This window comes from Acartia tonsa, chromosome 13 (assembly GCF_053477335.1).
Source record: "Acartia tonsa isolate MP-2025a chromosome 13, ASM5347733v1, whole genome shotgun sequence".
Taxonomy (NCBI): domain Eukaryota; kingdom Metazoa; phylum Arthropoda; class Copepoda; order Calanoida; family Acartiidae; genus Acartia; species Acartia tonsa.
The window spans coordinates 20,393,401-20,465,489 of record NC_137272.1 but is presented as its reverse complement, the minus strand read 5'-3'; the positions used below and the strand labels follow the sequence as shown (position 1 = coordinate 20,465,489).

At 30.1% G+C, this 72,089-nt stretch overlaps 1 protein-coding gene across 1 annotated transcript; it reads right to left on the bottom strand.

Moving 5' to 3' along the window:
• Positions 1-13,759: 13,759 nt before the first annotated feature.
• Positions 13,760-67,947, bottom strand: LOC145335368 (uncharacterized). Its single transcript, XM_080181111.1, has 13 exons — positions 67,870-67,947; positions 64,184-64,245; positions 40,894-40,987; positions 34,965-35,006; positions 34,501-34,586; positions 31,968-32,021; positions 31,330-31,416; positions 27,578-27,640; positions 27,123-27,295; positions 26,406-26,544; positions 26,128-26,211; positions 15,907-15,983; positions 13,760-14,607 (listed from the first exon to the last, which is right to left on the bottom strand). Exons 1-13 carry the CDS (start codon positions 67,900-67,902, stop codon positions 14,039-14,041), a joined length of 1,563 nt encoding a protein of 520 aa, XP_080037237.1. The 5' UTR covers positions 67,903-67,947; the 3' UTR covers positions 13,760-14,038.
• Between the last annotated feature and the right edge of the window lie 4,142 nt (positions 67,948-72,089).

Genomic DNA, 72,089 nt, shown 5'->3' with positions numbered 1-72,089 from the left:
ACCCTAAAAATATGAGTATGTCCTCATGCATTATCCTGCATTTTCGCAATTTACATCAAATATAGCAAATATAGATACAATTATTATTATGCTGATTATGTTCTAACTTGTTATATTCATATTAGATACATTTTAGATAGTTGCTAAAATGTTTCAATAAATAAACTATGCTTATTGCTTATTCAATATTTTTAAAATCGAACCTTTTATATAATTAGGGTGGTCCGTCGGTCCGTAATGGTTAGCTTTTAGGATGCACTTATAGATGTTGTCATCCTTGTTTAATTAAAAAGGACATTTTGAGTCTAACGATTATTAAGATTCAAAAGAACAGTAAATTACACTACAGAAAAGATAGTGCAAAATATATTCAGTCTTTGTTCGGCCTGCGAACAAACATAATTATAGATAGTCTATAAAAATTATGCAGTTTTTATTGAATACTAGTTTGTACAAGAATTATTAGGGATAAAGAGAATAAGTAATATAGATTAAATTGATCTACAACCCTTTTTATCCTCATTTTTCACTAGTTATAAAAATACGTTGACATTGTAACAGTGGAATTTTTGTCGTCAATTTAGGTTGCTAATATAGTCCTCAGTTAATGGACAATGGTCATGGCCATAGGTTTCACAAGGAGGAGTTTGGGATGGGGGTATCGTTTTATTAGCCAGATGGGAGAAGCTTTTTTTCAAGGTAGGCAAGAATTATTAATATCCATGTATTTCATATCCATTATTATTTTAGGTAAAAATTAGGAGAGAAAAAAAGAATATGATCTATTGTCCTATCCCTATTATGAAGGTTGCAATCAAAACTATGATTAGCAAAACAAAACAAAAAAGAAGCAGGAAGAAGAACTAAGGGAGACAACATCCATAAGTAGCAAAGCCCTTAAAATTCATGGAAGGAAAAACAGACAAAATGAATTAGAGACAATGTTTAGTTGATAAATGTGCTATAAATCTTAGAAATCACGAAACCTTTGTTATATATATTAATAAAGAAATATTTGCAAGGTCTTTTTTTGCATGATTGACAGGCTGACGGACAAAGTAAATCATACAACTGATGCTCAGGGAATTTTACCCGTTTTACTTAAATAGCATCCGAGAAAATAGCATTTTCCCCATAGCGTTACGGACTGTCCGACTGAGGGACGAACAGACAAAGTGAATTATAGAGAAGCTTCGCTATATAAAAACAAGAAAACAAATTAAGAAACAAAATTATGAAACTTATTGCATAGATTATAAAATTCTAGCGTACACGCCCATAGAAGTCTCTAGGGGCACCTGAAGCTAAAAGGGCCTGAATTTAACTATCCCACTGCCATTTTTTTGTCTTAGTTTAGAAAGAAAAAGGAAAAAATCAGGGGGCAGATATTTTTGGGGGTGGTGGTGACCTTCCTTAAAATAGCTAAAAACAACTTTCCCAGGACCTATGAGAAGCGAGAATGTAAAGGAGAACCGTATTGTTTCAGTGATTAGCTAGTTCCTTCAACTTTTTTTATGATATAGCTATTCTATTCATCTGATATACAAAAGTCGTAAGGAAAATTTAAGTTAAAAATTACAATTTACAGACATATGTATTTCTAGAGTAGCCATACTTATTAAAATAAAAGTGGATAATGCTATTATATGAGTGGTTTTCTTTATAAAAGTCATCAAGCTTAATTAAAGGGAAAAGTTGCAGTTTTTTCTTCACAATTTTGTATGTTTTGTTTTGTTGAAAATTAAATACAGGATTCTGTTTAAGAAAATGGACCTTAGAACTTTCTGGCGACGACTATACAATTGCTACGCTTTCTAAATCGTTCCCAATTGTAGATAAAAGATATATGTAACGTTATCTTGAAATGTTAGTATTCCCAGACAAAGGTTTATTAATCAAAAAGTTAAAATTTGTAAATACATTTACAATTACCTTTATTACTTATATGACCTATTTTTTTCTAAAATTAAACAACGTGTTATATTTGGTTTATCCAATAATTCTATATTTTTTATAAAACAAATAAATTTAACATTTGTCCATTGAGATATATCCAAGATTTCATAAGCAAAGCCACTCTACAATGTACAAGACGCAACCTTTCCATATGTGTCTGTCTATAAATGTGGTTTACTCTCTTGTTGTCAAAATTTGCTTTTTTAAAAGCGCAGCTTTTCTATATGTAGGGTCGTTCCGTACGTCCGTACGTTTCGGTTATCTCTTTTGAAACATTCTGATTTTTAAGCATGTTGAAAACATTTTTTTATTCTGTCTGTAGCTTTCTCATGAAGCCATTGGACCAATTTTATAAAGTTTATTTACATGAAAACTATTGGATATAATAATCCTTCTTTATCCAATAGTCCTATAATATAAAGTAGCAAGAAGGTTTTGTCTGTAGCGAAGGATCTCGCTAACTGCTGAACCGATACGGTGTAGCTTCTTAGGTCCTAGGAAATTTTATAGATACTTTTATTTGTTTGAAACCAAAATAAAAATGGAGGGTTGGTCCTAGAGGCTTCTAAGGATGTAGCCATTAGTTATTAACCCTTAACGGTCGGGGGGGGGGGGGGGGGCGTTGAACGGAAATTCATTATCAATCAGGGGACTTGCACAAAGATTTTTAGCCCTCTAGCTCTAATAGGAACTGATATAATAGGGGGGGGGGGCGTTTAAGGTGCGGCAAGGGGCCCGACTGTTAAGGGTTAATACAGCGCTACTCATGGACATATTCGTTCTTGTTTGATTATAAAAGAATTGCAATGTAATATCTTTGGTGCAAACCTTACTAGCACAAAAACAGCCATACACACATTGGTCAGTAGAGACCATCATGAGTTAAGTTTTTATAAATTCTATAAGCCAACAGTGGCTTTGCCTCCAATCACACAGGGGATTTGACCCAAAAAGAAGGGCGCGCGGTCTGTATCCATCTAAATTTTTAAAAAAGATTAAAGGTTGTTTTTGGATGGGGTTAGTTTATTCCACCCACTGTGCTCCCCAGTCAAATAAACTAAATACTGCACTGGACAATGACAAAACTTCATTGAAAATTGTTGAACGAATTGTTCAATTGATTACAAGATTCTAGCAAACAGACAGAAAGACATCCTGTTACTTTGGAAATAAAAACAATTAAGGTGCGGAAAAGGGTCCGACTATTAAGGGTAAGACTGAATTTTTGTTAACCCCTATATCTTTACTTTCAAATAAATTCATTTTTTTAAAATTTTCTGGTAGACTTTTTAAATTATTGAAAAACTGAATTTTGACACCCACTATTTCAGCATCTATCGTATATGGCTGGAGAAATCTTTGTATTGCATTTCATAAAATTGGTTATACTCAAATATTGCTGTTATGAAAAATGCTAATTATTGGAATTAAATTATTTTTTGTTAGTTTGATGATGATGACATGGTGACGCTTGAGGTAAAAGTTATCCACGTCACCTTTTAACATACTCTCCATACTCTGACCATTGTTTGAGAAGTTGCGCCTGTTTATCGGCCAAATCATTTTCCAAACTCTTACTATTTATGTCACACACCTGACATAGCAGCAGTAGGAAACATTTTTTAACGTCTTGTTAGTCTTTAACAGTGTTGGTCCAAGATTCGAACCTATTACCTTCCCGATGGTGAGCAGATGCAAAAATAGACAAAAAACCTGCCTGGCCGGTAAAGTTCAATCCGTTAAACTGCTTGCAAGATCTCACTGGATAAACAAAAGCTTTACTACTTTACAAAAGAGATATTATTTGCATTTTTTGTTTGCGCTTATTTTGAGACTTACCCAAAATTGCACCGATTTTCTATGTCCTAGCCCTGTTATAGATTTCTAATATAAGGCTAACCCATAAACTATATATCTATCTATTTATCTATCTATCCATTCATCTGTCTATCTATTCAACTATTAAATCTGTTTGTCCTAGCCCTGTTATAGGTTTCTAATATATAAGGCTAACCCATAAACTATACAATATCTATCTATTTATCTATCTATCCATTCAACTATTTAAACTGTTTGTCCTAGCCCTGTTATAGGTTTATAATATATAAGGCAACCAATAAACTATATATCTCTCCATTTATCTATCGATCTATTCAACTATATAAACCTGTTAGTCCTAGCTCTGTTATAGATTTCTATATACGGATAACCCATAAACTATACAATATCTATCTATTTATCTATCTATCCATTCATCTGTCTATCTATTCAACTATTAAATCTGTTTGTCCTAGCCCTAATATAGATTTCTAATATATAAGGCTAACCCATAAACCATATATATATCTATCTATCTATCTATCCATTTATCTATATATATATTCAATTATATAAATATTTTTGCCTTAGCCCTGTTATAGATTTTTAACATACTTACAAACTATAAAACCTTCTTTCTTTATCTTTACTTTATTTTTATCAATCTATGTCTTAACAAGTGTTTTTATAGAAAGATTTTTAATGCAAGTCTAAACAAAATTTTATTTACATTGTTATTTTAAAGTTAGTATGTTTTTCAACCTATTTTTAAAAAAATACACTATTCTAAGACATGAAGATATATATCGATTTTAGCAATCATTTTCAATTCATTTTGTCTAAAAAAATATAGTTATGAGACATTGTTACAAAAATAATAAAATACAGGGATACATTTTACCTTGTTATATTATGAATAGGATAATTACATCATATATTTACAAATTGTTATCTTAAAATTTGCTTTAAATTGTAGGACATAAGATTTTTTTTCATACAGTTCATACAGTTTGAAATCTATAGGACAATTCTAACATGGCTACATTAATAAAAGGGACATACTCTGATTATAAAAAAGCTTCGCTTTTAAAATTTTTTTTTCTTACTTTTTCTGTCCTTGACAAAGAATTGGTGCCAAAAAAGAACAGTCTGGGCATAATTGAATTATTCTGGTAACATTCCTCTTATCAACCAGTGGACCATGCAGTATCCCCTTTTTTTTAGATAGTGCAGATACTCTGTTATCATAGCATATATGTTAGTCTTGAGTCTATTGTCATAATATCATTGTAATTTAATATGCATCCATCCCCTTAAATTACAAAACAAAAAATATCCCTTTTGTAGATTGAATTATTGGTTGAAAAGTTTAGAACCAAACAATAAAAAATCAATAAATTAACTTGTCAATAAAACTTTGGGTACCAGTATCAATTACAGTCCAATGTCCCCTCCCACTTAAATTGTAGATACAGCCGGGGGGGAAGTGGACAGAAATCATAAATCATACTGACACCCAAAGTTTAATAAACGAGGTCTCTAATCCGTTAGCTTAAAGAATTACTAAAAACTTAGTCCAAACTTTTCAATCAATAATGCTAATCTTCAGATGGGAATGCTTTTAGAGATGCTACATTTTCAAAATTATACCTCTTTATTACAGGAATTATAATGCAATGTCAGAGGCAAAGTTAAGTGTTTCAATAGCGAAAATAAGTCTTCTACCGAAAATTATTTCCTTGATTATCTTCTAGTGTGTGTTTGTGTGTATTTTGGCTCATATCCAAGGTTTACCTTTTTTTCCTCAAACAAACAAGGATGACAACATTCATAAGTAGCAAAGCACAAAAACCTATGAATACCATATGCTTAAATATGCTCTCTTTTAATGGGAATGGAAAAAGTATGGAAAACGTAGAGGTCTAGCTTTAATAGCAGCTGAGTAGTTTTTACGGACAGAATGACGGACGGACAGATAAAGTTAATTGTAGAGTAGTTTCGCTACTAAACACAACGATGGCAACATCCATAAGCAGCGAATTACAAAAAAAATTATACAGGAAAAGTGAGTTATAGAGCAGACGTTCAATTTACGTAAAAAAGGAAGAACAAGAGAATATGCAAAAAAATGACGTTTGAAGAAATATGCATTCATTGTTTTTTTTAAGAATCACCGATAAACAAACAGACGACACAAAGTATAGTCTAGATGCGCACATGGCATAAGAATCTTCAGATTTTAGCTGTCTATCTTAAATAGTAGCTATGCTTTTAAGTAATAATAATCTTTAACCCTCAACAACTTTAAAAGCTTTTAGTTTTATGAGTATAACATTATGAAAAGTCATATTTAAATTCCAGCTCTAATACCGGCTTATTTTTTATGCTTTTATTTGGTGCCATCTCTTTTGATCTTCATTGGAATACTAATATATCTCCCCCCCCCCCGTAGACTTTTTGCATATGTCGACTTACAATTAATGAATGACTTTTTCTATTATAAAACTAACTTATAAAAGTAATGATATTATACTCCTATTACATAAAGTAGTAATGCTTTTTTGTGTCTGAATCTAAAGATTCAAGCAACTGATTGTACTGGTTGAGTTCTCCTTTTTTAAAGGAAGACTCATATCGGTAAGGGATGATTTTAGGCTATTTTCTACCCTTTCATACCACTTTAAATACAGAGTCTATAAATTCTAGGGGCGTAACCGCCTATGACTTTTTAAAACATCACAAAAAATATGTAAGCCTTTCCCCCCTTTCTAAGGGGAGAGATGTTTATATACTTTGAATTATGAGATTCTGCTTGTTCTTTTTATTTTTTATTGCTTTATAAGTCTTTTTATATGTATTTCATATACATATTTAGAAGAGGGGAATAAAAGTGACACAACCCAATCTTTCCCGATTTTGTTTTACTTTTGTAGGAACATGATTCATGATCGGGAAAGATTGGGTTGTGTCAATAAAAGTAGAATAAATGTTTTTTTTTGTGGAATAGAGTTTTTCTATATATCTAATTTTATATATTATCTAAATTTTTGTCTGTTACTCTAACTAATTGTTTTGCTATTTATATATCTAGTACATCTTACTTTATTTATTACTAACTATTGATTCAAATTTATATATTTGTCTATATTTGTCTTTTTATCTATCTGTTTATCTATCTGTTTATCTATCTCTCTATCTTTCACATAAATTCCCTTTTCTTTTAATATAACTGTCTGTATATCTATCTATTATCTATCTATTAATACTCTATCTATCTCCTATCCTTCTATCTAAGTGTCCATCTATTTGCCATATTATTTATCTATCTATATGTGGCCATTATTTTTGTTGGTTCTGTCTAAATTAATTTTCTTTCCTTTTTGTTTTCTATTTTAAATACTTTACTGTAAAAAGTTAACTAGACTGACTTAACTAGGACGGGGGATATGAAAACTGAAGAAAAAACTATGTAACAAACTATTTGATAGATCAAGAAAAATGTTTTTTTTTATGCAGATTCGTGTAGAATTGGGGTTTTCCATCCCCATAGCAAGATTGGGGTGTATACACCCCCCTATATGTTAAACCTCCTTCAACCTTCTACACCCCCGCTGATAAAGTTCTACACTATGTACCCCCCCCCCCTTGATACACTCTACTAAAACAGCCATGGGGGTCTTATTTAATTCTTGCAAAATAAGAATTTAATGCAATATTTATACTATGACATTTGACTGGCAGAAAAATTGGAGGAATATTTATTTTCTGATGCCATATCTTTGTCCCTGATTAATATCGTCTGCTGTTTAACCAAGGATGAATGCTTCCCAATTTAAAGAAGCTTTTTAAAAATTACTAAGTTATTCTTTCAGTCATATATATTTATAAAAAAGTCTAAAACCTGAGTGAAATATTAACCCATTTTTTTTACCGTTTTCGAGATTCTACAAGACAATCAAAAAAATACTTAGGTATACAATTTTTGTATTTTTTTTGATGAACCACTTTTAACAATTTATAGTTTAAAAATAATAGTTTACATATAGGCTATGTCTAATAGTGTATGCTTTAGAATGTTCATCAATTAAACTTTAGAGTAGCATTTATGCACCTTTTATGCACCTTTTTCTATGGGTTTAGTTGACTTGGGGGAGAAGGGAGAGGGGGGAGCCTAACCGCCTACATAATTTTAGTTTTAAAAAGAAAAAAAACTTAGGTGTCATTTTTTACTAGGGACGATTTCTCTCGAGAGGGTCGTGGTGCCCTCCCCAAAAATCACTATATACCTTCCCATGCCAGGACCTATGGGAGGCTATGCTGTAAAAGAGTACCATATCTGTTCGGCGGTTACCGAGATTCTTTGATAGACACAGACAAATAGAGTAGCTATGCTTCTTACAACATAATCGTAATATTACTGTAAAAAGAATTAGCATAAATTAAAGTATTGCATGTCAGTGCATGTTCCCTCAGTTTAACAAAGTTTTAAAATAGTCTTGGAGGTAGGGGACATTGGGCTGTTTATTACACTAGTTCCCAGAGTTTTATGATAACGTTTTCATATTTGTTGGCTCAACATTTTGGATTGGTTAGTACGTCAAGCTGAATGTCAAAAGATTCAACCACTAATTTTAATATACAGAACAGATACTTTGTGCATCATCATTGACCACTTTTATAGAATGCTCAAAGTTGTCAATTACAATGTCATCGGTTTACGTCAATAACATATTCTTATTTCATTAGCAAAGCTACTCTATGATTCAAAATGTCCGGTTACATAAGAAACAGCACATGGGAAACGTGAATTTCTGAGCTGTAATTCAAATGATAGAGGACTGTAATTTTTGTTGATATTCACTTTACCAATGATCATCTGATATACAATTTATTTGGTCCGCAAGTCTATCATGAATGCTCTGACGGTATGTTATAAGGCTAAACGTTATAGGAAAATTAATCCTAAAATCCAGGGAGACACCTCCTTTAAAACCTGCAGACGCGTTGGATTTTAAAAATTTCTGCTAGATAGGAAAAACATATTGCATGACATAACCAAAGTAAATTCCCGCAAATTTTATTTAGCAATAGGCAAATTGTAGTTTTACTTGAATAAAACCGCACGATAACTAAAGATGTTTGCAGTTACTTTAAAATTGCTTAGTCGATCACGCAACCCCACCTCCTTACTATTACAGGAAAAAATTGATAAAAGGAGGTGAGGAAGCTTTTAACCTTTATTTGTGTTTTACTTTAGGTCAGGTTAGGTTATGTTGTGTACTAGGTAGCCACTCGGGGTTACAATAACGTTTTATTATTTATTGGCTAAACAACTGTGGGGACTTTTATTGTATTTTGCTTGTTTGGTTCATTAAGTTGACTGTCCAATCGTTCCATCCACTGATTGTAAGCGAATGAAGGGGTAATTTTGTGTATCATCATTTGTGATGTACATCAATTTATCGGCCTTTGTCTTATCGCTTTAGATCCCTGGTTTCACATCACAGGGTGTGTTAGTTTTTAGCTGCTTTAGGGTGGTGTAAACCTGTGTCAAGTGGGGTGTAGGGGAAATGTAGAAGCCCTCCTTCGAAGATAGTTTACTTAATTAATTTTTAAAGCTTCTTCAAAATACAAATATATAGAAATAATTGACGGACAGACTAACTTATTGACCTTTAAAGTTGCTTTACAGCAATGAAACTATTAATTTTCATAGATTTTTTAGAACGCTGCGTTAATTGATAGTGCAACTAGAAAAATTGTTTTAACAAAGACATTAATGTCCATAGTTAGCGCAACAATAACAAGATCCGCAACGTCCTTACGTAAAGGTTAGCTCTTTTCGTTAATTTAGACATGTTAGAATTGTCCTATGATTTCAAACTTATGATTTCTATAACAGTTAGGTACGATTTAGAAAGCGTAGCAACTCTATAATAGTTACCAGAATGTCCGTAAGTCCATGTAAAATATGTTGATTTTTAACCTTTTTTACAACAATTTCTTTATTTTATATAATTAACTTAATCATCTTTTTTAAAATGCTGATTCCTATTAAAATAATGTACAATATTATAAGCGAAGCATCCCTATAATTAATCCATAAAAATATAATCATTTCCTTCAACAGTATCCTCTATTTAATAAGTTTTGCAACAAATTTACTTACAATTTAGTCTAAACTTATTCATTTATATTCTGCTTAATCAGAATATAATCTACAAGTGTTATTGCTTGTTTGTCCTTCGATTTTATTTCATCCTTGTTAACTTAAATCAGGAAATGACCAACGGACGGACTAACGAACATTAGTTAAAGAGTAGTTAAACTTCTAACAATTTGGCTTCATGTTGCTCTAATGGAACGCGGTGAAAAATTAACTTAACCATTAAAGTCAAACTAACAATAATGTATTTTTGCAGTTTTTTGTGGTATCGTAGTTACTATATAACTATAGTATGTCCATATGTCAGACAAACTGCAGTAGACCAACCCCAAAAAAATTGATAACATTTTCTTATTTGTTAGCTTTACAACCTTGGGGACTTTAATTGAATTTTAATTGATTCATTCATTAAGTTGAGTGTACGTACAAACGTGTCTACAAATATTTGAAATTTATAGAATCGATAATTTTGTGCATCATCATTTGGGATGTACATCAATTTATCAACAATTATCTTATTCCTTTTTTACTACGCTAATATACAGGTTTATGTTGATTTTATGAAATAAAATCTATACTAGTCTTCGCAGTGTTAGAAGCAAGGGAGGAAGGGGACATTGGGCTGTTTATTATACTAGCCCTCAAAGTTTTTTATTTTCTTATTCATTCGCTCAACAACTTTGAGGATTTTTATTGAATTTAGATTGGTTGTTGTATAAAGTTTGGTGACTACACGTTTCAAGTACTAGTTGTAGTCTATAGAAAGGGCAATCTTGTGTAACATAATTGGGGATATATGTCAATTTATCAGCTATTCGCTTATCCCTTTAGATACCTGGTTCTTTCATTCTGTATTGGGGACTTTTTAAAAATCTTGATTACGTCGAACTAGTTTGCAGTGACCAACACATAGATACGTTGTAGTTTTGTTTATAATAAATGAGGGCATACATCAATTTTATCCATACCAACATTAACAACTAAATTTATTCGGAAAAAATCAAGAAACCTAAACGTGATTTTTAGCTGTCGTTGGGGGGGGCAACACCTAATAAAATTGACGATCTTTTTATCCTCACCTCAAATATAATTGAAGATTTATTCCTCATATAACATTGTCTTCTATGTTTCTTCCCAGAGTTTAACTTTGAAAAACTATTGCTACGCTACTTTTGAACATAATGATCCTTTTTTAATAAAAAAAATATTTTAAAATTGAGAACTTCATTTTACTTCAAGATAAAGAACAGTTTGGTTAAATCAAACAATAATAATTTTAATATTTTATATGTATGTATATTATTGTGTTTATTCAATCATGTTTTGAAAAATACAAGGTAGAAAGTGATAAACAAGATTGTCAACCTCCTAATATGACTAACAAAATTACCCATTATATCATTGAGGATGAATATGAATTCATCATATTTTGTATTAACAAATAATATACATACATACATATAAATTCTTTAAGAAATTATATTCATATCACAGCCTCTGAGAGCAAAACCAATTATATCAAAATTAACCAGCGTTTAACCAATAGAATTTAAGACCCGCATGGTTATTGTTCCACAGTGCCCGAAACGAATTGTAAAAAAAAATAATTAGAAGGTTATGGTTACTTCAAGAATGATATAATTGATTTTACCACTTTTTCACATAAATTTGATACCTAATAATTATTTTACTTAATATTTTCTTATTAAAAAATGGTTTTAATCTTTGATAATGATATGTTAATCAAATGTTTGTTAAAAGTCAAATTTATGTGAAATTATAATACATTTTTTAACAATAATTTTTATTAAATTTTTTAACAATTGGCAAAAAGTTTGTTAATGAGCAGCTTTAAAAAAAATAAGGATAAAAAATTCATTTTGCATATAAAAACAAAAGCTTGTTTTTTTCAACCTTTTTAGAAATAGTCACTTTTTGGCACATATTTATTTTTTTTAAAGCACAAAAATATGGCACTTTAAGAAAATTCATGTTGTCCCTAACTTTCCGCTCGTCGAAATAAGAACTCGATTTTTTTGACATGCGATTTTGGAAGTAAAAAATTGTTTTAGGTGTCAAATCTCTGTTCTCTAATTTTATCATTATAAAATTATTAATATTTAAATATTTAACTTTTTCTTATTTGTATATTAAACTAACAAGAACTATAATTAGCGCAGTTATGACAAAATGACTTAGTTTTTCTTTATATATAAAAGAACAGTAATAATATAAAAAAAATCAATTGCAATTTTTTTATCATAGGTGATGCAAAAAAAAATTTTATTTTAGTTTTTACTGTTAAAAATAATAATTATGGCTTATATATACATAACTTTGACGGAATGACATATTTATAGAGTATCTGCACTAATATATTATTACATTTTTTCATTTCTTTTTATATCTAAATTAATATTCTGTAAAATTTTCTTAATTTTATCAAATAAATATTATTTGAATATTTGATTTTTAGGTAAAATCCCATATGTGTTACCAGTGTGATATCCCTCCCCTTAGAGTCTTGTATTTTTTTTTTGCTGTTATCATATCGACATAACACTCGACATGTTGTTTATCCATTGTTATATATAGATGACATATAGATATTATTAGAATAGCGTTATGTCGATAATATGTTACCTATGGTAATAAAACAATATTATTGACTTGAATAGTTTGAACTAGTATCAAAGATTTCTGTACGAAGCAAAGGATCTCGGAAACCGCTAAACCGATGTGGTTCTTCTTTACATTCAAGCTTTTTAAGGTTCAAAGAAGGTTTACAACTATTTGAATAAGGGGTCGTTGCTCAACAGCGTTATTATGATGTAATACATGTGTCATGAAAAAATAAGGGGGATATGGGAGGGTCCACCGATGAAAAAAAGGATTCTATCGATTATAGATAATAAAATATGAAATCAAATCAAACTTGTAATAAAGATCCAAATATTAAAACCTAATTTTATTTTTATTCTTAAAATATTTAGTAATGTTTAAATATCATCTTTTTAAAAAGATTAAAGATTAAAAAAGTGTTTAAACATAGCAGTTTGTTTAGATTTTAAACAAAAATTTATTGGTTAAAATGCCCTGTTTCATTATTGATAATATTACATAAGGTTTTTAAAAGCGAGGCTTTTCTATAATTAGGGTCAGTCCGTACGTCCGTCCGAGATAGATAGCTTTTATTCGTTAATTTAGGCATTTTAGAATTGTCCTATCGATTTTAAACTTTGCATGATGATTCCTATAGTAGTTAGGTACGATTTAGAAAGCGTAGCAACTCTATAATCATTACCAGAATGTCCGTATGTCCATTTTAAACATGTTGATTTTTCTACTTTTTAAAAGCGAAGCTTTTCTATAATTAGGGTAGGTCCGTACGTCCGTCCGTCCGTACGTCCGTCCGAGATAGATAGCTTTTATTCGTTAATTTAGGCATGTTAGAATAGTCCTATCGATTTTAAACTTTGCATGATGATTCCTGTAGTAGTTAGGTACGCTTTAGAAAGCGTAGCAACTCTATAATCATTACCATAATGTCCGTATGTCCATTTTAAACATGTTGATTTTTCTACTTTTATAACAACAAATTTTTATGAGATCTAATTATCCGATTTATCTGATTTTTGGTATATTGATTCCTGGGACAACAAAGAACAATATTATAAGCAAAGCAACTCTATAATCAAGTCCTAAAATGTAAGTTTGTCCATAAACATTATCCTGTATCAAGCAGTTTTTCAACAAATTTACTTACAATTTTGCTTCAACTCTTATACTTTTATATTCTGATTATTCAGTTTAGACGCTATACAAGTGTTAATGTCCGTTTGTCCTACCGTTTCAGTGCTTCGCTCTTATGGATGTTGCCATCCTTGTTTTTATATTATCAATTTGAGACAGAGATACAGCTCCTGAAATAAAACTGTTTTCTCTGTAAAAACATTATGCTATTAGCTTTAAATTAGAAAAAAACAGAACAGTTTGTTTTAGTATTCTTTTTTTTTTATTTTGGCTTCCTTAAATAAAACAGTAAAGGCCATACCACTGTCACGGCTGTAATAAAAGCTATATTAATCTCAAAAATACTTAAACATAAGCTTTACCCTGTCTTGAATTTCTTGTGGCATAACTTCTGTGATAAACTAATGGCGTTGCCATTTTCATACTCATTGTATTATTTGCCCCATAAGTTCGTTTTTGTGTCATTAGACCACTAACTACATCACTCTCGTTCCATTGGCCCATTTTATTATGCTTGGCCTGCCATTGGCTGCCGTTAATTGTCCTGGTTTGCCATTGGTTGTCACCTGCATGCGAGCGGCCCTGCCATTGGCTGTGATCGGTCAGCTTTGCTGACGTGGCACACGGCCATTGGCCATCCGAGTCTGACTCCCACGAGTCAGAATTAGAGGAAGTGCGCGTAGAGTGTACAGAAAATCCGCGAGTGTTTAACTGTGGCGTAACATTCACTGAATTAGAGTTTAGGCTAATGGCGGGATTTGAGTGGAGGTTGACGGAGTGATGGTTCATATTGGCGGAATTTGATAGCTGGTGCATTGTTGTTGACTGGGTAACATCTGTAAAGCCAGTCATTTGTTTGGTTACAACAGGATTGGAGCCAGGACCCTTCAGGATTATTCTGGTATCCATCTTGTCTGAAAAAGCATATGATTAACATTCTATTTGATGTATGTTTTTAATTGAATTCTTTATTATGTATTTATCTATGTACTTATACAAATGTTTAACTATCCTAATTTAACTGTGAATAAAAAAGAAAATGTTTGAAAATCTTTATAAAAGTTGGTGTCTAGAAACTTTTAAGTTTCACCAAATTTGTCAGCTATTCATAGTAAATAATAAATGATTACACATAATAATCTGAATATACCTCATAAATTCAGGTTATTTTTTATCTTTGATATTTATACATCTTCTATATTCTATCCATTTATTGATCCATTTCAAATTCATCGATCTATATATCTATTAGTCTATCTATCTATCTATTAATTCATCTCTCAATTAATCTATTAATTCTTCTCTCAATTAATCTATTAATTCATCTCTCAATTAATCTATTACTCCAACTATCAACCCAACTATCAATCCATTCATCAATCCATCCATATTTTAAACTATTGATTTATCTATTGATCCATCTATCGATCCATCTTTTGTTCGGTCTATTAATTTATATGCCAATCCATCTATCAATTTATCTATTAGTCCATCTATCTATCTATATCTTAATTCATCTATCAATCCATCTATCAATTTATCTATTAGTCCATCTATCTAACTATATCTTAATTCATCTATCAATCCATCTATCAATTTATCTATTAGTCCATCTATCTATCTATATCTTAATTCATCTATCAATCCATCTATCAATCTATCTATCAATCCATCTATCAATCCATCTATCAATCCATCTATCAATCCATCTATCAATCCATCTATCAATCCATCTATCAATCCATCTATCAATCCATCTATCAATCCATCTATCAATCCATCTATAAATCCATCTATAAATCCATCTATAAATCCATCTATCAATCCATCTATCAATCCATCTATCAATCCATCTATCGATCCAACTATCGATCAATCTATCGATCCATCTATTGATCCATCTAGCGATACATCTATCGATCCATCTATCGATCCATCTATCGATCCATCTATCGATCCATCTATCGATCCATCTATCGATACATCTATTGATCCATCTATCGATCCATCTATCGATCCATCTATCGATCCATCTATCGATCCATCTATCGATCCATCTATTGATCCATCTATCGATCCATCTATAGATCCATCTATCAATCCATCTAGCGATCCATCTATCGATCCATCTATCAATTCTTTATCGATTCATCTTCTAAACCATCTATCGATCCAACCATCTATCAATCTATCTACCTATCTAGACTACATACCTTTATTATTTAGTTTCCTGTTGTCCTGTTTCTTGATTCTGGACTGGCAAAATATACTGCTGAGCAGGGAACTCAAACTGAATACAAAATAGTTTGCTACAATTTACACAAAACAAGGATTTAAATTTCCAGAGAATATTTGATTTTCTATTTTCTACATATAAAACTATCCATTTCTTTATTATACTACACGCCTCTTGAGGGATTATAGAAGAACATAAAATATTTTGTTTTTCAATTTATGTTAAGATCATCTGTCTGCCAAAAATATTTTCCAGGCCGCTAGATGTAAAGGAGAACCATATTAGTTTAGCGGTTATCGAGATACTTTCGTACAAACAGTCAGACAGACAGACATCCTGTTGCATTATTATACGGATTTTACGTTCAAGAGTGGGGCAGCCTTTTCAAATATACAAGGTCTAACATTGAGCTAAAAGAAAATATAAAGTTGAATAAAATACTGACAAACAGACAGAAGGAAAGATACACATAACTATATAGTAGCTTCTTTCTTAAAAAGGTTGAATTCAAAAGTAAAATATTTAAAGTAGTAATAAGGGAAGAAATGGTTGTAGCAACACAGTGCATCTTTAAAAACACACAAGAAAATCTAGAAAAACTAGAAAACCAGGCTTGCAGGAGAAGGACAATTGTTGATGATTTAACTTTCACCCTCATTGCCCTTTTCTCTCGAGAAAAATATTAATTTTACTGGTTAAGTTTTAAGGCAAAATATTTTTTCTTTGAGTGCAATATTCCTGTTCTTTAAATTCCGCATTTGGCCAGAGGCTATAATTTATATCTTATAGTTCTAACAAATGCTTTTGTGGAATTTTTTATGTTAAAACTTGATGTCTTTTATCTATAATACAATGTAGCTTGATGTCTGTCCGTCTGTCTGTCCGTCTGAAGCTTAAGATCTCGGTAACCGCTGAACCGATTGGGCTCTACTCTTCAGGGATTATACCTATTGGTCCTGTGGTGGTTTTAAGCTATTTTCTTGGGGGGTGGGACACCCCTAACCCCCCCAAAAACAAAAAAATCCCCCCCTTATTTTTTATTTTGCTCTGCTACAGGCTGCCGCAGGCTGCCCTTTATTATTTTTTATTCCAGCATTTATTTTGAATGAAAGAATAGCAACATTCTCTCACTAAAAACAATAAATATTAATTTTTTTTATCACCTCTTTGGGCAAAGCCCCTAGAGGCTAGAGTCTAACTATAAGTCAAACGTTCATCTGTTTATTATGTCAAATGTTTATTTCTATGTCTATCTATCTATGTACATATTGATTACAAAAAAATGAAAATTGTAGGTTAAACGCTGCTAATTTGTACCTACCTATCATTTTAATAAAAGACAACAAATGTGAAAACTTTAAATAACAACCCAGTGCCTTCCTCTCTGTTAATTATAGATGAAATGATAAAATTAAGATAAAATCAGAAGCTTTTCATGTCAATAATGGAAAAGTAAAACTTAAACAAACACCAGGGATCGTAAGGGATAAGATAATGGACAATATTTTTTTACGTCTCATATGTTTAACAAAATTATCCCTTTATTAGATAAAAATGATTTGTTGATAAGTTTGGACACTGCTAGTTGGGAAATAACTTATTACAATTAAATAAAGGTACCCAAATGTTTAGATCATATGAATAAGATAACTTGATTATAAAACTTTGAGTACCAGTGTAATTTAGAGCCCAATGTCCCCTTAATCCCTGATAAACACAGTAATATATAAACATATGTTTACAGACTATTGTTTTTAGAAGCGCAGCAGCTCTATAATTAGAGCATATATATCCGTCAGTTTTTACAGAAAAGTAAGACCTTTTAGCATTTAATTTCAAAATATGTATGCAGATTTTCTCTTTAGAAAATCTACTGTTCTTTTTTTGTTGTTCCTTTATTTGTTGCAGTTCTAATGGACATAATTATTCTTGTTGCTTTAATTCGTATTTTTGTTTTATTTCCAATGTAGCTTTTTCTTTGATCTTTAATTTGTTAGAAAGATTTAATTATTTATTAATTTGTTATGTTGAAACCTTTATTTTCATTTACAACTATTTTAAATTTCTTTCAATACATAGAAATATATATAAAAAGAGCGATTTCCCTCAAAGTACATAGTTGAGCTCAGAAAACCCAACAACAAATGAAAAGAAATAAGGGAGGAGGGGATCTTTATGTCCATTTATCTATCTTTCTATCAATCTATTTATTTTTATATCCATCTTTCTATCTTTATATCCATATATCTATCTGTCTTTATATCCATCTATTTAACTTTCTATCCATCTCTCTATCTTTCTATCCATCTAACTATCTTTCTATCCATCTAACTATCTATCTATCCATCTCTCTATCTTTCTATCCATCTATCTATCTTTCTATCAATCTATTTACCTTTATATCCATCTACCTAACTATCCATCTATCTATATTTCGATCTATTTATCTCTTTATCTATCTATCTGTCTTTCTATCTATCTATATATCTATTCATCTATCTATCCATAAGAATGAACAGTAAGTTAAAGCTGGTTAAATTGTTTCTCCTTCTTTGAACTGTAAAATTTATTAAGCAATGAAATAAATCCTTTTGCCAGGGTTTTAAATTCAGGGTTACAGGGATTTGTCAATGGAAGGCAATAAAAATATATTGGTTAAAATCATAAATACCTTTCTCTAATATCTTAATACTACAAAAAATATCTATATTTCTAGCATTGAATATTATTTTTTTTCAAATTTATAACAAAATAATAAATTTTAGAAACTCGTTATAGTTTTGAACATAAGCTTTATCATGGCTTTATTGTGTTTATGTGTGTGATAAGTAACGTTTTATAATCATTTGAAAGGGACGTTTCTCTTTAATACAATTTACCTATCCCTACTTCCGTGGCTTAAATCCCTTTTCAGCGGCTGGATTTTGGTAAAAGATAATGGGAGTAACAGGGGAAAAGAGAGAGAGAGAGAAATAGAGAGAGAGAGAGAGAGAGAGAGAGAGAGAGAGAGAGAGAGAGAGAAAAGAAGTTGAGTTGTAAGTAAGATTTAGATAGTTTGAAATAAAGAAAAAAAAGGGGTTAAGATATACTTAGGCTTTATATACATTTATTTCAAATATAGATAGATAACAAAAAAAAGAAGAGAGAGAGAGTACTACATAGAGAGAATAAAGGAAAGAAAATAAGGAGAAAAAAGATAAAAACGATAAATATTAGTAGAAATAAGGGGTTAAAATACTTAGGCTTTAAATACATTTACTTTAGAAATGGATAGATAAAAAGAGAGAGAGAGAGAGAGAGAACAACTATATAAAGAGTAAAAGAAGAAAAAAGATATTCATTAGTAAAATTAAGAGGCTAAGATACTTAAGCTTTATGAATTTATTTCAAAGATTTTTGGATAAAGAACAAAAGAAAGAAAGAAGGGAGAGAGAGAAAGAAAGGAAGAGATAGAGAAGAAAAGAAGAGAGAAAGAAAGGGGGGAAGAGTAAAACAAGTAAAAAAGATAAAAATTATGTAGATTAAGTACAGATAAGGGGCTAAGATACTTAGGCCTTTAAAGTATGTTACCTTTTTTTATGTTTTATTATTATTTGGCAACAACTTGGTCAAAAATGCTCACAAATCAAACCTTTTTCGACCGAAGATGCTCAAATGGTTCTTTTACAAGCCCAATCAATCAGTTTTAAGATATCTTTATATTTCAAGGAAAATTGATGAAAATACTAAAAAACAGCAAATTTGGGTGTTACCTTTTATATGCACAGATACCATAAAATCAACAGAAAAAATACTTATTTTTACTTTTCTGTCATTTTTAAAGTTTGATTCTGTTAAATTGGCTATTCTTGAAGGGATTTATGCATTGAAATATACTAAAACATAATATTGGGCAGAAATTAATGTATTTCAAAGAAAGAAAATAAAAAAAAATAAGATATTCGACTTCTATCACTTCAGAGGACAGCTGCCAACCCCCAGTTGACAGGATATAGTTTAATACTTGTTAGCAATAATAATTAGCCCAAAAAGTAAAACAAAAATTTTTTTAATATGGTAAAAAAATGATAATCTAAATCTTAATTTTGGGGATGATGATCTTAAAGACGCTCTTGCTGTTGGTGATGATGACCCAGATGGTATCCAAATAAATGAGCATTATGACAACTTATCTATTAAACTATGGTCCGATTTTTGTATTTGTAGCATTCTCCAATCAAGAGAAATCCCAAAACATACAATCATGGTTATTAAATTCTCCAATTCATAAGGTAAATATGGTAGTTTTTAAAAGATGGTTATATTTCTTGTTACAACTTTTAATTGGAGGCTGCTACAAATACAAAAATTGGACCATAGTTCAATAGATGAGTTGTCATAATGCTCATGTACTTGGATACCATCTGGGTCATCATCACCACCAGTAAGAGCATCCTTCAGATCATCATCCCCAAAATTAAGATTTAGATTATCATTTTATTACCATATTAAAAAACTTTTTGTTTTACTTTTTGGGCTAATTATTATTGCTAACAAGTATTAAACTATATCCTGTCAACTGGGGGTTGGCAGCTGTCCTCTGAAGTGATAGAAGTCGAATATCTTATTTTTTTATTTTCTTTCTTTGAAATACATTAATTTCTGCCCAATATTATGTTTCAGTATATTTCAATGCATAAATCCCTTCAAGAATAGCCAATTTAACAGAATCAAACTTTAAAAATGACAGAAAAGTAAAAATAAGTATTTTTTCTGTTGATTTTATGGTATCTGTGCATATAAAAGGCAACACCAAAATTTGCTGTTTTTTAGTATTTTCATAAATTTTTCTTGAAATATTAAGATATTTTAAAACTGATTGATTGGGCTTGTAAAGGAACCATTTGAGCATCTTCGGTCGAAAAAGGTTTGATTTGTGAGCATTTTTGACCAAGTTGTGGCCTAATAATAATAAAACATAAAATAAAGTAACACACTTTATATACATCTTTTTCAGAGATAGATATATAGATAAAAAGAAAGAAAGAGAAAATTAAAAACATAAATGAACTATGTATATTATTACAAACTTGCAGCTACGCTCCTAAACGCCTCTAGAGGCACTTGAGGACGGGGGAATTGAATTCGATAACTTAAATTTTTAATTTAGATTTAAAGAAAAAGTAAAACAAAAAATTTGGGGGGATTTGGTCCAACCCTAGTAATAGAGCTTACGCTATTAAAAAAAGAAAGATTTAATAAGAATTGTAAATGATAGTTTAAAAGATTAAATAGTAGAATATTTTTATCCATAGGATTAAAAGAACTTTTATTTTTTAAAGTTAATAAGCTGAAAATTTTGTGACCGAAATATATCTATATTTTTTTGGATCTTTCTCTCTCTCTCGCTCTTTATCTATCTTTCTATCTCAAAATCATGTAAAAATATATTTAGAAAAAAGTGAAACTAGAAAAAGGTTAATTGAATAAAAAAGAGATTTCTCCATGACGTCATATATCGGCTGTCAAAAAAATACTTTCTATAATATATTTACTTAGTAATGTAGCTGCTATATATATAATCTATCTATCTATCTATCTATCTATCTATCTATCTATCTATCTATCTATCTATCTATCTATCTATCTATCTATCTATCTATCTATCTATCTATCTATCTATCTATCTATCTATCTATCTATCTATCTATCTATCTATCTATCTATATATCTATCTATCTATCTATCTATCTATCTATCTATCTATCTATCTATCTATCTATCTATCTATCTATCTATCTATCAATTTATCTAACTATCCAGCTACTCAATATTACTAAACCGTAAGACACCTAGAATTGAATTAAATTAAATGAGAAGGAATACAGTAATCCAATTACTCTTAATATCCAAGAGAATGGTTCCAAAGAAATAAAAACATAACATAACATCACACAATCTCGATGTATAGGGCTGAACTCTATTGTCATATCAGGACTGTAGATAGGTGTAAAACCCAACATAGTTACATTTATTTGTCGTACAAAACTGCCAATGGTTTCAGTTTTAATAAGCAATTTGGATTTGGATTGGTTAGAATATGTTCTAAGCAAGCTTCTTATGGGGTTTTTGGTGGTTTTGGATATTTTCAGGTAAAAATGTCTTAAAGAGGTATTTATGTCATATTTTTTTTTTGATGTATAAATTTTTATGTTATATTGTAAGTTATCCCCCAAATTCCTAATACTAGGTATTATAATGAATATGTAGGAATTATTAATGTATTAGGATAGGTATTTATTCAATCCAGCAAAAAAACAAGGTTTATCATGAAGATACGGATAAGACAATAGCCAATAAATTTATGTACATCACAAAATAACCCTCTTCTGTAGATTACAATTAGTAGTTGAAACGTTTGGACACTAAACTTAATCAAAATTCAATAAAAGTTCCAAATTGTTAAGAAAACGTTATTATAAAACTTTGGGGGCTCAATGTCTAAAGTGTATATGATTTTAGAATCAATATAAAAAATATATCCAATTTTGTAATTAGACAAACATTTTTTATTCAGTGGTGTTTGTTATAGGGTAGGTGTGTTAACATTCCTCTTAAAACCTTAAATCAAGGAGAAATGCCTTCACACACCCCTGGTAAATTACTGTCCACACCACTGCTTGTATCTAATGAAATTAATTTTTGGAAACCCCTAAAAATACAATATTAAATGTCATATTTAGGGATTTAGTAACAACTTTATTTTTTACAGTTTTATGTGATAAACTTTATATAAGCCATATTGAATTTATTTCTTTACACCCATACCTAGATATTAATTCAGGGATATGGAAATTGAATATAAATTAATCTTCCTTCTAATTATGATGATTGCAATTTAAACATTTTCATGGAAAGAAAACGAATTAGCGGGTTCGTCGTATTTTCACAGTTGCTTTTAATAGGTTATTTTAGATTAGGCAAATGTTAATATTTACCCCGCAGGGTTAGAGCCCCCCGCAGGGGATAAAAATAGAAGAAAAGCTTCTCTGAAAACACGACGAAACCCGTTACTTCGTTTTCTTTCCACAGTTCGACATTTTTTTAGGACAGGAGGGTGATGGTAATAATTTTTTGAGCTGTTTTTGACATATTATGATTAAAATTAATTTTAAAAAATAAAACCATTAATGTTGTGTATTAACTTTTCTGCCAGTCCTTATGGACATATTGCTTTCATAAAATAAAAAAGTCGCGTGTCAACAACCAGTTTTTTCTTCAAATGCCTTATCCCGTTCCCATCCTATATATATTTGGAATAATTTAATTAGAGAAGTAATAAGCAGGGATTGAGAGATAAGGCAATGAGCGATAAATCATTCATTTCCCAATCATTTTATTAAATATTATAATCTTCCAAAGACATAATTTTGTAGAGAGAGGGGGGACACTGTGCTGTTTATTACACTAGTCCCCAAAGTATCTCAATAATGTTTTCTTATTCGTTGGCTGAACAACTTTGGGGAATTTTGATTGGTGGTTTCATTAACTTATTTGTTCAAATTTTTCAACCACTAATTTCAATCTACAGAAGGGGTTATTTTGTGTATCATCATTGGGGATTTACATCAATTTATTAGCCATTGTCTTATTCCTTCAGATCCCTTTAATTTTGTTTTTTAAGATACAATATAAGAATAAAATATCATCCATTATCCTATCCCTGTATGCCAGGGTAATAAGTAATTAAATTATGTTAGATGTACACAGGGGCGTCCAAGCTTTTTTTTTGGGGGGGGGTAAAAAATTTTAGGGGGGGGGTAATTCGTGTTTGGGGGGGGGTAAAATGGCGCGCGAAGCGCGCCGAAATTTTTTTTTACCCCCCCCAAAATTTTTACCCCGGGGGTAAAATTTGATTGGGGGGGGTAATTACCCCCCCTAAAATCTGTTGGGGGGGGTAAATACTCCCCCCAAATCTGTTGGGGGGGGGGGGGTAATTACCCCCCCAAAACTAATTTACCCCGGGGGTAAAATTTTTGGGGGGGGTAATTTAATTATGTAAAAAAAGCACCTACCTAATCTATTAAGTTAATAAGTACTATCCTATAACATAAAGTAGTAAGTAAGGTTTATTTGACTATAGCTTAAGATTTCAATACTTTTAATACTGAGTTCTCCTTTTTAGGAAAGCTTCACATAGATCCCATGATGGTTCCACACTATTATAGGTCAATCCTTTGAGTGGTTTTAGGCTATTTTTCTCCTCCCTTTTTACCCTTTAGAAAACACGAGTTCTTAGATGCTAAGGGCGCCACTACTATTCAAATATATAGTAGTATCTCATTCTTTAGAACATAAAAATACAATAATTAACTCACTAACCAATGAACTAATATGATTATACTTTAAAGTGAAGCGTCTTATAGGTCCTGGTAAGTTTTATAACTAGTTTTGAGACACCCTGACATCCTCCCAAAAGAAATCGCCTATAGAAATTCTTTTTCATTATTTAATGAAATATTTAATTTAGTTAGGTATCTATTTTATGGAATCTTCAGTGCTTTACAATTACATCATAGATCCCCGGGATGGTTTTAGCCCTTATAAAGGCCCAAGCAAATAAAATATGATCAAACTATTAAATTTTTTGTTATCATGGTTAAGAACTGTTTTAACTGGTTGGACTATATTGGGGTATAGTCCCTTTTGTGGCAACGCTCTTTAAGGGGCGTTTCTTCGTTTTTTTTCACACAAGCTTCTCTCCTATTTCTAGCCCCTGCGGGGGGCCAATTGCTTAACCATGTGGGGCAATCACCTAAACCAATATAACCTATCCTAAAATAAACTATCAAAAGCCATTTAGGATATACTTTTCATTAACTATTAGGAGACCAAACGAGGAACATAAAATATATTACACCTCAAGGCTCGAGTCACACTATGACTTTTTTTAGCGGGGGGGGGAGGGGCGGGGATTACTCCCTCCCCCCCCAAAAAAAAATTTCAGTAAAATTTTTTTTTAAGAACATTCAATTTGGGGGGGGGGGTAATTACCCCCCCCAAAGAATTTTTTTGAAAAAACATTTATTTTGGGGGGGGTAATTACCCCCCCAAAATGGTTTGGCGGGGGGTAAATACCCCCCCCAAAATCGTTGGGGGTGCCTACGGCACCCCCAAGGTAGGGGTATTTTTTTTTTGGGGGGGGTATTGTTCACAAAATTTTGGGGGTGCCTACGGCACCCCCAAAATCGTTTGGGGGTGCCAAATGGCCCTTTACCCCCCCCCCTTGGACGCCTATGGATGTACATCATACTAAGTTTAGTGGATTTTATGGGAGAAAAAAATGCAGGGATAGCTCAATGTAATATTAATCGTTTACCTTTCAATCTTTCTGTAAAAATAATGGATCATGAGGGAAACCAAGTAGCGGGTTCCGTCATATTTTCACAATAGCTTTTTATAGGTTATTTTAAGTAAATGTTAATGATTGCCCCATAGGATTAAGAAATAGGATAGAAATAGAAGAAAAGCTACTGTTAAAATTCGATGTAACCCGCCACTTCGTTTTCTTTCTATGATCCAAAATAATTTGTATAAAGGTTTAGTGTACTTTGTGTATTATAAATGTTTAATTTAAGTCACCTTGATTTTAGCAAAGCATTCGACATTTTATATCCTATTATATAAATAAGTATTAAGTAAGCTTTTTTTTCTGTACCTTAAGATTTTTATATCTATTGATCCGAATGAGTTCTACATTTTATAATAGTGCTATCTAGGACCTAGGATGGTTTTAAGCTATTTTATTTTTAGATTAAGGTTTTAGGATGATGGTTTTGGGCTATTTTTATATCCTCTCCTACCATTACTAATGCAGATATGATATAGGTGCAGCCTTTAGATTGATTATAAAGAAAGACCTTTTCCATGTATTTTTAGAATTTTTATTATTTCTTCTATCTGTTTTTTAAATCAACCTGTTCTATTATTAATCTACTCTAAGACATCGATTCAAATATCTACTTAATTATATTCAAAATTTTTCTTTTAATTCAAAAAAACTTTTTATACATAAATATCTCTTTGAATATACCTTTATAAAACATATACCTACTATCTATTTCGATGTTATTTATGTTTAACGATTGTTATTTAATTAGGAAGGTACACATTATCTATCTATCTACCCTTGCTATCTACTATCTATATTTCTAGATACCTTGATGTCCGTCTTGGCGAATTTGTCGGGGATGATGAATGATTGTTGTGTAGATTGGAAGGCTGAATGTTGTTGTAAACCCAACTGTAATAATAATCAAATGATTTTATAGTTAGAAACCTTTAATGACCGAAAAATTGATTGGGAATTTATATTGGGTACATAAATCTTCACAAAAGACACATAGACAGTAGTTAATTAAATTAAAGACGGTCGACAGACAACGTGAGTTATATAGTTGCTTTGCTACTGAAAGTCAAAATAAAATCAGTTGATGCCTTGAGTCCAACTCAATAGTTTCAGGTTCACAGTTTTTGGCGGCTGTTGCCGCTAAAGTAGCGGTTCTTGTAGCGGCTGTCGTCGGGCTGCTTCTTGTCGCCAGCAGCTGGTGCTTAGAAGACAGTGGCAGGTTTTCCTGTGGATGTTACAGTCAGGCAAATAATTTTGTTTTCAAAATTTAAGTATGAACCTGTAGACCTTTTCTGGAAGCAGCCTATAGTGTTATGAAATAACTACACAAATAGAAGCAGCTTATAATGTCTCCAAAAAAAGTGGACAAACGTTACAACGTTTGTACAACTATCCCGATTGAGAAATTAAAATATGACGTCAATAAGCATACTTTGGCTAAACGTTGGAAAATTTTCCCCCTTTTTTGGGACATTATATGCTACTTCGATATAAAGAATTTAAATGGTGTTATTTTTTTATGATACCCCTTTTCAAAAGACTTTTTATTCTTTAAGCAACACTTGTCGAAAATTAGAGTAAAAAACTATAGAGGAAAGGGGTTAAATAATTGTATGACCCTGTGCCGACTTTTAATTGGGTTTCTACAAATCAAGTAAAAGCGTCGGGAAAATTAACACAGCCATGTCGCTACAAAAGAGCAGAAAGCAATTTGCTAGCATACGAAAAAGGTCACTAACAGGGGGATCCAGGTAGATGTCTTGTTTAACATATATACTATAAATTTGCATTTGCCGTTCTTTCCTTTATCACTTTTTGAGTTGATGAGTCATTAAAATCACTTTTACTGCTGTTGATAAACTTTGTGTTGTTGTTGAGCGTTGTCTGTTGAGTGTTTTGAGTGTGGCTGTGGTGATGGACAAGAGGGGTTACTACGGTTGTTCGGCTGCTTTTACTTCCCTCGGTGGGCTTGGGGTCCCTGAAAATAAAATTTCTTGTTTTTATATCATCTTTTTTTGCTATCTATTCTATACCTAACACTTTTTCCCTTTCTCTCTATTTCTCTCTTTCCCGCTGTCTCTTTATGTCAATCTATATCTTTCTCTCTTTCCATCTCTTATTATTGTATACCCTCCCTATCAATCTCGCTGTCTATCTCATTCTCTTTATCTCTCTCTCTTTAAATATCTCTTTCTACGTTCTGAGGGTTCGATTGGACTCAAATCAATTACAGAGTAGCTGTGTTACAAGAAATATTTACCTAAAAACCGGACTTGTTGAGCTACTGTAGGAGACCGCTGAGCTACTCGAATCTTGGGTGATCCTAAAAATATAAGTATAAAGTAACTACTCTGCTAATTAGAGATTATTGCACTACAGACTGATTGATAAACAAACCATTAATTATTCTTTTATTGTAAAATTCAAATTACCAATCTATCTATCAATAAATTTTAATTATCTTTACATATTTATAAGTTTATCTATCTATCTACATAGCTATCTATCTATTTCTTTAAATGAAGTGCATTTTAACAACATTTTATTTAGTAATTCAATTTAGCAGTCATTAAACTATACTGGTGACCTAAATTGTTAGAAAACATGTGCAATAATTATCAATTTCGCAAGTTAAAAACTGTAATAGACTGTTATACAGATGTATTAATTTTAAAAGTTATATTTTCTTTTTATTATGAATGTATAGTCGATTGCTATTAATCTCTTTTTATATTACATTGACCTAAACCTGAAAGAAATACTCATAAACACACACACTAAAAAATCAAACACACACACAAAACACAAATTTAAGATCAAAACACCAGTAACATTATGAACAGAATTTGATGCAATAATTAAGTAGATAGATAGAAAACAAATAGATAGAAAGATAATTAGATGTATGATATGTTTATAAGACAGAGAGAGAAAGAGAAAGAGAGGGAGAGAGAGAGAAGGAGAGAGAGAGAGAGAAAGAGAGAGAGAGAGAGAGAGAGAGAGAGAGAGGTAGAAGATAGAGAGAGAGAGAGAGAGAGAGAGAGATAGAAGATAGAGAGAGAGAGAGAGAGAGAGAGAGAGAAAGAGAGAGAGAGAGAGAGAGAGAGAGAGAGAAAGAGAGAGAGAGAGAAGTATGGAAGAAGGAGATAAAGAAAGAGATAGATGGAGAGGTAGAAAATAAAGATAGATAAAGAAAGAAGATGTAAGTATAAATTGTATGAAATGCTTTAAAATTAATTAAATTACATTTGATAACCCAAATCTAGAAGGCATGATAGATGGATATTATCCTAAAACAATGAATAACGTTCAATAGTAGCTTATGTTTTTATAAAGTCTTGCTAACCACTGAACCAAAATGGCTCTCCTTTGCAATAATAGAGCAGGGTCCTTTACCCTTTCAAGATATTGACAAAGGGAAGAAAAAAAACAAAAAAAATTTGTAAACCTTCCACAATCCTTCTTAAATGTGCCCCTAAAGTCATAAATAGGTGTAATCGCTAGGAAATAAAATCGAGGCAGAGAAATAAAAAAAAACATGTATACAGAAGAGAAAAAGTAGAGAAGAAGTAAAAATGAAAAGATGCTAATTTTGACAATAAGACAAAAATATATGGTTGCAAGATCTTGTTAAATGCACCAGTAACCTAAATCTTGGTGAACTGAAATTTAATTTCCTAATGTGTACACAGTTTCCTCGGTGTTTCCTCATCCTATCTCAATATTTACTACTAGCTAAAAAACTTCAAAATTCCAAAAAATCTAAATTTGAATGTATAGATTTATACATTATTCATTCAAAATTTAATTTTTCAAATTTTGATTTTTTTTGGAGTTTGAAGCTTTTTTAGCTGGTAGTAAAAATTAAGATAGGATGAGGAAACATCGAGGAAACTGTGTACACATTCGGAAATTAAATTTCAGTTCATCTAAATCTTTATATTAATCAGGGAAATAAGGATAGAACAATGAATTATAAATCAATATTTTCCATGACATGAAGGATACAGGGATTTAACTAAGTAAATTATACTCCTTGGTGTAGGAATAGAACAATGGACAAAAATATAATGCTTTGCATAGATCAAAAATCTAATTTCGTGCCCAGTGGGGGATATAAGGAGGTTAGGCTGGGTGATTGAACAATTATTTCATTATCCTTCCACTCTCTGGTTTATATGTTAAATGTTATGAGAGAGAGGGGACAATGGGTTGTTTAATACACTAGTCCCAAAAGTATTTTGAATGGTTGGTTAATAAAGTTCAACCCAAAATTTTAATCTAATGAAGGGGTAATTTTGTGTATCAACATTGGGGATGTACATCAATTTATCGGTTATTGTCTTATCCAGTTAGATTCCTGATGTTAAATGCAACAAAATTAAATGTTAACATTTCCCTTTGTTATAATTCAGGAACAGTGATATGGAAAAATTATATTCCTTCCAAATTTTTGAAATTTTTTACATGACAAAAGGAATAAACCTAAAAACGTTTGGCCAAAGTATCCCGAATGACATCACAATTTCTGTAACAGCATTACAGACAGACAGATATAATTAATTTTAAGCCCCTTCACAGTATCTGAATGAGAAAAAATTTTAACTAAAAAATTATGATAATAAATTTTAAAACCAGTTTTATGTATATATTTAAAACGTGTAAAGGAAAAAAGGTTAAACACAAAAATATATATACATGTATGTATATGTAAATATATTCATCACTAAACTCCTATAAACAATAAAGACAAAAAAATATGAAATTATTAGAATAATGGTTGTATTAAATATTATCTAATCATATATTATATATTAACTATTATTATATAAATAAGTAATATTTTTTTGTCATAAGCTTAAGATTTCAAGAACTACTAAACTATTTGGGTTCAATATTTTAGGTAAGATTCACATAACCCGTGATGTTTTTGGGCATTTGGGATGGCTGTAAGCTATTTTTCTAGCTCCTTTCTGTCCGTTTTATATAAGGATTTCCTATAATATTTTTCAATGTAAATACACTATTCTAAGACATGAAGATATATTTTGATTTTAGCAATCATTTCAATTAATTTTTTATCCTAGTGAAATATAATTTAGCTTAGTCAGTTTTTTATATTAAATTGAAAATAAAAAAATGAAAGAATTTAATATAAAAAGCATTTTCGTAGAATGTATCAAGGACATTTTTATGTCGTTAACAATGTCTTAATTGTATGAAGGGGAGCTGTGACACACATCATATTTAAAAAGTTTTCAGCGGATGCATATTTTTTAGGAATGGGATATTTCATTTCAATAAAAATATTTCGCCTACAATTTTTTTCAACAGTCCAAAACATGACATTTTACCAAGAGTAATCGAATGTTTATTATACTAGTTCCCAAAGTTTTAGCCTGATAACTTGAGGGACTTTAAATGAATATTTGATTGGTTGACTCATTAAGTTTAGTGTCCAAACGATTCTACCACTAATTATCATCTACGGAAGGGTTAATTTTGTGTATCACCATTGGGGATGTACATCAATTTATCAGCTATTGTCTTATCCCTTTAGATCCCTGTATTTTTCCTACATTCCAAGGGTATACACAACGTAATTGCAAAATATATAAATATATCATAAAGAATGGAAAAATATTACACTAAACAATATAAAAATGAAAGATAATAGTAACCATTAATGTTTAACTTGTAGAAAAGTTAAACTTAAACAATTTTTTAGATGATAAATCCCTGCATGCATATTTTTGAATAAATGCTAATGGGGACAAAGGGGAAAAATGCAAACACTGAATCTAGGTATTCATCTATATATCCACCTATCCATCCTTATGTTCATCTATTCAATTATCCATTTAACTGACGTTCTATTTTTCCATTATTTACCTTTAATTTATGAACTATCCACCAACAATTGGTTCCTCAATCTACCTTTTATCAGTCCATAGTAAAATCCATCTGCTCATATATCTATTTATCTATCTATCTATTATCTACCTATATTACCTATGATTAAGCCTGGGTGTTGGTGTCCCAGTGCTGTTATCACAAATATCAGATGGTAGAGACCCAATACCAGAACTTGAACCTGTGATCAATAGATTTCCCAAGTTAAGGAGTGAATAACCCCCTTATAGTCAAATGTCAATCCTCTTTATACTAACTAATTGATAGATAAGAAACAATAAATACGACAATGGACGATGAATTAATCTTCTCTAAAATAAGAGTACACAATATTGATTGAGAAAGAAACAACATATGGATTAATTTTCCTGTAATCATCCCATCATTTAGTACAAACTAAAATTACTATAAATGAGATTTAAGCCTATAGTCTTATTTTGAAATAATGAAGAATAAGGGATCTATTAGAGGGATCTTAAGGGATAAGACAATACAAATTGATGTACACAAAATTACCCCCTCTGTAGATTAACATTAGTTGTTGAAACGTTTGGACACTCAACTAAATGAACCACATAATTAGAATTCGATAGAAGTCCCTACGGTTGTTAAGCCTACGTATAAAAACAAATTCTTAGGTAACTTTTCTAATAAAGAACCCAATGTCCCCTCCCTCCCTGGATGTATTATCCTGGTTACCAGGTCAATTTCACTCTTAAACTTGAAAGTTTCCTGTGGTTGTCGTGGTGTTATGTTCATCACTATAGTCCTCGGGTAACACGCTAGAGTACCTACAAAATATAAATGATGAGATGTTTAGATGAATAGATTGCTGGATTTTAAAAAAATAACTATATTTCCCCTTCCCAAGGACCTTGTGCCAACTTTCAATTGGATCTTTGAAAATCAACGAATAGCGTCGGGAATATTAACACAGCCAAGTCAGTAGAAAAAGCTGAAAGCAAATATCTAGCAGACGAAAAAGGTCATTGGAAAAAGGGGGACAGGTAGTTGTCTTGTTATACAATATACATATATACTATACATTTATTTCAACAATATTAAAGGTTTTCTCATATTCATTCGAATCCGGTGGATAGGAACCGGTTCTCATCAATACGAAAAAAACTATGTCTAGCATCGTATTATATCCAGCTTTCTACGAATATAAATATTTACAATCATAAGATTAAAACCAGTTTTTTTAGCCCGTGCATTCGGCACCTCGGGGCTAAAAAACTGGTTTTAATCTTATAACTGTACATTCTATATCCGCGAAAAGCTGTTTATAACTATTATAAGGTTGATGTTTTATGTATTCTAGAGTACAAGACATGCAGAAACGAAATTTAACAAGGATGACAACATCCATAAAAGCGAAGCTCTGAAATGGAAGGACAAACGGACATTAAGACTTGTATAATGTCAGAACTGAATAATCAGAATGCGAATGTATAAGAATCAAAGCAAAATTGTAAGTAAATTTGTTGAAAAACTGCTTGATACAGGACAATGATTATGGACATACTTACATTTTTAGGACTTGATTATAGAGTTGCTTCGCTTTTAATATTGTACTTTGTTATCCTAGGAATCAGTATACCAAAAATCAGACCAATCAGATAATTAGGTCACGTACAAATTTGTTGTTAAAAATGTAAAAAAAATCAACATGTTTAAAATGGACGTACGGACATTCTGGTAATGATTATAGAGTTGCTACGCTTTCTAACTCGTACCTAACTATTACAGGAATCACCATGCAAAATTTGAAATCGATAGGACAATTATAACATGCCTAAATTAACGAAAAAAGCTATTTAAAAAAGTAAAAAAATCAACATGTTTAAAATGGACGTACGGACATTTTGGTAATGATTATAGAGTTGCTACGCTTTCTAAATCGTACCTAACTATTACAGGAATCACCATGCAAAATTTTAAATCGATAGGACAATTATAACATGCCTAAATTAACGAAAAAAGCTATTTAAAAAAGTTAAAAAATCAACATGTTTAAAATGGACGTACGGACATTTTGGTAATGATTATAGAGTTGCTACGCTTTCTAAATCGTACCTAACTACTAAAGGAATCACCATGCAAAATTTGAAATCGATAGGACAATTTTAACATGTCTAAATTAACGAAAAAAGCTATCCGTTACGGACGTACGGACGTACGGACGGACGGACGTACGGACGGACGGACGGACCGACCCTAATTATAGAAAAGCTTCGCTTTTAAAAAGTACGAACAATAAAGCGATTAGTTTTGCGGGGAAGAATGAGAGGCAAATGGTTTTGCTGCGTGTTTCATATCCCTGTTAAAATTGCCTACTTAACCCTACTTTAAAATATATTGCATCCGCAGTCAGAGATTCCCTCTAATTAATTTCCGGAATAACGGGGAGTAAAACTCAAATCTAGCTCAACTAGTATATTGTAGGGACGTACTCAAAATATGTTACTTTCTATTTTTGGATGCAAAATATTACAGTCAGAAGCTTCCTCTAATAATTTCTAGAATAACTGGAATAAAACTCAAATATGGCTAAAGTAATATTTTGTATAGATGTACTCAAAAAATTCACTATATTCTTTGGCTGTATTTCAATGCATTCACTAAGAGAGATGGCCTCTAATCAATTTCTGGTATAAGGGGAGTAAAACTTAAATAAAGCTCAATTAGTATTTAGTAGAGATGTACTCAAAACATGTGCTATCATTTTTTGGCTGTAATTCATTGCATCCACTGTCAGAGATGCCCCATGATTAATTTCTGGAATAAAGGGGAGTAAAACTCAAATGTATCTCAACTAGTATTTTACGACACCATGGAAACTGTCCCAATTTTGTATAACTTTTGCGGAACATGTTCCAGTTACGTCATATTTTTCTTTCCCCAAAAAGGGAAGGGGGGAAGAAAATCTCTTCAAAAGAGATGGGGAAAACCCCCTTTTCTCCCATCTCTTTTTTCTTCCCCCCTTCCCTTTTTTTTCTTTCCCACTTCCCTTTTTCGGGAAAGAAAAATATGACGTAACTGGAACATGTTCCGCAAAAGTTATACAAAATTGGGACAGTTTCCATGGTGTCGTATTTTACAGATACGTACTAGAAACATGCATGAAGCACTATCAATATACTTAAAATATGCATAATCTGTTTTTTTACTACAATCTTTTCAACCCCAGTCTGAGAATGCTTCAATACTTGGACCGGCACTCTAGATTTTTTAATTAAAGTATAGTTTGATGTAGGATTGTCTTACCTGTGGAAGTCACTATGGTCTGTAAGGTGTAGAGAATCCTCCCCACAAGAAGTTGGCAGTAAATACACCCAAGCTGCTCCACTTTCCTAAATAAGAATTGAAAATGTTTATAGCTGTTTTAAGTTTTTATTACAATAATTAGTTTTTTGGAAGAGATTAGAAACCAATAACAAACAAATAAAAAAATAAAAAATAATAGAATTTATAAACATTTATTTAGTTCTTTTTTTTCTGGTAATGTTTTAAAGAATCTTTATTATTTTACAACAAATCATATTGATAAAAATAAAACTGATTTCCCTTTATTGTCAAATTAAAACTACAATATAGGCAAGTTCTAAAGACAAGCATTTTTATTTTCTACTGCTTCCTAATATTTTATGCTTAATCTTGAAAAGAGCCCAAATTTGAGTCAAATAATTAACAAGAAATAAAAAAATATTTGTTTTACTTCATTGACTTACCTGTAAGACTCTGACAGCTTGCAGCATATACTCCATATGATCCTGGTAACCATTTTAATTCAGAAACTATAATTCCTAGATTTTATTTTTATTTTATTAAGTTTTTTCATTAGAAAATTGTGGTTTTTTTGTCTGCTGTAAAAGTCAGAAATGTATTACTTTATTAGCTACTTCCTAAATTTGACAATTAGTACGCAAATGGTAAATAACATATCAGCTTTTTATTTCTTATGGATATAGTTATGCTTATATCAAAAAAGCTTCTTCCTAGATTCCATGTTAATCATGTTTTAAAAATATATATTTCAGTTGTACATATTGTAAAACTGCTTCTTCCAAAAATAGACATTTTTTATAAAATCTTTTGTGGGTCACATATGATATAAAATATCTAAAATTGGATTTCATGTATTTGTATTTTTTCTTCAAATAAGATAAAAATGCTTTTTATCAAATATTTGTTACACCTTTTATGTATTAAAGTTTTATAACTATTCATGTATGTATATAATATCTATATTTACCCATTTCATTAAACTTTTATGTATGAATCCAAAGGGAAAAAGTTTTGAATGTAAATCTTTGTATTTTGAAATATTGCAATACAACTTTTCCTTTAAACTCAAAAGTCACAATATGAAATTCAAATTTTTTCTTGCTTAATTTGATTTGAACTGTTATAAGCCAATTTTTTTTTACATTTATGAGTATTTTTACTTTTCTTTTGGTTTACCAAAAGAAAACTAATGGAAAAATGTATTTTTTTTATGATTGGGAAGCATGGTGAGTGTGATTCCCTGCAGGGATGGGGCCCCACAGAATTAAAACACCATGCGGGGGCTAAAAGTATGCTCTTTAAAACAAATATATGAAACCAATACTTGGTCATTGTATTGAATCAATAACCCTTTACAAGTCATCTTTGGTCATTATAATACTAAAATGTAATTAATTTGTGCACATAATTGCTTAGTAAAAAGTTTTAAAAAAGGAAAAAAAGAAAAATTTAAAAAAAGATGTATTCACCAAATAGTATTCCCTATTAAGAAAAGATCTAATCTTAGACAATTATTTAAAAACATAAATCTACAACAAAGAAAGAGTAAAGGAATTAGAATAAAAGGTGTCAATTATAGATCCAGCAGTATTTGAGTTTATCCCAATACTGCAATCTTTCAAGCATTACAAGTTTTCCTATTTCAACCACTAACTTTTCAAACAGAGGATCCTGCTATTCTTTGGTGCTGGTATTATATCAACATAAAGCTTTAGTGTAAAATGAACAGCAATATAAAATGCCATTCATGATTTTTATTTCGACAGTAACCAGTTCAAATACATGTCAACTTTAAAAGTCTAGGATTTACAGGAAATTTTTGCTGTGCCCTTAGCCTCCAAGATAAAAGAATTTTCGAGCCAAATTTCAGGTGATGAATTTAAAACTTTAGGCGAAAATATTCCAAATGACGTTGCATTAGAATATTCCATAATTCTAATATATAAAGAGATTCCCCCTTTTATTATTAAATACAGGTTATTTTCCCAACATAAAAGGTTAACTCAAAAAAAAATATATGAATTTTACACATTCTTTAGACATTACAAATTGCTTTAAGCTTGTTTGCTCTATTTAGATGTCAATGTTTTTCTCAACAGGTATTAATTTAAAATAGTTTTTTAGTTACCATATTACTTTCCCTGGATGCTTGGTGTTGAAATTTTACTTGAAATTTAAGGTGTAATAAAAGTTGTATCAAGATGGACATAACATATAAATCGCCAGTGAGAGAGGTTGTCCCCTACCCCCGTCTTTATAAGTGTTTTAATTGAAGCTACTCTATAATCCCTAATTTATAATTAGTTCACAAAGTTTTATAATAACGTTTTTTATTCGTTGGCTTAACAACGTTGGGGACTGTCACTTTAGGTTATTAAGAAACAGTGTACAAAAGATTCAATTAATATTTGTAATCTATAGAAGGGTTAATGTTGTGTATCATCATTTGGGAGTAAATTGATTTATCGGCCATTGTCTTATCCCTTTAGATCCCTGTATGTACATGCCTTTAGTTGGTCAACTATTGAAATAGGGGAAAATGCCAAGGTGTTTCAAACTTGATAATGGTAAAACTTGGAGGAGATCTCACACAATGAACGATCTGTCTATTTATATATCTATATATCTTTCTATTTATCAATCTATCTAATTATCTATCAATCGAGAAATATTTCTATTTGTTTATCTATTAGTCTTTGAATCTATACATCAACCAACCAAAATAATTCATAATCAATTACCCATAGTTTTTAAGAACAGATGAGAGATCGTGTTTATAAGACTTTGGATATGTCGTAATGACAGATTTGTAGAGTTGACTCCATGTGTATTATAATGATCTTTGATTTATATACATATATACAAAGCTATGATAAATAAAATAATCAAGAAGTTTGAATAAAGAAGATCAAGCTTCAGTTGCGTTTTGCAAGTCTTACATAGTGAAAACTATAGGACTTATTAGCCAGGTTGTCACCAAGAGTGGGGCCTGGACATTATAACGAGCTCCGAGTTTTAGAGCTCGTTATATATCTATTTATTGATCATAGCTTTACCCAGTTGTTAACTATCTTAATATACCTAACCTAATCTAATTTAAACATAGATATAATTGGAATACAGTAAGTGAATATTCAAAGTGTTGATTATTGATATATGAAGTATTGCTACTCTATAACTAACTATTTACCGTCTGTTTAACGTAGTATAAATACCACAGATACCAGTAAACTTTTAGAGCAAAAATTTGAGGGAGGATTTAAAACCTCAAACCAAGTCAAATTTAACATAATAGTTACATTTGATATTTTTAAAATAAAAGCATTTCAACATTTTTATAAAGTTCATTATGCGACAGACGTGGAGCTGTTTCTTTGTTATTCAACAACATTAGTAGGACAGTTGAAAACAGCCTTGGTAGCCTTGTTTCCAAACTGTTATACAACTATGACTGATCAGCTTAGGAATCCGCCAAAAAATGAGAGACCGTATCTAGTTAATTAAAACTCCTTATCTGATTTTTAATTCAGAGGCACAGGGAAATGACAATTAAAGATTTAACTATCAACAGGCTTATTCTAGCGTGTTATGTACTTAAAATTAATGTTTTCAACGTAATCAAATTATATTCTTGACTTAGATTAGACCTACAAGGATTTTTAAGAATTGAAGCTCCTCTAAAACTTAATTTTTGTTTTCATGTCAAAGTATAATTTTTAAACAAAAAAGTTAGGGAAAGTTTTCATTTAGACGCCCAAAACCATACTTTAACCCGGGCTTTGCCCCCTAGCCCCATTAGTTAAAATCAAGCAAATGCAGAATTTACCAAATAATAGAAAAACTAATTCGTCATCCATTGTCCCTGGGTGTTAACCATGATTCGTTACAGTAATGAGCGTAAAAAGAGAAACAGAGTAAAAAGAGAGAGGAAAAAAGATATGTAAAATATGAATGTAGAAACAAAACAGATTATTGATGCAGAGAATCACCAAAAATAGTCATTATTATTATGGTTGCTTTATCCAGTATTTGAAAAATCAATAGGGTTGTTAATAGTTATCTATTACTTAAAATTATAGACATTTTTCTGCGGATAGTAAAATAAATTTTTCCCTCAATATTATCATTCTCATTTCTTTATTCGTAGAAATACGATGTGATACATGATTTTTTCAATATAGTTTTTAATCCAGCTGATGTTATCCGGTTTGGAAGCGTACTGGAATAGTTATTTCTCGTATCGTATTATAAACGGCTTTCCGCGGATATAGAATGTACAATTATAAGATTAAAACTAGTTTTTTTAGCCCCGTGGTGCGAAGGCACCGGCTAAAAAAACTAGTTTTAATCTTATGATTGTACATTTCTATATTCGTAGAAAACTGGATATAATACGATGCTAGACATAGTTTTTTCGTATTCATGAGAACCGGTTCCTATCCACCGGATTCAAATGAATACGAGAAAATATATTATCAAAATCATCAATTTGTTAGATTTATGCTGTTGTTGAATTTCGCAAGTTTAATAAAACACCGTTAAAGAGCCCTATTTAGTTCCGCAAATGCTAGTGGAAAATTTCAATTTAAAGAGAAAAAAAAACAAGAATAATCATATCCACTGTGTAGAGCAACAATAACCAGGAAGGAAAGGGACATTGGGTTGTATATTTCACTAGTACCCAAAGTTTTATAATAGCGTTTTCTTATTCGTTTGCTTGACAACTTTGGGGACTTTTATCTAATTTTGATTAATTGGTTCAACTAAATGAGTGTCCTAACGTTTCAACTACTAATTGTGATCTACATAAGGGTAATTTTGTGTATCGACATTGGGGATGCCTATCAATTAATTTGCAATTGTCTTATCCCTTTAGATCCCTAAACAATAACAGACTAAAAATATACATAAGGTCTGGAAAATGATTAAACTAACGTTATAATGTACATTTGTAAGTATAATAATTCTATAATATAAATTAAGTAAGGTATAATTGAGAAATCGAAAATTACTGAACCAATTAAGTTCTCTATTTTAGGGAAGCTTCAAATAGATCTTGGGATGATTTTTGGCTATTTTTTTTTTAGATTTTAGGCTAGGGTGGTTTTAGGCTTTTTCCTGTACCTCTCTACTTCTATTTACAACCTACCAGAAACAAGTATCAAGTCGGGTCGATGTCAGACACGCGGACAGACTGTGGCTAATCATAGAATAGCTTTGCATGTAAAAAGTGTTCATTTATAATATATGTATTTTACATGCTCAAGTTAGGGGAATTTTAAATTTGTAAATTTACCAGTAGTAGTACAGGGATTGGACTATGGGCATTAACACATTTTTTCTAATATGTTTTCTTACTATAGTAGTGTAGCTACTTTACCACTTGATAGATCTAAAAGTATGACGGTTTTACCACAGTCTCTACGCATTTTCAACTTACAAATTGACGAATCTAAACACACTAAATAACAAAAAAAACAATCATATAAGATTCTAAAAGATATGTTATATCGCTTAATCAATTGTATTTATTGATCTGTACATAAAATTTTCTAAATGAGTAATCTACTTAAGTTTTTTAATTTAAAAAAAAACAGTACCTTAAGACAAAGGTAGGTGAATAAATAGGAGCATAGGAAGCAAAAATTGAAATCAATTAGTCGAACAATCTTTACAAGAACAAATAAGCTCATTTTTTATACCTCTAAATCTTTTTTAAGTCAAGTAATTATAGGCTTTAAAATTAACTGATCTCTAAATAGGGGTAGAAAGTCACTCCAAAATAAGACACATGACGTCATAAAAATGAGGGAGATGAGAGAAGAAGTGGAAAAGAAAACCCCTTAAAAAGAGATGGATTATCCCTCATTTTTATGACGTCACGTGGATGATTTTTGAATGACTTTCTCCCCATACATCTCTTAGGGTGAACAAGAATATTTTATACTTTCCCTTATACCTAGCTTCCTGATCTTTTATAATCAACTAATTTCATGCGGATCTTGACATTTCTACATCGATCTTAAGGGATAAGACAATACACAATAAAATGATGAACATTCCCACTGATGATAAAAAAAATTTCCCTTATGAAAGAATTTATAGTCACATATAATTCTTTCAAATAATGCTAGATACAAAATTTTCCGAATATATGCTGAAAGCTGACTTTATCATAGAAAATTCCCTATGCCATTTCGTAACCAAAATATGTATACGTTCTAACCAATAATACGGTAGAAATGTTTCTTTATGTTGACCTAATTGTTCCAATTTACTAATCATCATATTTTTTTAATTAAAGTTTTATAAATGATAAATGCACGTGATATCAAACGTAGGATGTTAATAAAGTTTCTGCTAATAAAATGCCTGATGTATTCCAACCATAGTCAGATCCTCTCTTCCCATCTTCTTTACAGTCTCAAGATCATCATACCCATTGTCTATGAAGCTCTCACTATACCTAGATAGATAGATAGATATCAGTTAGGTAGATAGATGGATAGATAGCATATAGATCATCATACCCATTGTCTATAAAGCTCTCATTATAACTAGATAAATAGATAGATATCAGTATTTTAGATAGATAGATGGATAGATAGATATAGATCATATCCATTGTCTACAAAACTCTTACTATGCCTAGAAAGAAATATGGAAAGAATAATATTAGATAACCTGGTGGATAGAGAGAACGATGGATAGATAGATAAATACTTTATTAGTTGGTAGAATGAAAGAAAGATAAAATCATTGTATCTAACTGTCTTGAGAATCACTGCATCAAGTCAATATAGCTTTCAAAAAATGCATTCTGAATGAACGTACAACTTTATTTTGTATTGTTTTTTTTTGTATAGACGTACGTATATATTTCATTTTAGAAAAGCTTTTCTTTTCACAAAAGTATAAAAAAAAGTATATATTTCATTTTAGAAAAGCTTTTCTTATCACAAAAGTATAAAAAAAAGTATATATTTCATTTTAGAAAAGCTTTTCTTATCACAAAAGTATAAAAAAACTATGTGCATTAAAAATATGTGTGTGATGTATATTTTTAATTTGAGTGTATGTTTTGATATGGAGTAATGTAATGTAGTCAGGGATTAGAAGGGATAAGACAATGATCGATAAATTGATGTACATCCCCAGAGATAAAATACAAATTAACCCTTTTGTAGTTACAATTAGTGATTGAAACGTTTGGACACTCAAGTTAATGAACTAACCAATAAAAGACCCAAAGTTTTTAGGCCTATGAATAAGAAAAAGTAATTAATAAAACTTTGGGGACTTATGAAATAAACAGCCCAATATCCTATTCCTTCCTGAATGTAGTCCTACATTAAATATTCTCCCTTATTTGCATAAATAAAATAATAACCCATGAAAGAGATATGTAACTTGTAGAAAATTTATGTTTCTAAATCCAATAATTACATTTAAACCAAGAATAAAAGCCCACAAAGGCTTCTAGATGCCTTCTGTATGATGAAATTGTCATTGAATATCTCTAAAATACTATTCAAATTTTTACAGAAATATATAGATGAGAAAATGAGGTAAAATTGTTTTAACTATGGCGTAAAGTTTAATGGGAAGACGTAACCCAAATATCCTTAACCCATTGGGCTTATTTTAGGGCAAATTAGAGAAAGAATAAAAAAATTTTAAAGTACGGAAATATAAACATGAAAAAATGGGGTAAATTGTTTAGATATAAACCATTTTAGGAATTAAGTAGCGAAGCAAAAACAATTATATTAAGATACTAAAACAGTAAGGTATAGAAAAGAAATATGGAGAAAAAATAATTTTAGCGATGACGTTTAAGATTTTTTAATGAGAAGAAATTAGAAAAAACAATTATTTTTTTCTTATTTTGATATAAAATTTTGGCACTACTGAAAGATCTTTTCCTTGCTGGGCTTAACCAACCTTGCTCCTTATGTAACCTAAACTTATATCTAGTGAGGTTTATTAATTGTCAACTATTGAATAAATGGATTTTGCGTCCTATTCATTAATGTCTGTATAATTATATGTAAGAGAACATATGGAGATTTGCACAGCTTAACCAACCTTGCTCCTTAGTAACCTAAACTTATATCTAGTGAGGTTTACTTATTGTCCAATATTGAATAAATGGATTTTGCTTCCTATTCATTAATGTCTGTATATGTAAGAGAACATATGGAGATTTGCACAGCTTAAATGCATAACTTTTAGACACCTTAACTTTATTAAAGCATTTGATGACAAATTTAGATTTCCTATTTTATAAGCGACTTAATTGGTTGGTTTATTGGTCTTTTAGACTAATAGCGGCTACGCCTTTAGATTTTGAATTAAAAAAGAAAAAGTAACCCAAAATAGTTACAACCCTTTCCTATAAGAAGAATCACTCTAAAGGAGAACCATATGGGCCAGCGGTTACAGACAGACAGACAGACAAAAAGACAGATAGACATCATGTTGCTTTAAAATTAGGTTTTTATCTTTCTATTCATCTAATTATTTATCCATTTACCTACTTATGTTCTATCTAAAAATTATTAAACTATCTACCTAGTGTGTCTAAATATAAAAAAATTCTTTCTATATATATTTATTTATCTATTCATCTGAAAATAAGCTGCATTAATTAATCTTTTATTTGTATAACTTAAGATTAGGATGACAAAATACATAAAGCTCAATAATCTTGTTGGTAAGACAAACGAACGAATCCTAGGAATTTAAAAACATCATATGAAAGTAATATAATTATTGTATTATTTACAAAAAAAAATTGTACAATTTTTGAAATGGACATGTAAATTTTCTGGTAATTATTATGATGTATCTATGATTTTTAAATTATGCTTAACAGTTACAGGAACCACCATACCAATTAAACACAGGTATAAATGTTTGCTTAAACTATGAAAATCAAAGCTTGCTATTAAATGGTAGTAAGTAAATAAAATCATATGATTAACTATTTGATGTTCAATTTAAAATTATTCCTATGTTTATTCTTACGCTTTATACCAACCCACAATCAACAGCATTTACAGGGATTTTACCATAGCGCAACTTCTTTATATCTGAGGTTTTAAGGCGAGTTTTAAGATTGTTATAGTTCTGCTATTTATGCACATAACTATCCTTGTTATGGTTCCTTCCATAAAATATTGTTTTGTATCAATTAAATGACAGATGTATTTTTAATAATAACTATTTTAAAGGTTGTGTAAATAAACCACTATAATAACATTTTCATTGGTTATATTTTATTTATAAATCAACTTGGCTCTAAATAGTCTAACTATTTACATATAAAGCAAGCTATCTATTCTTAAACAAAATCGTCGGTTGCATTCTATACTGACTTAGTCCAATGTTGGATAGAAAATTTGTAAATTTGCTTTTGAACCTTTCACCCCCCCCCCCCTCCCCCCCCCCCCCCAACCAACCATAGGGAAAGAGGACATCGGACTTTTAATGTTAACTTATTTGTAAACACAAAAATTTTGTGTACTTCCATTATTTTTTCATTGCTTAATTCTTAATAAGTAGTATTCAAATTTTTTTAACTAATATTTGTAATTTTTAGAAGGATTGATTTTGTTTATTGTTATTAGGTTTGTATGTCAATTTATCATCCATTTTCTTAGCCCCCTGTGTTACCTGCCCCCCATCCTTGTCCAGGTATAGGTCAATGGACAATAAATCATTTATTACAAAATGTTTTTACTTGTTAAAGATTGTTAAATGTAAGGGGAAAGAGTGGTTGTACATTGATCTAAGCTAAAGTTAGGTAAGCTGGGTTATTAGAGCTCAACTGAACTAAACTAGAATTTGTTGCAAAATTTCATAAAATTTTGTGAAATTTTGTAATGTAATTATAAAACTGTTGAGAAAATATTTTGATACAGAAATACCCCGGAGGCATCCAGGGCATACAGCATGGGTGGACATACATTCTGGATAGAAAAAAAGATAGCAAGATAGATAGAAATACTCCTGGCATACAGCAAAAAGGAGGACATACACTCTGGATATAAAACAAGATAGCAAAGCATCTTTAAATATGCATATGGCAACTACAGCAATAGTGTACATACATTCTGTAAAGAAAATAAGATAGCAAGAGAGAAAGAAATATCCCTGAGGCATCCAGTGCATACAGCAAGGGTGGATATACATTCTGGATAGAAAATAAGATAGCAAAATATCTTTAAATATACATCTACAGCATACAGCAAGGGTGGACATACATTCTGGATAGAAAAAAAAAGATAGCGATATAAATAACCCTGAGGCATCCAAGGCATACATCAAAGGGTGGAAATACACTCTCTATAATAAGATAGATACTTAATTTCAATTAAATAAAGCTGAAACATTAAAAACTAAAAGGACTACAACCTTTGCCCCTAGAGAAAGTTTGTTTTATTTTTGCTTAGATAAAGAAACATCCATATACCCTATTGCAAGTTTAGTATTGGAAAAGGGGAGAGGGGAAAAATATTTTTTCTCTCGAAAATCTATAACATTCATTTTAAATTAGTTAAATGTGTATTAAATGTCCAAATGGGTTTTAATAAGCTTTAATTAACTATGACGCGCAATTTAGTTTTAATTTTGTACAAGTATAGGTAACTATGTTTTTTTTGAGTTTTCAAATTAGTTTTGAAAAATCATTAAAACTAAATATTAGTTAAACTTTTAGAAGCAGTATTTTAGCTGTTATTTTCGCTTGTACTCTTTAAACTTACTCCGACCCCTTTGAATTTGTCCTCTATGATTTGAGTACTGCTTGCGATAGAATAGAAACATGCACGAAACGTATATCTATAGAGTTGCTCGACGGATAAAAATTCATTAACTAACCTTCGATTTATTTTCCATTTTAAAAATGATCAACTTTGTTACAAAAAAATGTATTTTTTGCTTGAAAATGACAACATATGTGCTGGGGAATGCAAAGGATTAAAATAGTTGGAAAGAATAACAAAAGTTAGGAGACACCAGGGATAAAGGAATGAGACAATTTGGAGGATTAATTAGTTTTTCTCTCAATTTTATTCTCTGAACCATTCTTTATTTCATGTCCCTTTGGCTTTCTTAGTGAGCTGTTCGTTAACAGCTGAGTTTTATGTATATCTGTCTGTCTATCTATTTGACTTTCTGTTTGTCTATCTGTTTGTCTGTCTGTTTGTCTGTTTTTTTCTAGGTATGTTTTTTTTTTGTAGATTTGTCTGTTAATATGTCTGTTAAATTGTCAATCTTCGTTTTTTGTTTATTTTCTGTATATTAGTCTTTCTATATGATTGAATAGTTGTTGTCTGTACTTAAATAATTATCTGTATTCATGTTTGTTTATCTGTCTTTCTGTATTGTTTGTTTGTCTGTTTATTTGTCTCTTTGTTTGTAAAGATATACTATTTTGTTTTTAGTAAGTATTACTAGCTATCCCTATATTTCAGAAAGTTACAGAGTAATGCACATTAAACAGGAAGGGAGAGGATAATGAAGACTAAATTAATCTACAAACCCTTCTCTCTCATTCCTAAAATCTTTAAAGACTACTTACAAAATCACAGAAGTAGTTTATTGAGGGAGGATGATTTTATATTCCATTATCCTATCCTTGTATCCCTGATTTTAATACTCTAATTCACAGTTTTAGGCATTTAATTCAAATTAATTACATAAACTAAAAATTCTTTGAAACACTTTTTAATTCTTGTATAGTTTATAACTATGTTAAAGTATAAAAGAAAGTGTTTCGCCCATTGCATCTTGAAGAGCTCTTATCCAATGGAATGGTAAAGAGGTAGAAAAACGCTTAAAACCATGTGACAAACCCAAGACTTTAAGCGCTCGAATAGCTTAAAACGCGAATTAGAGCTATGTCAAGCTTCCCTATAATTAGAACTCAATTGGTTCAGTGGTTAGCTAGATTTTGGAGGGTAATCATTAAGAACCTCACTGCTTTGTATCATGCTAGGGGACATTCCCCTAGCATCTAAGGACCCTTTTCTTCAAATGGGTAGAAATAAGTTAAAGAAATAGCTTAAAACTATCCCAAGACTTAAAACTTAAAATGAAATAGCCTAAAACCATAAAAGCTTATGGGAAGCTTAACTTTAAAAAAAGAACCTATTCTGTTTAGTATTTATATAGATATTTAGCTTCAGACAAAAAAAAACATTACTACTTATAGGATAAATAAAGTATCATAACATAATTGTGTAGAACCAATACTAAGTTTCCTTTCTCCCCCCTTTATAAAAGCTCACATAGACAGAAATCCAAATTTTTCAAAATATTTTATTCTGATATCAAAATTTACCCTTTATAGTTTATGTAATATACATTTTTGAAAATAATATAGAAGCAAAGTATTTTGACCTTTACTGGTCACTTTATATATTACATTAACAGGGAGAGAGGGATTGGAAAATGGATGAAAAGATAATCTTTCCCTTTAATCTCATGTACCTTAAAATTATTTGTGTGTAGAAATTTTTATTATCCGGTTGGATAATTATTATTTTTCATTGGGGTAAAAATATTCCTTTTCAATTATCATATCCCTTTTTCTATAGATCATATTTTTCACAAATATTGGATTTTAGTAAAATGCTAAATGTTAGCCATATACTACATATCCTGTTATACGATGGTGTTGTTATTATATCAACATAAAGCAAATAAATCCAATAATATACCTCCGTGTTTTACAGGGCATGTAAACTAATAAAGATAATTATGTAAGTTCAAAAAGTAAATTTTCATATAAAACAGACGGTCAAACAAACAGACAAGTAATAGAAATAAAAGACTAATAAAACTTACAGAAAAACATAGTGAAAAAGGTCAAATAAAAAAGGCTAAAATACAGAAGCAAACAGACATAAGACAAACAAATACATACCAAAACACAAATAGATATAAAAGGAGACAAACAGACAAACAGATAGACAACTACACGGACATACATTCACACAGACAGACAAACACACAAACAAAAAGACAGACAAATAGATGAACAGATTGAGAGACCAAAAGACAAACAGACATGCAAGGAGGCAAACAAAAGACATATAAACATACATGCAAACAGACTAACACAGACAGACAAACAGACAGACATACTAAAAGACAGATAGACAAACAACAGACAAATATTTTGGAATGCATAAAAATTTTGTGAAAACATGTTATGTAAAACTAAAAACTAAATTATTGATTCTAAGAAAGAAAAATAGATTCATTTTTCTACATAACAGTACAGAGCTTTTAAAAATTGGGGAAATATGATAATATTTAGAATTAAGTAAAGGTATTATTTAGAAGTAAATGGTATTATCTAGCAAAGCAAAGATTTACAAAATTTGAAGACAATCAAAGTTTCAAATGGTCTAAAAAAGATCTTTCTAAAGTAAAAGGTGTTAATGTTTTGTTAGGTTAGAATAATTATAAAATTGTTTTTGAACACGGGATTGGTGTCGTTTGTTAGTTGATTTGAAAGTTAGATTGATAACAGGATAGCCTGATCAAAAGCTGGTAGATAGATAGACTTTGTAGTAAGGCAAATCTTAAAATCTGATAAGTATGTTTATAAAGCATAGAGATAGAAAGATATAAAATAAGATAGAAAGTTTTGTAGATAGATGGATATTGTAGTAATGTAGGTCTGTGAAATCTGACAGATGCGAATTTTAATATCTTCAAATATTTTCCTTTTACAGACAGAAAACAGGGATATTACACCGGCATAAAAATCTTTTGTCCTCAAATTTTCTACTAGTCAAAGATAAGCATGATTTTTTTTTTATTATTTTCTGCACCTCTAGCATCTAAAGGATCTATGTTCGAAGGGGGAGGGACGTAGCACAATAGTAGTCTAAAACCATCATGGAACCCATACAATTCTTTCATAAAATGGAGAACTCCTTCGATACAGTAGTAATTGTTATAAATAAAGTAATAATTATAAAACAAATACAATAAACTGATTGAAAGAATTTAGCTTAAGTGCCTTTTCCCACTTCTATCAATAGACAGACAGGCGCATATTTATGAAATTAAAGGATCGAAAGAGAGAGAGAAAAAATGTCGGAGATAGATAGAGAGATGATTACGTAATCTATAATACAAAGTAGCTTGATGTCTGTCAGTCCCTTAAGATCTCGGTAACCACTCAACCGATCGAATTCTACTCTTCAGGGAGTATAACTACTGGTCCTTAGGTGGTTTAAAGCTTTTTTTCTTGAGGCGTGGGACACCCCCCTCTCCCAAAAAAAAAATTTAAAAAGACAGAGAGAGAGAGAAAGAAAAAGAGAGAAAGTGTGAGAGAGGGAGAGTTAGAGGGAGAGGGGGAGAGAGAGAGAGAGAGAGAGAGAGAGACAAAGTGAGAGAGATAGATAGTGAGAGATAGAAAGTAAAAGAGTGTGAGAAAGTGAGAGAGAGAGAGAGAGAGAGAGAGACAAAAGAGAGAGAGGGAGAGAGAGAGAAAGTGAGAGAGATAGCCATTGAGAGAGATAGAGAGAGAGAGAGAGAGAAAGTAAGAGAGATAGAAAGTAAAAGAATTTAAAATTATTTTTCATGTTTTATTTTTCTCTCCCTAGTTTCATTTTCTTTTTCAGTAAATATTAAATTCAAAACATAAAAGGTATTGCTGGAACAGTTATAGATATTCTTTAAAATAGAGTAAAATGCTGCTATATCAGGCGCGTTACATCAACAATTGGGTAGGAATAATGCCATGGATGTGTGGTGTCCTACTTTTGGCCACTTGTTACTATAAAAAATTTAAAAGTATCAAAAGTTAATATTTTAACAAAAATCTTTTTTAAACGTAATAGGATATTTGTGTGTATGTAGCGAAGGTTCTAACTACCCGTTGAACTGATATTTTTCTCCTTTGCAGTGAAGCTTTTCATTGGTACAGTAAGGGTTTAAGACTATTTCAGGGAAGGGTACAACCACCCTCCCGGATGAATAAATCATTCCTAGAAAAAAATAATAACCTCCCCCCCAAAAGTCGCAGGGTGACTGACCCCCCCCCCCCCCCCCCACGACCCTTCCTATAGGGGCGTAGCCGCTAATAATATATAAAGTTAGATTTTTACAAATTATAATATCAATTACTTTGCAATTTGATAAAAAATGTTGACTTTTTTATAACTGCACCATTTATGGACAAACTTATTTGTAGTATACTGTTCTATGTCTCTAAGTAATGTTTTGTTTTTCTATCTTTTAAATTTAAATAAACGCACATAAACATAACATATCATAATTTTCCTGTTTAAAAAAGAAGCTTTTCACATTTAGGTTACGTTATTTTTAGTATGTTAAAATAATCCAATCGATTTCAAACTTTTCATGATAATTCCAGTAAAACACCCAAGAAATTTTAGCAACTCAGGAATAAGGTATAGCCAGCAAACAAATAAATCTAAAATAATATTGGGAAGGGGGGGGGATAAAAAGGTCGTCAATTCATAGTATTCCCCCCCCCCTCTCAAACGACAGCTGAAAATCACAGGGTTCATGATTTTTTTCTCGAATTAATTTTGTTGTTGGTACAGGCTGGAAGCAAATATAAGAACATTACTTTGTAGTTCATTTGTCCATTCTAATTAAAATATTTCCAAAGTGAATTTGATAAAATTATTTAAATGTTATTGTTATATTATTAACTTAATTTTTGAAAAATTTATATCTGATTTATCTCATTATATTCTCATTGATTATATGTCTGTCTATCTACTTATATATCCATTCATAAATATATCTGCTATCCATCAATCCATATATCTTTGTAAAGTTTAGCCCTCTTTATAGAGTCTTATATTGTAATACTAAGAAACCAACTAAATTGTTCGCAGAAATTCTTCAACATTTATTTTCTTTGGGAACTTTTTTTTAGTTTTTCTGCTAAATTTATTAAAATTTAATGCTTATTAACTTTTATTAGAAATGAGAATAAGTTTTTTTTAAATTCCAAACAAGGATGAATTTAACTATTGAAAGTGTAGCAACAAAAAATTGATAAACCTATTTTTCTGCCAGGGATATAAAGGGATAATACAATGGCTGAAAAATTGATGTACACATTCAATGATAATAAACAAAATTACCCCTTCTGTATATTACAACTAGCTGCTAGGCCCCTAGCATCTAGGGGCTATATATTTGAAGTTATATGGAAGGGCAGAAAAGTTGCTTAAAACCATACCCAGGCTTTTTTTTATAAAAAATAAAGTATCCTAAACCGTCCCAGGACTCATACAAAGATTCCCTGTAAAGGAGAACCATATCGGTTTAGCAGTTAGTGAGATCCTTCGCTACAGACAAGAGCCAGAACACTATTAGCCCGCTACAGGTCTGGCTTCAGTAATGACCTGAATAGCTACATGGCCAGAATTCGGGAGGATCCTACTCTTGACTTTTGTCCAAAATGTAACCAACCTAATCACAATACTGACCATCTCTTCAACTGCACTCAAAACCCAACTAACCTGACCACCAGAGACTTATGGCTGAAACCGGTAGAAGTAGCCAGATTTCTTGGACTCCTTGATGAAAATCAAGATGAAGACGAAAATGGATGAGAGCTGGGTCGTGGCTACAACAACAACAACAACAGACAAAAAAAAGCTTATTACTTTATATAATAGGATTATTGGTTGAACACATTTGGACACTTAACTAAATGAATCAACCAATTAAAATTAATTCAAGTCCCCAAAGTTGTTAGTAATCTAACAGGAAAACTTTGGTGACTAGTGTAATAAACAGCCAAATGTCTCCTCTTTACCTGATTGTTTGCCAAATAAAATCTCGTTAACCACTGAACCGATTTAGTTCTTCACATTTTAATAAAGCTTCAGATTGCTCCAGGGCTAATCTATTTTCATATTTTAGTTTTACATTTAGGTCTTGTGTGGTTTTAGACTGTTTTCTGCCCCTCTCTACCTCTTCAAAGCCCGTGAATAGTGGAAGCGCTGTCACAAGAAATCAATAATTAAAACCAGTTAATCAATAAGGATCTTGTAGAGTCAATGCTATATTTTTCTTCGGGTATTCCATCCCTGAAAATTAATGCAGTAATCCTTGTTTTTCTGAGGGATAAATGGATAGGACTGTCTGTCCGTAACGATTAGCTTGATAATTGGGGCACTGATTTAAAATTTTGAATAGGGATTTCTACATCAAATAGTACTATAAGTTAGACCAGTCCTTTTCTTTAGCGTTTTTATTATTTTAGAAATAAAAATTACACTTTATGAATTTTTACTACAAAATAATTTAAAATCTAAAATGATAATTTGTCTTTTTGAATACTGAAAGCGCCATTGCTATATGATTTTAGACGTTTTCTTGTTCTTCCCTGTAATCAATTGTGGAAGAGTGGATTGTAGATTAATTTACGGGTCAAAGTCCTATACATACAATTCCTGTATTTTTCTTCATTTCAAATCTGTTTGTTAAAAACTTTTGACTTCCTCTTTATAAACAAAATTGTTAGGTAGATAGATAATTAAATCGATGGATAAAAAGATAGATAGAGACAAGAATAGACAGATGAATAAATTTAGATAATTTGTTGTCAAGTTATTTAATACTATTGGCTTATTTTTTTTTTTTTTGGGGGGGGGGGTGGGTATTTTTTCTAGGGGCGATTTCTCATGGGAGATTAGTAGTACCATCCCTCAAATAGTTTTAAACCTTCCAAAGACCTATGTAAAGATAGCCTGTCAAGGAGAACCATATAAGTTTATCAGTTAGCGAGATCCCTCGGTACAGACAAACATATATACTGTTACTTTATCATAAGGATATAACATGTAATATTATGAAAACTTTATTATAAAACAATAAATTCTTGACTTGGCTTGTTGTTTCCATTATAATAAAAGTAAAGACACATTTGCCCCATAAAAAGTTATAGAATCAATATCAATGATTAACTCCAGTCCCCCCCCCCTTTTATTGAAAAAATAAAATGTAATCATATTGTTAGTTTAATCTAGTTTAAGTTAGTTTCCATAAGTAAAGTAGTAAGGAGCTTACAAAGCTCAGTGACAACATTTTTTTAATGCTTTTGTTTAAAAAAAACTGTATCATACTTATTGCATAAAATTATTACTTTTCACCTTTTACCTTCCCCTTTTTGATCCCTTCTACTTACCCAGTTGGTCTTAGAGACATATAGTTGAAATACAATGTGTAATTGTCGACATATCATTTATGTCATTTTCAAGTAATCTACCAATTAAGTTACTAACCAAATGATTTATGTAATAGGCGGTCTGTAATAACAGTCCAGACTATAGAATATTATTATTACCGATAAACAAAAGTGGTTATGGCTGACATATTATCGAGTTTACCATGATTTAATGATTATATGAATACATCCGGGAATAAATTGATGAACATCTCCAATGAAAAGACACAAAATTACCCATTCCGTAGACTAAAATTAGTTGTTGAAATGTTTAATACTCAACTTAATGAATCAACCAATCAAAATTTATTAAAATCCCTTAAGTTGTTAAGTCAACGAATAAGAAAACGTTGTAGTAAAACTTTGGAGACTAGTGTAATGAACAGCCCATTGTCCCATCTCTATATGTGAATTCATACTTATTTATATAATTATACAATATAATATAACAATTATTCTGTTGATATAACAATAATAAAAACGCTTAACAGGATAAATATTACTTTACCAAAGTTTTTATTAAGGCACTATTTTGCAATATCTACTATTTCTTAACCCCGAGGGTTAACCAATGCAAGTCGGTTCCTACAGTTATTGTATCAATATATTATAACAGAATAATACAAGGTTTTAATAAGCTAAAACTTAATTGTAATAATATGATATTTAATATCTCTAGAACGGACTATGGTAGTGTAAAATGCTATTTTGTTATGTAATCTATATATTTGAGATAGGACAATGGACTTTTCTGTGTTTGATTGAGAACGAAAATTGGAGGGAAGAAATCGGTACTAATATTCATGATTAAAAAAAGCTGACTCTATCTCACAAATTAGGAATGACTTAGGTGAATCTTTTACATGTGATAATGAAAGGAATGAGTTTTTAACAAATCACTTTAAAAATAAATTTGGCACAGCCTTTATTTCCAATTCTTCTCTCTTTGGTTTTTTGGGCAATAATGTAAATCACCCAAAAATATTAGAACATAAATTAAATAACCCAGACAGAGAAAAACTGGAGGCAGACATTTCTATTAATGAATTAAAAGAGTCACTTAATTCAGCTAATTTAAATTCTAGTGTAGGACCAGATGGTATTCCCTATAGAATGTTGGTTAAGTTTTGGGACATTTTAAGCTTACCTTTACTGAGAGGCTTTAAAGAAATGATTAATAAAAAACAGTTAAGAGGCATGCTAAGATATGGTAAAATTAGACTTATAACCAAGAAAAATTCTGACCTAACAAAAATTAAATCTTGGAGGACAATTTTTTGTTTGTCTACTGTGTACAAAATTTTCTCTGGGGTTATCGACAATAGGTTAAAAAAAGTAATTGACAGAATAAATATCAGATCTCAAAAAGTCTATTCTTCTAAATACACTATTCAGGAAAATTTGATTCAAATTTATGAACTAATTTCTAAAACTTTAGCTTCGTCTCGTCTTATAATTTTAGCTTATAATTGTACATTCTATATCCGCGGAAAGCCGTTTATAATACGATACGAGAAATAACTATTAACATGCATGATTGATAGATTTGCCCACATTCTTACTGATACTGGAACACCTAAATTTCCTATGAAAGTTGGTTATATGCAAGGTGATAGGCCAAGTCCTAACATATTTAAAATTGCCCTAACCCCTTTAATACTTACTATATCAATTAACAATGAAATTGTAATACCAAGAGCTATACCTTTTAAATTGACCAACACAGATACACAGCCAGACCCTGAATCAGCATTTGCCGATGATTGTAATGTTGCATTTACTCCAACTGCCATTGCTTTAAAAACTATTTTTCAAATTCTTACCCACTTTCTAACTTAAAACAAATGTAAACAAAACTAAAATTTGTATTAAAGGTAGGAAGCCATCAAACAATTTTTTTCTGGAGTTGGATATAATTGGTATTGATTTGGTTGATGAATTTGATATTTTAGGATTACATTTTGATTCAAAACTCTCTAATATGCAAAATAACTGGAACAAAATTGTCACTAAAATGTCAAAAATCAGAAATTTTTGGGCACTTTTCTATCTTACTACACTAAGGGATTCATGTTACCTTTATTGAATTATGTAGGGGCAGTTGTCTTTCCATCTGAAGAAATAATTTTGCAAATAGAAACTCCTATTATTTCTTTCTTATGTCAAAGTAGACCAATTGCAAAATCTAAAATCTTTTCAAGTGTTGAAAATGGAGGTTTAGGAATACCCAAAGTCACAGATTTTTTACAATCTTTAGATATTTTAATGTATAAAAAATCTTTATCTATAGTCGATACTTGGTCTTTAGAATTAAAAAATACTAGATGTCAAGCAAATGATCCATTTTATTTTAATGAACAATTAGATAAGAATATTAATCCCATTTTATCTAGAATTATTGAATTATATACAATATTTTCAAATTCATTTTGGCTAAACCATGACAATATAAAAGACATGACAATTTTTAAAAATAGTTATTATTGTAATAATGAGAAACAAATTGTAAGCAGGGCTATTTTTACAGAAACAACATGGTTACGGTATGAAAATGATATTAATTTGTTTTGGAGACCTTTTAAATACTGATAATGTATGTCTAGATTATAGAAACTTTAACATCAAATCAAAGGTTAATTTCAATTACATGGAATATTTGAGACTTAGGGGATTTGTTCAGCACAATATTGCTATATATAGGTGTAAACTTTCAAAACCCCAAACTAAAATTAGTTCCCTATTTTTAAAACCAAAAGTAAAGTCAAAACATTTTCGTTACTTCTTGTCAAATGATGATCAGAGGATTGAAAAGTGTAAGTCTTATTTCAATAGGTATAACTGGGCGAAAATCAGAGAATTTGACTTAGAGAGAGAGCATAAATGGCAAAAAGTATGGAATTTGTCCAATAAACATACGAGATATCTTGTTTAAATCTATAAACAAATATAACTATTTTAATGCTAATATTGCTAATTTTAGGCCAGTATCTCCAGAATGTACACTTTGTAGACTGGACAGGAATCTACCCGCACCCAGAGAAACTGAACAGCATTTTTATCTGGACTGTCCTGTCATCACCAATATTACTACCAACTACTTCACAGACCTTCTACAAGTTATTGAACATAATTTTGAGTCAAGCTGGCTGTTAGTGGGAGTTCCAAAAACGCTAACCAAAAACCTGATTACTGTATTAAACATTGAAATTACGCTTGTTTTGTTCTTCATCTTTCAGTCAAGACTGAAAAAAAGCTTCCATTAAATTCAAATCTAATTGAATTTATTTCCTTTCAAAGGAAATTTTTGCTTAAAAACAAAAATTATAAATTAGGATAGGAAAAATTATCCTTTCAATTTGACCCGGGATAAATGTTCTGCTTCGAATATAGAAAGAAAACTACTTGCAAATGAGGGCTTTTTTTTAAAGTGTTTGTTTATTTTAATTTGTATGTAATATAAATTTCACACAAGAAAAACACCAAATCTTTAGACACACATAAGTATTTCACCTCAACTACAACTCACCTGTAAGATTTACAGGTGGGTATTGATAAATCTTTTAAGTGTAGTAAAATTAATGAATGATCCGGAGGATAATTATTTCATTGTGATTCTTAAATTTAATCATGTGAATTTTAGCCTGTTTATCACATGGTGAGGTTAGACCACAAGAAAAGTTACCTTGTACAATAGAGGGTCAGTATAACTATACATCCTACACAGTATTCATGAGGTGGAGCTTTTGGTGATCTGCCCATTAAAGTGATCGCGAATTTAATTTTTCAAAATGTATTTTCGTTTACCTTTTTTTATATTTTAAGTAATTTTCAAAGAATTATGCCTTAAAAGTTCAGTTAAGTTAGAAAAAAATCAGTTTAAAATGCGGAGAGTGTTTCCACATGAAAATAATGTTAAAATCTGAGCATCAATTAAACTAAGAGAAAATTAGTTATTTCTTCGCTTGCAGATAAAAACAAAAAATTGATACTTAGAAAATATTTTTGTAATATATCTCTTTAAATATTTATCTTTGAACTTTCTCTAAAATGTAATGAAAAAAATTGGTTTATTTTAAAAAATCATTAACCAAATACCGCTTTGTTTATGCAGGTATAGTGACAAAAGAAAAATTGATTAAATCTGTAGAAAGCATGATATTTAAGAATTTAAATGTTTAAATAGAATAAACAAATATCATTTGCTGCTCATATTCAGCATAAAATATAGCAGTCTTTCTATAGTATTTACATAAAAAAAAACATTTTATCATCGTAAAATAATCTCGTAATGTGTCGAATTTAATTATATATCTGTCATTATACACACACACACACACACTCATTCACTTACCTTGGGCATTCATGTTTCCCTTTTCCATTCTCCGTCCCCCTCCTTATCTTTTGTGGTACAAATGGTACCAACGGATTTTGTTAAGTTGAAGTATAGAAACCAAACATTACTAAATATTGTAAAAGTCGCAGTCCCTTGCTTTAATTAATGTACATCCATGAATAACAGATTAATAATAATTTAATTAATTATAATTAAATATAATTTGTGTTGTCTCTTTAACTTATTCCATGTTTTGAAGTATTAAACAATCAAGTTCTGTGGAGTCCTATGTATGTTTGTGTGTGTGTGTATTTGATTTAACCTGGCTGTGCTGTACTCAGAAAACGCTTATAGCAAATTAATTCATGTTTCAAAGATTGTTTCTTTTAAATATCTTTTATAGATTTTAGTTAATTAATCAAATATAATCTCAGCAAGAATTTTACCCCAAAATAAAAAAACCATAATAGCTAAAAACTTTCTCAATCTATAGTAAAATCCCCCAATTATGTGGGGGCCTAATCGTATTTTTAGCTCTGCAGTATGTTGAAGCTTTTTTAGCAAGTAGTAAATATTGAGATAGGATGAGGGTGCTATGTTACACAATCAACAACTATAAATCAGCTGACCTTATACCCATATTTGGTAATATCTTTTCAATTTTCGGTAAAAATCATTTAATCTCCCCGTAAAAAGAAATTACAAACTTTTTTGGTTAGTTTAATATGTATGTAACAAAAGAATTTATTCTACTCTAAATTTGCAAGTAAACTTCAACAAAAAGATTATTATTTGTCGATTTTGATAGGTTTTAAGATATGTATAATAAAACTCAAAATACAACGATGTTTTCAAGGGAATAAATTCGTTTTTTTTAAGTTTGATTTATTTTTAAATGGGAAGTATTTAAGACTTAATTCTCAAAAAAGTACTCTTAAAAAAGATTAATCAGTGACATATATCAACTTTTTCCCAGCTTCGTGAACACTTTAAAGCATTCTGCAGTTCTCATTTAACAGGCCTCATTTATTTATTCCTCTTTGACAATTTTAAGTTCAGCCCTGTATCCATTAGACACATTTTAATGAGAATATATTTAGTATTGACCTAATATTTGTATCATAAATATTTTTTTCTTCTCAATGACGCTTATTTTTCCTTCTAAGACATTCTAAAATTCAATTTTTTTTTTGTATAAATTTGACATATTTTGAGAAGATATTATATTATGTTGAATTAGTCTTGAAATTTATAATTTAAATGTACACTTTTTATGTTAAACGGCAATTTTCTCTCTCTTTTTTTTATTACTTCTGCTTTAAAATCAACTGACAACTTTTTTTTATCTTAGATTAGTTTATTTTAATATTGTTATGATAACTCTTATAATTAAGATGTAAACTTTTTATGTAAATAATTAAGACAAAAAACTTTTTGAAAATTGAAAAAATGAGTAAGATACTCCTTTCTTTAGCATTTGTTCCTACTGTTAATGTCCTCTCCACATTTGAGAATTTTACTGTGCCATCTCTACTAAGTGTTGCAGCAGTTGAAGCTGAGCCATTTATAAATTATATGAGGAATACATATATTGGAGATTTTTCTAAGGAGGCAGTATATGCAATAAATGAATGGAATATGTCGGACGAGGTTTTTTTGGATGTAGCACAGGTGACAAATAATAGTTGTGAAAGATTTAACGTTGTTTATAATAAGGAGCAAGGTAATTCTAAAAGTTTCTCAGCAGCAGTGAAGAACCTTCATGAGATTACTTCATTTCAGGAGGTTAAAGTTGTCAAAATGAAAACCCCCAAAGTTAGAAAAGTGGCTGACTATACATTGTTGAAACGTGAAATTACAAAATTTAATAAATATGTTCCTGAAATATTTTTAAAAAAATTTATATGAAATGCAAAACTATGTTGAACCACTCTTTGACCAGGGTTGCATAGCCACAGCTTTAATTGCTGCAGTCATGCTTTGTTTTTTTGTCCTATTCTATATCCTTTCTATTATCCTGCAGTATTCAATACAATCTTATATTTTGTGTCTTCAAGGCTTAAGCAGATTGAAAAACTTGATACAAGCTAAGTAATGCCTTTTTGGTTCATTGTAACTAAAGTGACGTAAAAATTTAAAATCTTAAAATCTCATATCTATTTTGTGTGTACAAGGCTTAAGCAGCTTGAAAAACCTTATACAAGTTAAGTAATGCCTTTTTGGCTCATTGTAGCTAAAGTGACATGAAACTACAAAAGGCAGTGTTTTATACCTGTGAACATGAAAAATAAAAAACTGTCATCTGTGTCAGCCTTTTTTTTGTTTTTAGCAACCATAAAATATAGCAGCATTTGAACTAAGGAGAAATGATTAAGTAATGATAATTATAAATGTAATGAAAAAAAATACCAGTGTTAATAATTATTTCCTAACTTGTTATTATGTAAAAAAAAACTGTTAATGATAAATGAAATGAATTAAAAGAAAAAAAAAAAAAAATATATTCATGAAGGAAAAATTAAATTGGGTCTAATCAATCATTAATGATTTTTATTATTATCGAGACAGCTAAAGTGCCTCCAAAAAATGATGTCATATGATACAAATAACCAATGAGAGGCCAGTATAAATTTTACTATTGGTCTATTACAGTGTATACTGTACTCTCATTGATCAATTTTATTGTATGACGTCATTTTTGGTGGCACTTTACGTTGTCTCTTTATTATTGGAAAAAATAAGCATTTTGATCCTATTTTATTGAAATACATAGATCTAAAGTTGATATATCCTTACATATAAAAGTAAGGATGTCTGTCTGAGCATATGTCTGCCTGTCTGTGTGTACTGAAGTAACTGCCAACCACTGAACCTATATGTTTCTCCTTAATTACAGTTTAGGTCCTGGAAAGGTTTAACTTTTTAAAGGGAGGGTAGCTTTACCCTCCTAAGAAAAATCACCACTAGATTAAATAAACACACCCAAAAATATTTGTTAATAAAATAAAACTAAAACTGAAAGTTTGGGATCGACTCCCCCCTCCTCTTACCACAGGTGACCATAAAGGCCTCTAGGGGCGTATACGCTTGTTAGTATAGGAATGTTAATATATATTTATGGATTGATGAATAAATAGCTAGTAAGAATTTTAGTGATAATTAATTCAAAAATCTATTACATATGATGTTGGATAAATGAATAATTAGAAAATTTTTCTAAGGATGTATACTAGTATAGATAGACAAATACTGAAAAGTTAATCAAAAAGGATGGATATAAATAGTTAGATAGCTAGATAAAAGCTAAAAGGAATAAAATGATAGATAGATGGACAGATAAATAGGAAAAAGTTGATCCCCAATGCAAAATACTGCAAGAATGACATTCTATCATTCCAGGGATGATATTCAAAAACTACAAAAAAAGAAACAGCTCATTTGCCATACCAATGATACCAAAACTAACCAATGATAGGCCAGACTATATTTTACTATTGGTAAATTTCAATTTATACTGACCTACCATTGATCAATTCTATTGTATGACTTCATTTTTTATTCGGCACTATAAGCTGCTTCACAAAAAAAAGTCATGCTATGAATGTTAAAAAATGTAACATAGCCTTAAAAACCTATAATAAGTTTTTAAAAAAAACATTTTTTATAGCATTTGAAAAGTGTTCATTACTGAATAATTATAGAAAGTAGTAGACTTTTTCCGTCTGTAGCAAAGGATCCCGCCAACCGCTGAACTGATATGGTTCTCATTTACATTTCGACGTCCTGAGATGGTTTTAGGCTATTTTATATTTTTATAAATAAGTCTGGGTATGGTTTTAGGCAATTTTATGCCCTTCCATATCAATTATAATATCGATGCTAAGGGCGCAGCCGCTAGTATATAGTAAAATATCAAAAATAAATGGAAGAAAGCCTTCCATAAAAAAACACACCTTTCATATAAGATTCTAAGTTCATATTAAAATGTGTTTAGCCCTTTCATTTATTATGCTATAAAATTGAACTAGCTTATTTGTGAAAATACCAACTTTATTTGTTCCTCAATGCACCAAAAAGGACTGAATAAAAGACGATTAATCTTTATAAACCTCCATTATACACACTTAGTTTCTTATACTTGGATAGATATATAGATGGATGGATAGATAGATAGATGGATAGATAGATAAATGGATAAATATTTGGATAGATAGTTGGATAGATAGATATAAAGATGATGGGATAAATAGATGTATATCCAAATAAATGGATAGATACAGGAATAGATAAATGGTTAGATGAATTGATAGATAAATGGATAGATAAATATATAGATAAATGGATAGATAAATAAATAGATAAATGGATAGATAAATAGATAGATAAATGGATAGATAAACAGATAAATAAATGGATAGATAAATAGATAGATAAATGGATAGATAAATAGATGGATAAATAGAAATAAAAATGGATAGATAGGTGGACGAAAGAAATACATTTTTAAATGATTGAAACTTTATTCTACACAAGATTTAGTTCATGATCAATACATATTTGTGTAAGAAATAGTTATATATTAATTTAAACGCTAATTTCCTATCCCTTCTCGAACTAATTACTAGGTCATAATAGCAAGGAAAACTTTGTTTAAAATTGAATAACAAAACACTAATCAAATTTGAAATACAATCTATCATTCGACTTTTGTTTTATCTATTTTTCCTACCTTCAATTCTATCATTTAATTTTGTTAAATTTGACTCAATAGCATAAAACCATTTCAATACTACACAAGTCCCCAAAGTTTTAAAATAACGTTTTCTTTTACATAAGCTTAACAACTTTGGGGACGTTTAATAAAATAATTTTTAAATAATGTGAACTTAACGTTTAAGAGATATTGCTGAACGTAAATACTAAATACTGACTTACATAATATTCAAGCAAAGGCTATATAACAATTTACGATTCAATTTAAATGAATTTATGATTTTAAAATCTAAAATGATATTGAAATAAATGTAATGCTTCATTATAGAATATTTATTTTTCCAATGAAAAACAGTGGAGCAATTGCCAATAATCAGAAATATAGGAATAAGACAATGTACAATATTTTTTTAGCTATACTTATTTGGCATGAGGGATGTGTAGAGACGTACAAGGGAGAAAGGGGATTATCTCTACCCTTTACATGAAGTAGGCCAGTTTGGATGTTTTAATATATCTTGCGAGTAAATACTAAAACCTGTCACCATCTAGGCAACTAGCAAAAAAATTGCCATTCTATTATAAAAAGTAGTAGAGTTTTTGTCTGTAGCCAAGGATCTCGTTAACTGACATAGTCCTCCTCGTTAGTGAAGCTTTTAAAGTATTCTTGGATGGGTTTAGAATATTTAAATTTAAAAAAAAGTCTTTGTATGGTTTTATGCTATTTTTCTGCACTAAGAAAGAGCCCTTAGGAGTTAGGTGCGCTTTCGCTAGTAAACTATAAAAATATTGTAATATCATAATATCTAATATAATAATTACTTTTCAGTTATAGTTTATATTTAGCTAATAATACAGTTATTATCTATATACTGTTAATATAATTGTGACAGTAGGACTTCCACCATACTACTGTATCAGAAAGGCTTTAGAATCAACATTTATTTTCAAATTGTTGCAAAGCTTTTTATCATGGAGCGAAGCTTCTGTATAATTTGTCTTGCGAAAGTAAAAATTAAATTGTCAATAAATTACTAAAAATCTTGAAAATAGCCTTTTCATATTTCGTTTTTTTATTTTGTAAAATGTTACTCCATTACCCTGTAAGTATTTTTAAAGTTTTAATAATTTAAGTCCAATATACAATATATTTTTATAAGTGAATGAACATTGAAGTTTTTTTTAGCTGCGTAAACTATGAATATAATATTACTTGTTAAAGTATTATGAATTTCCAACCAAAAATATAAAGTGTTTCTTAAATAAAGATGATTTTTAAACAATTTTTGTAAATTGATTTTATTTTTAAAAATCTTATTTGAGGGGGGGGGGGGAGACAACCCTACTTACTGCTTATTGCATAATAATAGTAGGGGCATACAGGCTTAACTTATACAAATTTAGAAAATTTATTTTGACCTATCATAAAGGTGTAGCTCTACATTGTTATCAAATATCCCAAAAGAATTTAATAATATTTCATTAAAATATTTAGATATTTGCTACTTAGATTTTTAGCAGATTTTTAAGTAAACCTTTAATTTTGCAATTTGCAATCTCACTGCCAATTTCTTTAATTGCATTAAAGTTCAAAGTTAAAAGTAATAATAATAGTCTTTTTGTTTTAAACTTTAACACAAATAGAAATTATAGAAATAATGCATAGATAGATAAATATAGAGAAAGGAAGATCAAACAAGAGATTTAAAGGTAGATAGAATTTTACATATAGTTATCCTATCCTATTATAAAAAGTAGTAAGCCTTTTTTGTCTTGCTAACCACTGGATCGTCATTGTTCTTCTTTGCAGGGAAGCTTCTTATAGGTCCAGGGAAGGTTTTTAACTATCTAAGGGGAGGGTATCTCAACCCTCTAAATAAAAAAGTATACCCCCAAAAACATTTCTTTAAAATTGTTACTCAAATTAGGGAAATTTCGACCCCCAGAAACAACTTAAGTTTTCCTAGAAGCTTCTAGGGGCGTAGCCGCTGGTGAGTTTAAAAATAGCTAATAGCTTATTAGATAAGAAATTATACAATTATCTTAAGTTATTGAATAAAAAAATAACATAAGCATTCAAAATTTTTATTTTATTTCACATTGGTAATAGTTTCATACAATGCTAAATATGTAACTCTTCAGTTATATAGGATAGATGTGTAGTAAAATTGGTGGATAGAAAGCTTATGAGATTTGTTCAATATTTGAAATTGTTTATGTTTTTGTAGGTTTGACTTTATCAAAGTATTTGATATATAATATATTCCTTTTTAAAAAGCTTAACATTCTAAACACTCTATTAATCTAACATAAACATATTTTTAAAATGATTTGACTTATTGTGACACCTGGCGGTAAAAAAATAAACTACTAACCTTTGCATTTCTAGAAACTGTAGCCATGTTGATACTATACTCTGGGGCTGGCATAGGGACATCTAGATAGATAGATAGTGAGATAGATAGATAGAGAGTTATATACCCATGTGGATACTATACTCTGGAGCTGGCATAGGGACATCTAGATAGATATATAGTGAGATTAATGGATAGATAAATGCATAGATAGAAAGATAGAGATAAAGATTTGTAAATAAATAAATGAATATGTGCCAGAGATATTACATAAATGGATAACTTGATTTTTTATTAGATTATATTGTAAAAAAAAATGTAAGATTAATACAAAACAAGATAGATAGATAGATAGACAGCCAGAAAAAAACTTAAACATTTGGAGATATGTGCAAACCAGTGTACCTCTAAAATAAATAGAAAAATAACCAAATGGATAGATAGATAAACATACAGATATACAGATAGGTAGATAAGTAGATGAAATTCCACAACCCTTTGATGTCTCTGAACTATAATTTGGAATTCAAATAATTTCTCTAATTTGTACAGGATAATATACATCAAGGGTGGTCAACAAAAACATACAATTAAATTGTTATGGTTGTACAAATTGTACAAGAACTAACATTGGAAAGCTTATCAACTCTAGTTTCCTAAACATACCGAAACCATTTTGTACTATTTATAGTTTAGATTGCAAAGTGTTATTGGAGAAACAATTACCGAACAAGTTCAATTCTTAAATGATCTTTTTTTTGCCACCATAACGACAAATAAGGTATTTTAATATAGGTGCTTTTCCTCAAACCAATTCTAGTCTATTAATCATCCCCCCCCCCCCCCAATTTTTAAAACAATACAATTAAATTGGTATGGTTGTACAAATTGTACAAGAACTATCATTGGAAAGCTTATCAACTCTAGTTTCTAAGATATACCAAAACCATTTTGTACTGTTTATAGTTTAAATTACAAAAAGTGATGAGAGAAACGATTACCGAACAAGTTCAATTCTTAAATGATCCTTTTTTTACCACCATAACGACGAATAAGGTATCTTAATATAGGTGCTTTTCCTCAAATAAATTCTTGACCACTAACCCACCCTCCTCCCATCCACCTTATTTATAAATAGAAAATAAGGGAAAGGGGTAGTTTATTTTAAAGGAAAAAGAGTATTAACAAAAGATAAACGAGGTCTACACAAACTAATAAAAATTCTTACTACTTTAGATTTCCTAATGTCAAAAAAAAAAAAAAAAATTTATGTTGATAAAATAACAGTTTAACAGGTTATAATTTTACCCAACTCGAAATACTCTTACGTAAGGTTTCAATTAAATTTAATCCAAATACTTGTTTTCTTTAATTAACTCAGGGATAGGACATTGGAAATTATATTAGTTTTTCCCATAATGCAATTCCGCCTTGTAATATCAAATACAAGACATACAAGGAAAATTAAAGGATAAGAAAGTGGACGATATTTATTTAACTTCTAATTATGATAAACAAATTACCCCTTGTATAAAAATAAAAATTATTGGTGGAAAAGATAGTTTTTTTAAAGCCAAACTAAGATTTTATAAGAGTCAAAATAACATATCATAAAACGTGGGACAATGAAACAAATGACCTGCAATTTAAAGGATTGGTTATCTAAAATAATATGAATCTTAGGTTATTTTACAATCAACATGTTATAGTATTAATATTCAGAGAAAGAGGGGACAGTGGGTTGTTTATTACACTGGTCCCCAATGTTTTATTATAACGTTTTTTTTATTCTTAGGCTTAATAAATTTGGGGACTTGTGAATTGTGATTGGTTTGTTAATTTAGTAGATTATTCAATCGTTTCGACAACTAATATACAGATGGGGTAAAGTTGTGTATTTATTTGGTTATGTACATCAATTTATCGGCCATTGTCTTATCCCTTTTGATCCCTGATTATTGTTGCAGCACTAATAATGGATATAATTGTCCTAGCTTGCCTGATACATGTCTTTAATTCTTCTAATTAAATGATCTAAAAATAAAGACTAATTGGATGTGAAAATCTAAGTGTTATAAAAAGGACTAAAAGGAATTATTTAAACAAGGATGACATCATCTAAAAAAAATTGCTCATATAAAATGAAAGAAGCTTCTCTATATTTGTTGTTTCCGTACGTTTGTCCGTAAGTTTGGAATCCACGGCCTTTTGACCAACCGTAATTATTCCGGTAGCTACAAGGTACAATCTTGTTTTCAAAACAACTCATTAATCGTTTTTATTACCCTTTTGTATCAAACAAGGATGACAACATCCATAAAAGCTGAGCTCTAAAATCATCATGTTTTAAATGGACGTACGGACTTTCTGATATCGATTATAGAGTTGCTACACTTTTTTATTCGTCCCTAACTGTTATAGGAATCATTATACAAAGTTTATAATCGATAGGACAATTCAAACATGCCTAAATTAACGAAAAAAGCTAACCTTTACGAAAGAACCGACCTTAACTATAGAAAAGCTTCGCATTAAAAACTATTATAATTTATTTTTTTACCTAACTAGATTTTTTTTAAGGCGTTATTCTTAATATGATAATGATCAAGCTAAACATCTCTATAATTATGTCCTGTCTCCTGTATGTCTCAGGATCTAACACATTTTACAACAGACTGACATTTATTTTTTATTCAGACGTCTAAATAATACTAGAACCATAAAAAGCACTTAATCATTTGTTCATTTGAATTTTCTTATGAATTAACCCCTTTTTGTATTAATATGCATTTTAGCTTATGTTGTAATTATCGGATTAAACATTTTACAATACGTTTTATATAGTATTAAAACCTCAGTAAAACTTACAAAATTACCTTTACATACAGGGTGATTTAATAAAAACTGCGTTTTCCTATATTCATACACAACCATTAGGAATATGGAATAAACAATTTTAGGCTGGAGAAAAAATACATCAAACTTATAAAAGGTGCATTTTAGATTTATTATTCTTGGGTGTACATACATAGAAAAAAAAACTACAATAATAAATTAATTAAATGAATATTATATACATTTATATATACAAATTTTTAATAAAGATTTAATAAAGATTTCTAAAAGAGTGTATGATGACTTTTTTGGGTATTATTTTGAGCTTTTTAAGTAGATTTACTTCTAGTAAAACATTGCTGCCCTTCTTGAAAGATGACCAAACACATTCTTTATTCATTCAAGTTTGTGTTCAACAGATTCTAAACATCTTAAAAATGCAATTTAATATCTTATGTCGACTGAATAGTATTTGTATTTATAACTAACGTGTCCTTTAAAAAAATTATCATGATTTTATGTCGATATAATAACGACACCAAAGTCTAACACGGACGACTATTTAAATAGAAATTATAATCCGATTTTGTCCGAACATAGTTTCATAAAATTATTCATAATATGTACATATACACATGATTTAATATGTACTGTACTTCGTTGTCATATGAAAGAGGCAGGATGTTTGACTATCAGTAAGTTATATAAGGATTGATATTCATATGAAGTTTAATTTTTCTACAGCTATGTAAATATATAAAACATAGATTGATAGATAAACAAATAGATAAACAGATAGATAGATACATATGTAATTAGATGAACAGAAAGATATATATATTCAATACATAAACAATTAGATAGAAAAATACCTTGAATTGTGGGCTAATCAACAAAAAACGCATAAGTTACCATTTTGTTTTTCACTGATATACATTTATTCAATTTCTGAAAATAGAAAAATACACAATTACAAAATGTAGTCGCACAAGAAATTCTAAACAATAGCCTAAAACCTAGTTAATCAACCGTGGAAAATTTATTCAAAGATTTCCATTTATAATATCTATAATCCGGGATAACTGAAAGTGTCATGTGTGACGTAATAAAAATATGGCTAAATGTAAGGATGAGAGAAGAAGTTGGAAACGAATGATTTGGATAATAAACGTCACATATGACACTTTTCACTGTCCCTAATAATCCAATTAATTAGAGTAATAAAAGTTTTGTCTTGTGTCTTTAAACGATAGGGCGTTATAACAGATTAACTTCCGACCGATAGATCAAAACCTGTTCTGAACCATACTGAATAATAATGTATCGTATCGTATGATAGACAATTTTCACGTATAGCCAAATCTTAAAATTAATTTCTTATTTTGTTGGCTCCATTAACGTATCCCTCCATCCATGGTTTAATTAATCCAATCTCCAATAATAAAAGGTCAGTAACTTTTTCACAGTTCATTTCTAATTTCTCCAGTCTAATGGATATAGAATACATGGATATTATCACAGGGAAATTTTGGTGATATAGTTGCTGATATAGTCCTCTGAAATTGATCAATATGTTCCTCTATGACCACTGACCAGGGGTTAGGAAGTGGTAATCATAGGAATGATGACGTAATATTAGCCAGTCAGTAGAAACATTTTATCAAGTGCAAGAATCTTTCATAATATCCACGTCTTCTATATCCATTCCCAGACTGCTATTAGTAAGAAGTGTAGGTACTCTATAACTTATGTGTTTACGTCAATATGTCCGTGCAGCTTTAATATATGTGATATTTATAATCATACTTGTTTCCTTTAATTATCCATTTATCTAACAAAAAATCTATCCATCTCTAAATCCAAATATCATGGGATTTCTATGTAGAATATTTTTATATTGACAGGTAAAATTTGTCTTCAATTTAGCTTGCTAACCTCAATTATTGGTCAGTTTGTTCATCCATTAGAAGGAGAGGGAATCGGATACATGGGTTGAATGTGGGGTATCGTTATTTTAGCCAGCTCCGAGTATTACTTTTTCAGAGCACATGCAAATCTGGTGCAACATCCAAGTAATGAAATATCGATTCAAATAAATGTATATCTACCTATTTATTTGTTATTTGTCTGACTATATATCTACTATTTTAACCTGTTTAAAATTTGATTTAAATTTGCAAAAGCAGCCTTAGAATTGATACCCTTTCTATCTATCTATCTATCTGATTATCTATTTGCTATCTATCTATAAATCTCTAATTTTCTGCCTATTTATTATTCATCTTAATTTGGTTGTAATTTCCTGGAATCAAAATGAAGCAAAAGTTTTCTTTGCATCGTTGCAGAAAAGAGGACATCCATACAAGATAGCAAATAGGATAGATAGTAGGATAGATAAGGATGAAAACATTCAAAGGAGCAATGCTTAATAAGCATACAGTCAGGCAAACAAACATGGACAAATTATAGAATAACTGTGATTGACAAAATTCATATTATTTGGAAGTCTATTAAAAAGCAATTTAAAAGTGTCAAAAAAATGTCCTATTGCAAAATAATTAATGCGGACAAACTGACATTTTAGGACTTGATTTTAGAGATGCTTCACTAATAAATGTTTGAGTTACCCATCAGAGTTATTCGTATGGACCTTAAAAGAAGTTAATCTAAAGAGGCTAATTTTGTTTAAAGTATGATAAATGTTTCAGTACATAGATTGATAAACATTACCAATAGATCAAACTGCTTAAATTTTAACTTGTCTGTAAAAACGCCTTTCTATAAGAATAAGAAAAACTAAGAGGATGTTGTTTTAGTTCTTCACATTTTCTCATCTAACACAAATAGATTTAAATAGATAAAGAAATAGATAGATAGAAAAGTAGATGGATAGATAGTTGATACATGAATAGATAAACTACTTGCTGTTTTATTAAATATATTGAAGGATGTAAAGAATAGATTGATAGATAAATACTTTTATCGGTTCTCTATTGGAATAAAGCATGACAAAAAAACAGCCTTAAAACAACTCAAAACTTAAATTAAAACAAAATTATCGTTAAATCATCCTGGAACCTAAAATAAACTTCCCTAAAATTGAAAACTCAAAGGTTTGCAAGATCTTAAGGGACATACAAAATCTTAATGCTTAATATTATGCTGAAAAAAGTATGAGTTACCTAGCAATATAGAAAAACTAATTATGTATCCGTTTATGATTAAGTTGGCTGTATAATATAAATATGTTATATGTATTATGTAAAAGTAATAGTAATTTTCTATTAGAGTTAATTAGAGTTGGCCTTTTTAAAATATTTCTCTAGATTATAGAGCTGATGTTTAGTGGTCATAAAAAGAGGGAGAAGGGACAGATATTTTATTTATGTCTCCTTCGTGGCAACGCCTCTTAAGGGCCGTTTCGTCGAATTTTAACATTCGTTTTTAAAGGTTATTTTAGGTTAAGTTGGGTTAGGTGATAAATCCGCAGGGGCTAGAAATAGGGGAAAAATACGACAAAACGCCCCTTAAGAGGCGTTGCCACGAAAGGGGCTATACCCAAACATTTTTATTAAATAATATAAATTTCTAGTTTGACCGACAGGCAGACAGACCAAATAATAGCTGCTCTTTGATAAGGGGTAACTTTACAAATAAAATCCCACTGACTGACAGTCAATAACAGAGTAGCATCGCTACAAAAAATATAAATGTCTCTATAATACCTCGATTATCAGGGCCTAATAACATTTTGGTTAATGATTATGTTAATATGTTGTAACATTATGATGTATGTACCAAGTAGTTACAAACACATGTTCACTCTAAAAAAAAAACAAGTTTTTATTATATCCGTAGGATTAAAACCAGTTCTTAGCCATTTTAGAAAAATCAAGTATTGCATCGTATTACAGACAATGTTGGGGAGGGCAGGTTAGAATTATATTACAATTTGATTTTATTTCATTTTCTGCGAAAAATTTGTCTATAATACGATAACAAACACAGAAAGAAGTAATAACAATTTTAGACAATTATGTTCGTAACTAGCGCAGCAATATCAAGAAAAGAAGCATTGTTGATAGCATTCAGTAATTCAATAAATATACTTAACATTAAGGAGGGAAAGGACATTTGAATGTAAATTATGGTCATACCTCATATCATTCATTAATATAAAAAAACTCTGTAGAATTATTGTTTATTCTTTACATAGTCAATCTTATTAAATTCAAAATACTTTTAATATTTTTTCATAATATTTTTTATAGTGCATTAATATTGGAAAAGTCATAACTAAAGAGGCTGAGTAAGTACAGAAAATTAACCCCCCCCCCCCCCTCCTTACAATTCTAATTTCAAAGTAATTTATTTAAGTTATACCATATATTTCCTTTAGTATATACAACTGTATTACAATTTACTGTTTTTTTTTTATATCTAATATATTTGCTAATGGTTATCCTATTAATTAAAGCAGTAAGCTTGTTTTGTCTGTAGATAAGGATCTTGTTAACCGCTGAACCGATATGGTTCTTCTTTACAGTGAAGCTTCCTATAGGTTCAGGGAAGGTTATAACTATTTTCAGGGAGGGTAGAACTAAATTATCCACTCCCACAATATTTTTGTTTTCTTGCGCTTTGGGGAGGTTTCCACCACCTCAAGCGCTCCTAGAGGCTACTAGTTGCGTAGCCGTTAGATTGGATAAGATTAATTACTTTTAAAATTGCTTATTTAAGATTATTTTAATGTTTTTGATAGTCAAATGTTACTCTTTAGTCAAACTGTTCTTAATTATATTATTAAAAGAAATAATAAATAAAAAAGACTGAAAATGATTTATATTTTTATGAGTATATAATTATTGTCATATTCCTTCTTTATAATATTGACAAAATTAATTTTATGTCATATTTTTATTAATGTTTACGTTTGATTTTATTTCAGGGGGAAGGGCACAAAACGCTATCCTCCTTTTTTTGTTGAAAAAAAAAAATAATGGGATGACGGGTTTGTTTATTTATTTGTTACTTTAGCTTATTTTAGATTAGGTTATATTAGGCATTGGGAGGCCCCGCAGGGTTAATGCCT

What these genes read in the sequence shown, in the direction of transcription:
- LOC145335368 (XM_080181111.1), bottom strand. Translation starts at nt 67,902, where the DNA reads ATGCGTTTTTTGTTGATTAGCCCACAATTCAAG. An exon ending in TGATTAGCCCACAATTCAAG is followed by an intron (nt 64,246 to 67,869) that starts GTATTTTTCTAT and finishes CTATCTATCTAG; the next exon opens with ATGTCCCTATGCCAGCCCCA. An exon ending in AAGCTGTCAGAGTCTTACAG is followed by an intron (nt 34,587 to 34,964) that starts GTAAGTCAATGA and finishes ATTCTTATTTAG; the next exon opens with GAAAGTGGAGCAGCTTGGGT.